Source organism: Protobothrops mucrosquamatus, unplaced genomic scaffold, assembly GCF_001527695.2.
Source record: "Protobothrops mucrosquamatus isolate PMUCROS unplaced genomic scaffold, P.Mucros_1.0 scaffold569, whole genome shotgun sequence".
NCBI lineage: Eukaryota > Metazoa > Chordata > Lepidosauria > Squamata > Viperidae > Protobothrops > Protobothrops mucrosquamatus.
The window spans coordinates 90,970-163,058 of NW_015386871.1; the positions used below are offsets into that span (position 1 = coordinate 90,970).

General features: G+C 38.1%; 3 protein-coding genes across 3 annotated transcripts in view; all 3 read left to right on the top strand.

The window, feature by feature from the left end:
- The first annotated feature begins 7,956 nt into the window (after positions 1–7,956).
- Positions 7,957–9,099, top strand: ENTR1 (endosome associated trafficking regulator 1). The gene has a single exon (XM_015817278.2). It carries the CDS (start codon positions 7,957–7,959, stop codon positions 9,097–9,099), a length of 1,143 nt encoding a protein of 380 aa, XP_015672764.2.
- Positions 9,100–18,869: 9,770 nt separating this feature from the next.
- On the top strand, positions 18,870–24,390 carry KCNJ4 (potassium voltage-gated channel subfamily J member 4). Its single transcript, XM_015817286.2, has 2 exons — positions 18,870–18,907; positions 23,055–24,390. The coding sequence occupies exons 1-2, from the start codon at positions 18,870–18,872 to the stop codon at positions 24,388–24,390; spliced, it is 1,374 nt and encodes a 457-aa protein (XP_015672772.2).
- A 26,743-nt stretch (positions 24,391–51,133) lies between these two features.
- Positions 51,134–72,089, top strand: part of CSNK1E (casein kinase 1 epsilon) — a 38,908-nt gene continuing 17,952 nt past the window's right edge. Inside the window, exons 1-5 of the mRNA XM_015817255.1 lie at positions 51,134–51,190; positions 56,721–56,808; positions 69,355–69,465; positions 69,610–69,758; positions 70,278–70,506. Coding sequence (XP_015672741.1) covers positions 56,733–56,808; positions 69,355–69,465; positions 69,610–69,758; positions 70,278–70,506 — 565 coding nt within the window. The 5' untranslated portion in view covers positions 51,134–51,190; positions 56,721–56,732. The remainder of the gene's footprint in view (positions 51,191–56,720; positions 56,809–69,354; positions 69,466–69,609; positions 69,759–70,277; positions 70,507–72,089) is intronic.

The window sequence follows — 72,089 nt, forward strand, 5'->3', positions numbered from 1 at the left end:
AGAAAATGGAAAATGGAATTGTGGAGGTGATTGCACATGTAAGTCTGATGATGAAAAACTACAAGGGAACAATCACTCATTTCAAATTCAGATATCCATTTTTCCATAGAAGGAGTTGTGAATTTTGCAAGAATTGATCTGAAAGGTTGATCTATCACAGTAAACACAAGGAAATACAGCACAAGGTGTTTTCCACACACTACGCCTACACCATATTTAGTATCAACTTTTTTTCCCTGAGAATCTGGTACTAAGTCCATCTCCTCACTACAAACCCTGTGGACTTTTGCTTTATTCAGCTTTTTCTAAACATGTTTTTGGAAGAGCAGCTAAATATTGGCAGGCGATTATTGTGGGGAAAATTAAATGTACTCATTTGTTACAGTTCATCCCATTGTTCAGTTCCTCAAGTAACCTGAATTACTTAATTGGGGACAAAGAATATCTAATGCACCCCAATTCTTACATGCAATTCTTTTACCTCATCTTCTCCCTGTCCGTGAGCCTTTCATCTATGGTCACAAAAGGATTTCTAATCCTTAATTTGATTATAAATACTGTTGCATAAAGTGCTTCTACTTAAGGCTCATATGTACAATTGCTTTGTCGCATTAAAGGAATTTTACAAAGGATCTAGGTAATATTGGCTTCTTTTTGTAACTTTCCTGTTTCTGCCCCACATTTTCCATCTTTAAGTTTCGGGGGGGGGAACCAACCATTTCCATCTTATGATGAAAATATGCAATAGTTATTGAATAGCTTTGGATTGTTACTGTGAAATGTTCTCTTGCTTGAAAGACCCCAAATCACCACGTACCTTTTATTTTTAAAGCAGCTTTGCAACACATCAGTTATGGCCAAGCTTTTTGATGTGCTGTATAAACAGGCAGTGCAAACATTTGGAAGACCTGTGCAGTCAAACAACAGTGATTTCACACAAACAATAGTTTGTGTGTGAAGTGCCTCTTGAGAAGTGGGAGTGTTACGCTGGCAGGGAGTCATGTGAGGTGGCAAAATGATTGCTCCCAATTTGCTGTCTTACAAAATCAAGTTGTAGCATATTGTTCTCTTTTACTCCTGCATGAATGCTGAAAAAACAAGGATACGTTGCAAACATATTGTAATACATGAGTAAAAATGAAATGTGAAACAAATGAATTAAATATATGGTCCTTGAGTCTAGTTCTGTCACCCTACAAATGGTACCATAGGGCTGGACCTCACTATCATTTTCAGTACATGAAGATACAACTATGCAGTGATCTGAATTTGAAGGGGAAAATGTGATTTGGAACAACTACTAGAGCACTCATGTAGCATCTGTCGGTAACAACCTGAAGAAGTAGTGCCTATTCCTCGGCTCTTACAGCAATTGTTGTGCAATTCCAAGGAAATACGCATTTGCTTTATAGAGGTGTTTTCAAATGCTACACGAGGGCCCACCTGTGTTATTTCTACTTCCAGATCTGGATTTTTGCACATAATAAGTAGAGAGTGACCTGGGCTTCACTTCTCACTACAACATAGTAGGCCTAACTATTGTTTGTTGACACAATATATCAAGTCATAGACCATACAGTGCAATGAGTGAAAAGAAAGAAAATGTGTTTTGAATGAGTGAGATGAGTGTTCAGGGGCTGTGCATTTGACAGTGGTTTTGCATATCATCCTAAGTCACAGTCTGTTTTAACCATGGCTTAACAAGACATAATGGCATGGTTCACATCCAAGGCTGCGTCATAAACCACGATGACTGGGTTCTAGCAAATGCTAAGACAAAAGCAAAAGAGCCATATTATAGGGTAGCATAATGCCTCTACACAGTGCTTTTTTTGTAAAAAAAAAAAAAAAAGGTGCTGGAACTCACACACGTCATACAACCCGCCTTGCCTACTCTACAAGGTTCCATCCAAAAAAGGTGCCGGAACTCCGTTCTGGGTGTTCTATGACAAAAAAAGCCCTGCCTCTACATCTATAAGTGGGAATACCAGATGAACTTTATCATCTGATCTCAGTAAATGGTTGCACTGCAAATTTCCATAATTAGAACAGTCCAATTAAAAAAATAATCTGGAATTCTAGCTAAAATGAAGATCTGTCTATGCCCTCTCATGTGTTCTACAGTTTGATTGACTCAGGAGGACTGTGGATGATTGTCTGAAGATTCTGGTGGAGATTTCATTTTCCAAGTTATGCTTTCTGTCCCCTTAGTTGCTTCTCCAGAAACAACAGTTGGTACAGCTTCTGCAGCCACAAAATTTGCAGGCTGTGATGTTCAAGGAAGAGGTTAGGAGCCCCTCTTATTTCCCCAAGCTGCCACCCAGGATACAAGTTGTTGCTTAATTGAAGGACAGATGTAAGTCCATACCCTGACTTTCCCTGTGTTTTGCTGGGCGTGTGCAACTGGGGAGTCTGTGTCTTTGTGAACTTTACCTTTGCCACATGTCAATTGTGTCATTGAGTAGGCCTTGGTGAGCCTCTTTTGCTTGTCTGCCTTTTCTTCCTCCTTCCCTTTACCATGTGGGCTGATTGAGGCTCAAACTTTTAATTCAGATGGTAATTGAAATAATAATACGGGCAGAACCCTTCTGTCTCTGATACTGCAGCTGGCTTTATGGAGCTATGAATAGCTCTGAGTCACACTCTGAAGATGGTTTTGCTTCCAATCGTTTGTTTTCTTTTGGGGGTGGGCTTTTTTTGGTACTTTTCTAATGACTATTAACAAAAACAGAGGGGGGAAATCACACCCTCTTCTTTCCTCAATGTATCCAATTAGAGATGTGTTTATAAAATTGCTATTTAACCATAATGGCATGAGATAACCTAAAGAAATCAGTCTATTGATAATGACTGTAAGGACAGATGGAGACTGTTGGCATAGATTTGGTATATTTATAATTATTTTTTAAAACACACATTTGGTTACATTCCCCTCTATGTACCTTTCATATGCCACTTGGCTGAGCAAACCGAGGCCCTGGTTTAATACATGCTTGGCATTTTTCGATTGCTTAATTTATTTGTATCTTGCCATCTCCCCAGCTTGTTGAAACAGCAATAGCAATAGCAATAATATTTGGAGTTGTATATGGCTTCATAGTGCTTTACAGCTCTCTCCAAGTGGTTTACAGAGCCAGTATATTATCCACAACAATCTGGGTTCTCATTTTACTGATCTCAGAAGGATGGAAGGCTGAGTCAACTATGAGCTGGTGACAATCGAACTGCCGAACTACTGGCAGTCGGCAGTCAGCAGAATTAGCCTGCAGTACTACATTCTAACCACTGCGCCACCATGGCTGATTTTCTCCAGTTTGTCAGGGAAGCTAGAGGTATGACTTCCAAAATTCTTAGCCAGCATAAGAATTCTGGGAGATGTAATCCAAACAACAGCTCAAGAATGCAATATTAGATAAGAGGAGATCTCTTCAATGGTATTCTGTTCATAAACTAACAGACTAGGAAACTGTTATTTGCACTATAGTAGGGGTGTCAAACTTGCCGCGTCACATGACAGAGCTGGGGTGGGTACGGCTTCCATGTGACCCATCCAGCCCGTGGGCCGGCAGTTTGACACCCCTGTACTATAGTAATAACATTGGACAAATATTTGGTTTGGAATTTCTGTGAAAACTGATTAAAAACTACATCCCAACCAAATGTAGAATTCACAGATATGCCTCTTCATTGCTCCCCCCACCCCACTGTGTTATTCTTGTACTAATAAAATTTGATTTAATTACTGCATCTAATTACTTTTCTACAAACCTGCCTCAACCAGTTCTCCTATTATGTAACCTCTAAAGAATTCGTAGAGATTTTTCTACTCTAGGATCTTAATTCTATACTATTGTTTGAATGCTAATACCCACTAACATTCAAAAGAGCCATGGTGTAATAGTTAAGGCACTGGACTAGAAATTGGAAGTTTATGAATTTTAACCTTCTCATTGGCATGAAAACCAGTTTTGGGAAAAATGTCTATGGAGATTCTCAATCATTCAGATTATGGGTGTCCCAAAGATGCTTTTCTTTTTCTGTTTTTTTCCAGAAGAAACAGGGGTGACATGATAGCAGTATTGCAGTATTTCAGGGGCTGCCACAAAGAAGAGGGGGTCATGTTATTCTCCAAAGCACCAGAGGCCAGGACAAGAAACAATGGTTAGAAACTGATCAAGGAGAGAAGCAATCTGGAATTAAGGAGAAACTTCCTAACAGTAAGGACAATTAACCAGTGGAACAGCTTGCCTTCAGAAATCATGGGCGCTCCATCACTGGAGGTTTTCAAGAAGAGACTATACAGTCACTTGTCTGAAATTGTATAGGTTCTCCTGCTTGAGCAGGGGGCTGGACTAGAAGACTTCCAAAGTCCCTTCCAGATTCTATTCTGTTCTGTTCTGTTCTATTGTTCTTTGATGAGAAGCAAAATGTTTTCAAGGAGAAAACCAAGAAAGTCCAGTTGCCTTTTGGAAAAATATCTTTGGGACAGCTTTAGGAAAGTTATCCCCACTCTGGGTCATTATTCTGAGGAAAATAGAAAATGGGAATGTTATGTACACTGCCTTCAATTTTGCAAAAATAAAGGTGGGATTAAATCAAATTAATAAAAAAACAGAAGCATAATTTTAATGGCATGTGTTTGGTTACTGTATTTTCACTCTAAAAAGAATGATATTTAGTTATCAGAGTCTGGAGAAGGAATGCAACAGTGTGGAATAACAACATAAGCTAGAAACATAGGCACTATTACAGAAAAGCAAGGGAACAGAGAAGAACACCTTGTAAAAACTGTTTCTAATCAGACAGATTTAACCTAGGCCACTTCTAGCTCAAAAGCAAATTCTTTCAAAGCAGCATCTAAAGTTAACTTCAGCCTGCAATTGTACCAGCCAAAATTAATATTTGGATATATATGTTACATATTGTATGTTGCTTCTTCCTCTTGACTTACCTCCAAATAAACTTAAAAATGATTCTCTCGGCTTCCGGTTCCGGATTGCGGCGCTAGCGGACGCGTGGAGAGAGCTCTCCGCCGTCTGGTTTTCCTTTTTCAAAAGACCCTGGAAAGGCTCGAAAGTCGCCCTGGAGGGGAAACCACCATTGGGGAGGATCCTCGCTAGATCACGGAGGGGCAGTAGCCCCTCCATTTGATCTGAGGCAGCTCTTCAGGACCGAAGAAGAAAAGAGCGGCCATTAACATGGCCGCTCATCAAGTCGCACCAGCCGAAAGCCAAAATTACAACAAAGCACAACGAAGCACCATGGAGGATTTGAGTGAGACCCTTCTTTACCTCTCTTTTACCCTAACTACCTTACTGTGAAAGCCTTCTGAAACTTTTCCCCTGCTTTTAATACAGCGGTGTTTGCACACCTTGGGAATCTAAGCTTTGAACAACAAAAAAAATATCTAATTTTAATAACAAAATAACTGGATTTTTATTCTTTTCCCTATTTTTTTGAGACTTGGGGGTCCCAAAAAGTTCTTATTATAGAGACTCTGCATCTTATTTAACTATCAAGTCTGAAAAATATCTTTTTTTTTGTTTTTTAATTGGTTAAAAGCCTAACTGATGCCTGGGAAAAATATTTCATGGTCTACTTGGGACATCCTGTGGCTAAGCCTGGTATAGCAACTGAATTTCTTTAGCAGTGAGGCCTGCTGACTCTCTTGACTTGTCCTTCATATTATCTAAGGAAAAGATAAAAAGTGGAAACAGCTGGCTGGTGAAAATAACTTTTAGAAATTGAGGAGGTGGACATTGGCGGATTTTTACTAAACATAGCCTCCACAAAAGGACTATCTTAATCACTATGGAAATGGAGGAACTTATCCACAACTTAACTATAAACTTATACTTGAGAAAAGTCTTGAAGCCACTGAGTTAATGAATGCCAAAGTGAAAGCCAAACATGCTACTCAGAAGCTACAAATTGAATCTCAGACTTTAACTGATCAACTTATAAACCAAAAAACAACAGAAGAGGATCAAGTTAACATCAAAGAGGATGTCGTACAACAATCTCTACAACCTACTGAGAACTTTGTGAACCAACTATTGACTTTAACTAAAATACCTGTAACTCCAACAGTAGCAGGAATGGATCAACAAATACAATATATTGAGAACCTAGACATCTCAGACAAACAATAATCACAACACCGGACATGACCCTTTATTCTAGTCAGATGGAACTGGAACAAGAAGAAGAAGACCAGACTGAACTGATGATCCCAAACCAAACATGGAGAATTGAACTACCTAATAAATACAAAGAGACCGGCTCCTGTGAAAAATTGACAACTGGATGTTCTTCCTTGCTTCAAACAACATCTGTAGGAATGAAGGGAGATGCATCTCAGGATTTAAACGCTCTAACATGGAAGCCTGTTTGGCACAAAAAGAAAGCCAGAGTCAGATTTAAAAATGGGGTTTAAAACTTTACCTGATGGGTCAAGGAGAGGTTTAGAGATAGTGATTGATGTAATATTTAGGATCTAGATTTATAATGGAATTGAAAATTAATTGTTAGATTATAGTTTGGAATGGTAATATGGAAATGGGTTTTTGACAATGAAAGATATTTTATTAGAAAAAGAGGAGCTATCAGGATGAAAAACAGAATATATTTGTGAAATAAAGTATGGTAACTGAAATTAAGTAAAATCTTAAAGCAGGATTTGGAATGTCATTAACAAATGTATTGATTGATTGAGCTTTATTTAGAAATGTATTAATTGGAATATGATATAACAATTAAGGGAAATAGAGAGGGAATAATGGAGAATTTTAGAGATATTGACTGATTTAATATTTAGGATTTAGATTTATAATGGAAATGAAAATTAATTGTTAGACTATACTTTGGAACTGTAATATGGAAATGGATTTGTGACAATGAAAGATATTTTATTAGTAAATGAGGACCTACCAAGATGAGGAATAGAATATATCTGTGAAAGAAAGTAATGTAATTTTTGGAATAATATATATACTTTAGACATGATAATTATTTTGTAATGAAATGAGGTAAATTAGTTACTCGAAGTTTAAATATTATAGTTATTAAAGGCTAATCTGAACATGGTAATTGGAATCAACTAAAATTTAAAAACAGGACTGGGATATGTTTAAGTAAAATGTTATTGATAAATGTATTGATTGATTGAGCTTTACCTAGAAATGTATTAATTTGAATATGATATAATTAAGGGAAATAGAGACGGAACCTTAATGATGTAACTTGACAGATATATGAAGGATTTTGTTATTGGATTATTAATTACCCTATCACCATGCTGCTTCCTAAGAATTTGGATGTTAAAATTGAAAAAAATCAATAAAACTTGTCTTAAAAAAATGATTCTCTCTTGGGAATCCTTGAAAATGTGGCGTGGTTGGAATCTAGAGATCTCTACTAAATTGTTAAGTCTCAACTGAACATTTCCAAGGATTGGGGTGAAGAGGAAATGATCCACAGCAGTTCAACTCACATGAAAGTGGCATTACAAACAAAAAAAGATGGGCCAGTATTCTAGATTATTAGTTCTGGCGATAGGGAAGGGATGGTAATTTATACAAGGTTAAAGGAATTGAGGATATGATCATTTTACAAGTGATCTCAGCACTCCACTTCAGCATTTCAGCTACCAGAAAAATATTGTGAGAGCTATTCTAATTATACATTTCTCTCAAGCCTGTGAAGTCACAAAATGAAGCACTGACAGCTAATGACATCATAGATCATGGTAACTTCTGCTTCCTCCACTGTTAAAGAGACACATACATATAAGGATTAAATTCAGATGCTTCAATAGACCATTAAATAGTGTTGAAGCCAACACCACTGGCTCTGCAGTCGACAGGGCTGGTTTAACCAGTGGAGAAGAACTGGGAGCTAGCCTGGGGCTATCTTGGGAAGAATGCAAATGTTCTAGATGTCAGTTGTCTGTCCAAAATGCCACGGCCACCTCTTGCCAGCTGCTCACATACCCGAGCCCTAAAAGATGATGAAGAAGAACTCCAGCCCTGTTATCACCATCATGTTCCAACTCCTCCAGGAGACCATGTCAAGAATCATAGCAGCTCTGGAGACAATCAGATGAAAAATTCAAATGACCCACCTGCATCTTCCTTAAAAGGGCTGGTAAAAAACAAAAATCGTGGTGCATCAAGACAACATGAAGGAAAAAACAGAAATAATAAGAAGAAAGTGGCCAGGCAGAATCTTGTCCTTGAAGAAGTGTCTCTGTCTCCAGAACCATTAGGCTTGAGTTTGGAGTTTCAGGAGCCACTATACAAAGAGACAACAGTTTCTAATCGTTTATCAGATGACGATGATGATGATTGGAGAGAACAATTCCCACCCTCTTCCTATGATAAAACACATTTATCCAGGATCTCTAATGTTACCCAGTGTGATCCTTTTGATTACAACTCAGCAATTCTTTCAGGAATGGAAACTTTCTCTTCATGGCCATTCAATGATAATGACCCATGCATTGGGTGCCCTTCGCATACCAAAGTCACAGAAAGCTATACTTCCCATGAAGAACCTATTGAAGAAGTGGATTTTGTGTCCTCACAGTTGAGTTATCAAGAACTTAAAGAGGAAAACTCCATGCTGAGGAGAAAGATCAAAAGAATACAGAACTTCTCTGAAAGTCAGACCCAGATGGTACGAAACCTTGAGAGGACCCTGCAAGCCACTATGAACAAGGAGGAGAAAGAGGCTCAAGATTTGGAAGCATTGATGCAGCAGGCAGAGCAGAATCTTCAGTGTATGACCCAAAGAGCTCTGAAGGCAGAAAGCAATACTGAGAAGCTGAAACAAGAAATGTCCTTCCTTCAGGCAGAGCTGACCTGCTACAAAGTAGAGAACGATAGCCTGCGATCAGGCCAATCTACTAATATGGGGGCAGTGAAGCAGCACGTGGAGATTGCTTTGCAAAATCTTCTTAGGGTCACCAACCATGCTCATGCTACGATTCACCAGTTGGTCTTCGGTGCAGAAACACTGACACTTGTTGCTGACCTACTTAAATCTGTGGGTAGAATGTCAGAAGTTGAAAAGGAAGACGAAATAACCAAACAAACTTAGGGGACTCTCTTGCCTATGAGTGTAATGCTCCTGTAGTGCTCTTGGGACTTAAACCATTTGCTCTCGTAATGTATGGCTTCAAATAAGTAACCTTTCTCTTTTCCCCAGAAGTACTTTTATTACATAATGGAATATTAATTTCATACTTTAATGCCTTGGCTGCTCTTTCAAAGCTACACTGTTCAAAATGTATAGATCCCAGGACGTCTTTTGGTTCAAAACTGAGAGTTAGCATCAAAGTTAATGTGTTTTGAAAATATGTGGGGTTTTTTTTTCTTAACTGAATAGTTGCTAAAAGAAAAAGGACTGAGACATCCAAATTGGAATTATGGTACTGGAGGGTGGGCTTTGCAGTCCTAGTCTTCAATCCTATCTTCCACTCCTACCTTCCATAGTTTATGTTTATATAGAGCATTGTAAGAAATGGGAGTAAAGACATTTCTAATGAGAAAGAGCATTCTTTTCAGGATATTGCACTCATATTAAGAGCCATGGTGGTGCATTGGTTAGAATGCAGTACTGCAGGGTAATTCTGCCAACTGTTAGCAATTCAATTCTCACTGGCTCAAGGCTGACTCAGCCTTCCATCCTTCCGAGGTTGGTAAAATGAGGACCCAGATTGTCGGGGGCAATTTGCTAACTCTGTAAACCACTTGTAAAGCACTGTGAAGCAATATATAAGTCTAAGCGCTAGTGCTACTACAAATGCAGTCCTTTTGTTTCTGGCATGTTATCCTGTCATAATTCAATTTATTTTCAAGAGCAATTGCTGCTACGTGGTCTCATAATAATGAATACAAATAGTCCTTGCTTAACAACCCTCATTGGTCCAAAAATTCCATCGCTAGGGGAAGTAGTTATTAGGCAAAATATAATGTAACTGCACTACTTAGTGACAGCAGTCCTGGTACTCTCTGGACTAAGCCAGGACCTCATGCTTCTCCTGCCTCACACTTGCCTTCAACTCTCCCCCATCTATTTTCCCACTATCTCTGCCCCTTTGGCTGCCCTGCATTCCACCACCCCTGCTGCCCTGCACTCTGCCACTCCTGATGGCCCCACCACCTTGCACATCCCTGCCCCTGCTGCCTCCAGCTGACCTTTGCTGCCTTTTCCCTCCTGCTGCTGTTGATGAGGCGTCCTCGGCTTGGCCCTTTGCAAGGCCTTGGGAAGGTTGTGTGTGGTCAGCAGCTTGTTCACAAAGGGCAAAGCCACATCTGCCTCATCAGCAGTAGGAGGATAAAAATGGAAATGGCAACTTGGGGAAGCAGGGGTGGTGGGGCAGCGGACTGTAGGGCAGAGTGGAAGGCAGCCAAAAGGGGAAAGATGGAGGGGAGATAGTGGGAGGTGGGAATTGAAGTGCATGTTGCAGTCAGAAATGTGGGTAGACTGCTAAGTGCCTGTATTTTGATCATCTGACCAAGGGGCTACTGCAATGGCCATAACATAGAGGGGCAGTCATAAATATCATTTCTGGAGTGCTGTTGTAACTTTGAATGATTGCTGAACAAATGGTCATTAAGCAAGGACTACCTGTACTGTGCAATGTTCTCTGTATTTATGGTATGACATGTCATTTATTATTTCTTTCACAGTTTTTAGTATAGACTGGACAGGGTACAACCAAAAATCTCTAGTAATCCCCCATATAAAACAAAAACAATAATTGTGTTATTAAGTTATTCAATTCTTTCTAACTCTTTGTAGGAGGAGGACCATGCTGGTCTGGTGGCAAAATTTCAAATTTTTCTGAACTACCAGACTTCTGCTTCCCCCCCCCCCCGCCAATTCTGTGATCTGATCAATATTATTTTACTAGGAATTGTCTGGCAATAATTGCCTCTGTTAGATCTTGTAACAGAGCTAACCAAAGGGAATATATTTTTGTAACATTGGCTTCTGTTTCTAATGATTGGTTCTTCGCCAGTGATATTAGAACAGTAATATTAGAACAGACCCTATTATTAGACAAAGGACATAATGGCTTTAAGCAGCAGATGTGATACAAAGTTGTCCGCCATGTGACCTGCCTTTGCTCCCTGAAGTGTAACACAGAAAGATCTCATCACTAGTGGTGAAGTTGCATCAGCTGTCAAGGAGCAAAGGTACTATCTTCTTCACCTCAAGCAACAAAACATCTTGAGACAACTTATATTGTATTATAACTGCTGGAGAAGGGAAAGTTCACACGTCTCATTTATGTTCATAAGGGCGCCAAATATCACAGCTCATAAGTATTGAGCTGGAAGTGACAGCCACGCAGGTTATTTCAGCCTGCCTTTCCTTCCTTCCCCTCCCCTCCCCTAAGGTGCATATTTGTTTACAACTTCACAGCTGTGTAAGTGTGCAAGGCTTTTACAAATTATTGTTTTCCAGTGCCTGGGAAAAATGTATATTGGGGAATAAACAATGTTGGAGAAATAATTTGGAAAAGTGCTGTGGGCTATTCAAGTACCCAGATGTTCCATCATAGCATAAAAAAGTCACCTTAGCATATATTGGCTTGCAATGTAAACGTGCTTCATCAGGGTCTTTGTTCACTTTGTCCCCATGTGACATTGCCCTCCTGACTTCAACCATGACTGACTCAAACCTAAGTTGTCCTTAAGCATTCCAGTGTTACTATAGCATTTTTCTGCTCAAGTTGGTGGCAGCTAACAGGGTTTCAGTGTAGATAAAATCTGATATACATCTATAGACTACCTGTGGGGGTCACAGTTGGCAGCCCTTGCTTATTGCCCATTTTGGCAGATGCAATTCCTCTACTCAGTCCTACGCGCTCTCTCCTCTGCTGCTCTTAACCAATTCCCTGATGAAAAGGCTGGGACAGTGATGGCAAACCTTTTAGAGACCGAGTGCCCAAACTGCAACCCAAAACCCACTTATGCATCGTCGGGTGCTGGGTGGGTGTGGCCCATTGGCTGGGTGTGGCCCATTGGGTAGGTGTGGCCCATTGGGTGGGCGTGGCTGTGGTGGTAACGGCAGACTGGGTGGGACTAAAAAATTCAATCAATCAATTCCAACTTTGCAAGATCTTTTTTTTTCCCCACGAGAAGTTGAAATTGACTGATTGATTGAACCTTTTTTTTTTTGCACAAGGCGGCAGAGGCCTAAAGTGAAAAGGTTTTATAAAACCCAGCTGAAGGCCTAGGATTGGGGCAATGGCGCACGTGCCCACAGAGAGGGCTCTGAGTGCCGCCTCTGGCACCCGTGCCATAGGTTCGCCACCACTGGGCTGGGACATAATTTTGATATTTTACTTTACTGGGCAGCCCCCCAATTTTTGTTTTGAGAATATTAAACCATACTCAAACTAAGCCCACTGGGAGGTCTGGTGTATGGTGGAAGATAGATGCAAACAATAAAAAAATGGATCCAGTTTTGTTCAGAGGAATCTGAGTTGAGCTATATGGGAGGTTCTAAAGGTGATTGTGGGATGTAAATGGTACCTGTGTGTCTCTTCCCAGCCTTTCTATAATGAGTTTTGATTTTAAATGCCTGCATGACAATGACTTTTGTGTAACATTTTTTCTATATATCCTACCTTCTTAATTTTTTTTAATACTTTCAGTCTTTTGTCTCACGTTGTAATTATCCATAGAATTGTGTTTCTTGGGTGGATTAAAAAACATAATCATCTATGAAATGGACCTTTTGAAAACAGACTTTTAAGAAGAACTGAATTTGCATTCAGTCTTTATCCCCAAAAGAATGCACAGGTTCATTGTTTCTAATGACATAATTGGTGTTTTTACATCATTTATGTCAATTTGCATCATGATGTAAGAACATCAATTACTTCATTATGCAAATGGTGCAATTATATAAATATGGATTCAATGGACATTTTGGGTTTAACAGAATTCCTTCCCCCCAAAAAATGTTTCATTAAATCATACTGTCCTAATCTTTTGTCTTGATGTAACATACAGTCCCACTCATTATCAGTAAAGCATGCAAATTAGGCCATAATGCCCCATTCAGTTAATTGTGGTTATAAAATCCTGGCTTTGTGTTATCTTAGAATGTTGCATTGTTTTTGTTGTGCCTTCCTTTATCTAAAATGGGGTGAAATATGTTTCCAATGGGGATGTCAGGTGAGGAAAAGCTAATCAGATGCCTCTTGTCACTGTTAGTGCTTCTATTTCCAGTGCAGAAAACAGTCAAATGAAAATGTTTATGTTACTGAATTGATCTGCTGGATTTGATATTTATAGCCATATTTCTGAAGCTTATTCTCAGAGAGTGATTATTTCCAAGCTTTTGTGTATATATATATGAGGATTTGTGGCGCAAAGGGCCCATCCTTTGCTAGTAGAGCTTCTGATCAGCATGGTGGGCATGATTTTTTTTTAACAGCATAACAGAGTTGGAAGGGACTTGGAGGTCTTCTAGTCCCACCTCCTTCTCAAGCAGGAAACCCTATACCATTTCAGACAAATGGTTGTCCAATCTCTTAAAAAATATTTTTAACTTGCTTTTAAAAAGTAAATAAAAAAACATAAAGATAATCCAGTTTGTCATACTTTGATAATTTCCAAACCTTTGTATTACACATTCACATTTTAACTCTCGTTTTCCTTGACTCCATGTTAATATTATGAATATTAAATCAAAATGGTAACTATACAACAAGTCCCACATGTATGAGTCATCATTCCCTCCATTCCCAGTTCTAAAACAAAATTTGAAACCAAACTTTTATTACATCTCCTCTATGGTGACCTCTAAGCACACAAAATATTAAGTGATATTAATTAATGTATAGTTGCATTTTAAATTACAGGATACCTATAAACATACAAAAATATTTTGTTGTGTTAATTATATTTGAGATCACACAATACCAATTTAATTTTATTTAAAACCCTTGTCTATTAATTTGTTAAAGTTATTTCAATTCATTGTCCCAAATTATCTGCAGGTTTTCCACAGTTATCAGGCATAGCAAATAATTGTAGATAATGGAACCTCCAAATATTTATCTAGTAATATTAATATTATAGAATTTGGGACATTTCTAAAGCATGTCTCAAATTTTAAAGCCAAAGGATATTTTAACTGAATGCATTGCAATTTACCTCTTTTAAATAACTCAGCTTCTTTTTGCAAAAAGAAAAATATTTTAAAAGACTGATTAATGTTGAATTGATCCAAACTAATACTGCCAAGAACTCCAAAGGAAAGATTTCTCAGAAATTTTCAGGCTACATTATCCCATAATATCGAATTCTCATGAGAACAAGTTTGGATTTAAGTCTGCTTCCCATTATCATCCACATATAACTTGTAGCCTTTAGTGCAGTAAACATAACTGACTTATATTTAAATAGGAACCAAATCTGTGCTGAGAAATCAAGAAAATCTGTGAGAAAAATCATAGCCTTCTTATAAGAAAAAGACAAGGAAATATAACTAAATCTAGCATTATTCTTCTCCATAACTTTCTTTCCTTGCAGACCAAAGCTTTTACCATGTCCATTCACCTCTTTTGTTCTTGAAGCTTCTCACTCTGTCTGAAAATCTCATCAACTCCATTTAATGATGACTTTCTCAGTCTCCCTCTTTCTCTGGACTCCTTCATTCTTTCTACATTTCCTTTTGGTTTCAATTTTCATTCCTTTCAATAAACATTCATTCCTTGCAATAAACTAAGTACAACCTATTATTATTTTTCTACCATATGCATGTCTCCATCCGTTTTCCCATTAAACATTCCACTAAATACCCAAATTCATCTACTTGCTATGAGATCCTATACATTCCTATATAACTTGAAACAGTTTAATTCACTTTCACTTTGGTTTTTAGTTTTCAAATCTGTAAATCCTTGTTGCATCATACAGTTTTTCTGTATTCACTGCAAACCATTCAGGTTCTTGTCACTTTTATTTTTATGTCAGCTCCTGCTTTTTATTTTTTGTAAAAAAATCTGGAAGCAGTTTCTTCAAACATCTTCATCCACTTTCAAAACAATTTTTAAACATTTTCATTAAAATCATTCTGCATTTTCTCTGCATTTTTAAATCAAAACTATTCTTTGCTCTTTTTGATTATATTCTTTGCAAATCTTTTTTGCTTTATAATATTATACAGTATTTTCCCTAGTCCTCATTTTTGAAAGCAATTATTCTTTTATATGACAATTTCTCAACCATAGGCTCTTTCATTTAATCCTTTCATATCTCATTAATGTGCCAGTCATCCATCCATCCATCTATCTATCTATCTATCTATCTATCTATCTATCTATCTATCTATCTATCTATCTATCTATCTATCTATCTATCTTCTTCTTCTTCTTCTTCATCATCATCATCATCATCATCTATCTATTCATTTATTCATTCATACAAGTTCCTTACTATTTCTGACTGCAGTTGTCCTACTTTTATTCTCGTTTCTTTCATTTTTTTTTTCAGAAATCCACTTTGACTCTATCAGAAAATGATCCATCCCACATTCAGAATCTTTTATCACTATTATATTATTCACTAGTCTCCCACTCTTTCCACATAATCGAATCAATCCTGTTAATTTTTTTCTTTTTCCATGTAGACGGCACTATCCGGGATGACAATGAAGATGCTTATAGGGAAAAGGTGAAGGGCTCTGGTGGACCGGTGCAATAAAAATAACCTGGTTCTAAATGTTGATAAAACAAAGGAGATCACTGTAGATTTTAGAAAGAGCCGGCATAGTCATACTCCACTCAGTATCAAGGATATAGCTGTAGAGGTGGTCAACAGTATTAAGTATCTGTAGGTGCAGATAACTAACAATCTGAATTGGTCTCTCCACACATCATCCTTAGTGAAGCATGCAAACCAGTGTCTGCATTTCCTGCGTCGGATGAAGAGAGCACATTTTTCTCCTTCTGTCCTGGCTACTTTTTACAGAGGCACAATTGAAAGCATTTTAACAAATTGCATCACTGTCTAGTTTGGTGGCAGCAGTGGCTCAGATAGAAAGTCCATACAGAGAATGGTAAGGACAGTCGAGAAGATCATAGGAAGCTCGCTTCCTGGTATTCAGGATGGTGCTTATAAACACTATGTGCTTAGAGCTCAAAGCATTGTCAGAGACCCCACACACCCACTTTATGGTCTGTTTTTGTTGCTCCCCTCTGGGAGGAGGTTTCGAAGTATTTCTAGGAGGACTACCGATTCTGTAATAGCTTTGTTCCCTATGCCATCCATCTGGTAAACTTGCAAGATTTGATTAGAGTACATTCAAAGTGACAATCAAGTTATTATTCTATTCTATTCTAGACATATGAATAGCTTAATGTTCATACCAAGTATTGTAAGCAGATGCTATTGGAATAGTCATTATTCACCAATAGTCGCCAACAATCTCTGAATGGCCAAATCATTTTTTGAACTCATATCTCAATTCCATCTACCCTTTCACATCACCTAGAAGAATATACTCCTCCCCTTCCCCCGACTACATTCATTCAAAATATTGCAGAATTTCCCCCTAAAACTCATTATTGGTTTTTCCAGTATCACTCCCACTAGATTATACCATGCAACTATTATTAGTTTTATGTATTCCTACTTTCACATGTACCCTCAACCTAAGTATTCACAAGAACCTAGATGACAACAATTCATACTTGCTGATACACATTTGAGTTCTTTCGTTCATAATTAAACCATCACCTAAACTTCTCTGCATTTATATTGTATTCATACAGTATATTCCATTACATAAAGCCAGATTAGCTTCATTTGTTTTTTCATTAATTCATGATCTTTACTTCACATACATTCCAAATCAGTCTTTTATGTTCCACAGTCATCACCAGGTAATGCCATAGATACTGATGTCTGTGGTCAACCAACATTTCACATAACTAAAGTAGCCACACAAGATCAAAAAATGTGGAAATATCTGGTCCATAGAATCGCCAAGAACTGGACACGATTGAATGGATAGCATCATTGTCAACTTGCCAGCATATTCATGACACTTTCCCTGGTAATGGAAAGGACCGTATTGTAGGTCATTTTGGCCAGTATGCTTTAAATACAATAAATACCTTGTTTTACCCCATGTTTACACACACTTTATTATGTAAGCTAGAATCCTAATCTAGAACTGCCTTCCAAACTAACCTGCTCTTACCATCATCCCACTAATTAGGAGGAATTTGCAACACACATTCAAAACACCATCCCCAATCATTTAAGAAATTTAATTTGCATTGTGAAGCAGTTGAAACCAAACCATTTTTAAATCTCAGCAGTCAAAATGCCTAAAAGTCTAGTCATAGACCAAGGAAGCACAAGTTATAACAAACTCTGAAGCCAAGAAGGTCTAGATCTGATATGCTTGGATATGAGACTGCTGGGAAAAAATGGCTTTCAAGATCTGAAGTGAATCTGTGCTTTCCTGCCCTACTTGTTTCTTCCCATACAATTTATTTTGCAACCACTGTCTTAGTTACTTATCACCCTGGATTATTTGTGTCCCTTTCCTCTCCCCTTCATTCCCACATGATATTCATTGCATTAAAGAAAAGCCTGTTTCCTAAGCACCTTGATGTAAAAATTGGAAAACTCAATAAACCTTGTATTAAAAAAAGAAAAGCCTGCAAGCCGGAAGTTTATTATTATGGCTGCTTGCGAGTCAGCCAGATTGGATTTGGTGTTTTGTTCATCTATAGCAGACATGTCAAACTTGCGACGTCACGTGACGTCGCACAACGTATCGGGCCAGTTTTGCCATTGACAGCAATGGGGTGGGCACGGCTTCCAGATGACACGTCTGGCCTGCGGGCCGGCAGTTTGACACCCCTGATCTATAGAGTCTTTCCCAAGAGCCTGGGATAGGCAGAAGTTGTTATTTAATAATAAAGGTATCATTGTAGGATGTAAGCTGTTTCAAGTAAAGCTGCCTTTTGTAATTGACTGATGGTGATTTTGTCAATGTCAATGATATTATAATTTTCTGCTAGGAATTTATGTTGTGCAGGTAAGCAGACATGGCAGAAGTTCGCCACCTTCATCTACAGTCTATTCAACATGATTTTAATTGGCAAGGTGTCCTACATACCAAAGGAATAAATGTGAGGGGGAGGACACACACACTCACACACATACACAACCCATTGCAGTAACTATTACACAGTATACAGCTGTTCACTTGCAGTGCTTCCTTTCTCACCTTTTGCTACTTGTTCTTTTCATTAAATGGTTCTGAGTCCATCTCTGACCTTGTGCTTCCAGAATTGGCTCTGAAGTCCAACCCAGGAGAGCCTCTGGCTGATGAACTCAATGGCTGTGTTGTCACTGGTTTTATATGTGGAAATGGGGGTGGTGGCTAGTCTCCCACTGTCCACTCATTAGCATAACATATTGTGTGAGCTAAGCCATCACATTAAATCCATAACATGGATTATCTGTTTGGGCGATGCATGTTATGTAACACTGAAAATATGTTTTTGTTTATCCAGGTTTGGGGTTTAACAAGTTGTAGGAACATAGCCTATATATTCCTTCCTGAATTCTGTGCTAGAGGAAAGATGAAAAATTAATAAATAGAGACAACAATACAACTGGGATTTTATTGATTAGGGCTTTTTTTTAGTTGCTGTGATTTTTCTTCTGCATTTTTTTGCTTCTAATCTAGGTATCTATTCCCTAATGAAAGGAACTGAAGCTTTTACAGCCCCAGGACACCATTTGTGTGTGTCCAGTGTGTGATACTCCCAATCATACACAACATCGGAAGCTGTTCAGCTTTATAGTAAGAAGTACCTCATGATAAAACGAGTCATGGGCAGCATCCGGGTAAACAGGTAAGTAACATCTCCCATCCAATTTTTACTGCTCTGTAGCCACCTTAATTTTCTGTGGGCTGTACGGCTCCCCATCCCTACTGTCCAATTAGGTATTTAAAATGTCTACAAATTATATGCTGAGGCACAGTCATGAAACTCACAGCACAGGTTCTAGCCGCATGAATTGTATGGCAGGGAGTCTTGTATTTAGGACTTAAATCCAAAGTACCATTTCTCTCTCTCTCTCTCTCTCTCTCTCTCTCTCTCTCTCTATATATATATATATATATATATATATATATATATATATATATATATATATATATATATATATATATATATATATATCTGCCTCTGTCTCTCTCTCTCTCTCTCTCTCTCTGGAACACACACACACACATTTTGTTGTTGTTATTATAAATAACCTCCAGGAAGGCTAACAACAAAAAGTGATCCCCAGACCTCATCCTTGACAAACACATCACCAAAGGCAAAGATTTGTCTGAATAAAAATGCTTTTGCCACTCAATAGAATGGAAACTAAAATGGAGCTGTTCAGGTATGAGAGGTTGTGGGAAGGTGGGAGATGAGGCATTTGAAGGTTCAAGATTGTCAGGTCTAGCTAGTAACACAGATTTCAGGAAAGCATATTAATATCTACCTCTGGGGTATGAACTGAGTTTTAAAAATGTAAGAATAAATCTCCAGTTATAGTCATTTAACGATTCTTTGAAACACTTTTTCCCATATAATCTGACTTGAGTTGACTCTTCTGGGATAAACCCTCAAGTGCCTCCTCTCCTGCTTTCCCACAGCTTCTCATAGTAGGTTGCCTTTAGTAGGGAACTCTAGAACATTTGAATAGCTGTAAGATTTAGCTATGAATTCTTTTTTACTTAAATTATTTTTAATATTTGACTAATCAAATGGCAATCAAATCAGTTTTAGGAAATGGTTCTAGAAATTATTTATGGGAAGGCTGGATTTATTCAACATGCTTAACTATGTTATATAACTAACCCATTTTCTTAGTTTGTTTATACCATATAAGCTATAAAAACCTAATGATAATTCATGTTTTGCAAATGCCACTGCTACATCTTCACCTGACCAGGTGATGTGTCTTGTATAACCAAAGCCAGTACATTTGCAGAGGTTTAGGACTAATTGAGCTTGATTTGTATTTTAATAATCCCATTGTTTCATGGGAATTATCTGCAATCAGTATAGGGGATATATTTGAATTAGGTTTAACTATTAACATTCTAATTATTCTGTGCTGGATTCTCTCTACCTCAGTAGCTGGATTTAAACAATTTCTTTTGCTAGGAGTGTTTTCATTGGAGTGGTACACATTGTGCATATTATTCTTATTATTTGTTATAGCTGCCCTGCTCAGAGAAAAATTGAGTCCTCAATAGATCTGTCTTCTATGAATTTATCCCATCTCCTTTTTAATATATCCAAGTTAGTGGTCATTACTATGTCATATGTAATTAATTCTGCATAAGTATAAAGATGCATTTTACTACACACATGCGCAGTGTAAAGATCACTTTCTTTTGTTTACTCTAAATCTCCTTTCAGTTAATTTCATTGGATGATCCTATTGCAAGTGTTTTGAAAGTGAGAGAAAGCCTTTATTCTGTCCACTTTCTCCATGCTTTCCATAATTCTGTACATCTCAATTATTTCCCCATTTTGTTAAACTTATTCTAAGCTCAAAAGTCCTAAATTTTTAACTTTTTCTCATAAGGAAGATCTTTAGAGTTTTTTAGTTTCAACATTAAAGGCCCATGATCATGAAAATGCTCAGTAAAAATATTTACAAACCAGATTTCTTTTTGAGTGAATGTGGCTTCTTATAGCTGAATCTAGAAAGAAAGAACCCTAAATAAAAGTACAGGCTAATAGTCAAACAACATGGGATAGCAGGGAAAACAGGGCTGGTGGATATACCCAGCCACCCCCTCCACATTTCTGAAAAGCACCGCTCACCATGCTAGATCTCCCATGGAAGCTTATCCAGATCAAGTTCATCTAGAAATGAGTTTTGTTTCAACCTTGCAGGATTTATGTCTCAGGAAAAATAGTCTGTTACCTGCTATCAAGAGATACAGCATTGAAAAAAGACAGTAAGATCAAGGACTCACATTTCACTAAGCTCTAGTTCATATAAATAGTATAATGAATAAATAGAGGTTGCAATACACTATCAAAACCAAACAGATCATAGAATGAATTACAGTAATGCAATACATGAACTATTAAGATTTGCTGATATATCAGTCTGGCTTTGTCCCTAACTCAAGCCCAAGAAGCACTGTTTTAAATTTATGGCATTATATCTTTGATTTGTAGAAAGAGTAATTCTATAACAACATGATATAAGCACTTCTGCTTGGAAATTCAATCAAGTTTGTAAAGTGTTCTGCTGAAACAAACAGCAAACAAAACAGATTAGAAATATTTTGATCTTAAAATATTTGGCATTACAAAAAAAAGGTTTTGGCAATTAATCTCTTATACATTGTCTCTGTGTCTCTTCTCTGTCTCTGTCTCTCTGCCAAGGTACTTTTAAGATATCAATGATAGATATTTGCTGTGACCACATCTTATGTTCAAATGATGTCAGGCAGAACTTTCTGTGATGAAACCACCCAGCAGCATTTCTCAGCTATGGGAAGAATGAATACAGAAAGAGTGGAAAATTTTGAAGAAGGAGATAAAGGCTAGTCACAGCTCTTGGGGAGAGGGAGTTTCTTTCAGGATATCTGGCAACTCGTTGTCTCTTGATCTCTAATTACACCTTAGGTTTTAGATATGGGATGCTGGGAAACATACTTGTTGCTGTAGCAACAGAATTGTCTAAAACTCTGGAAGTGTATAAACATTGTCACAGATGCACGGTTAGATCAACAAATGCAAACCGAATAGAAAATAGAAACTTCCAGCCTTATGCAATTCTGAGCTAAAATGTTACAAAACAGTATTCATATGGCTTCATCTATCCCAACTTTGTGTCCTCGGATGTGTTGGAATATAACTCCCATCAACTATAGCCACTGTGGCAATGATAATTTTGGTTGGGTACAATGGGAATTATAGTTATATAATTATAGTACACCTGAAGTCTGCTCTAGTGGGTCCTGTTAATTACAGGTCAAATCTTGGAAGCAACCAACTTAGACTTTTTTGTTGGAGAATGGTATATTCATACCAATCCCAGAAATCAAATGTCTTGAACAGCTAAGTGGACATCTTAATAGAGCATTATTCTTCATTGCTTTAACAAAGACTTTTTATTCAGACAATATGGAGATTATTGTTTTAAACTCTTGTAATCAAACATACTGCAATACTGCAGAGAGAATAACTCATACATCTTAAAGGCTTATACAGGGGTGAGTCCTAAAACTCCTATTTTTAAGATTATTTTAATGGCTTTTTTCTCTTTCTCATACCAAACATAATATATGCAGTAATTTTTTTAAAGATAATCATCAAAAATTGCAGGAAATAGAACATTATTTAATTGCAAGTATTCTGAACTTAGAGTGATTTCACCCTTCTGTATTTTTGCACAGTTCACATGAATGTCAATGCTATATGATTTTATTAGTAATGCTAAATCTACAGTGTGCATGCCACATATGTAAAGGGTCATATATAGAAGCATCAGACATCTGGGATGGTTTAAAAAATGAGATACAGGTTGTCCTCGATTTATGACCACAATTGTACCCAAAATTTCTGTTGCTAAGCGCGACATTAGCTAAACGAATTTTGCCTCATTTTACGACCTTTCTTTGTTAAGTTAGTAACATGGTTGTTAAGTGGCTTCCCCATTGACTTTGCTTGATAGAAGGTCTCAAAAGGGGATCACATGACTCCAGAATACTGCAATCATCATAAATATGAACCAGTTGTCAAGAATCTGAATTTTGATCACATGAGATGCTGCAATAGTCATAAGTGTGAAAAATGGCCATAAATCATTTCTTTCAGTGCTGTTGTAACTTTGAAACATTACTAAATGAACGGTTGTAAATTGAGGACTACCTGTACTGGGTTTGGGTATATGAGGACTCACAGTGCTTTTTTGAGAAATCACAACTTGTCTTCCTCCCACTTTTTAATTATCACTTTTTTCCCTGTTCATAAGGTACAGCATTGTTTCCACTGAAGAGGATGGGCACAAAGTCTCCTCCCTTGGCAGCCTTAATGAGCACAGTCATAATGGGAAAGGTCATGCTCCTCGACGGAAACGACGTAACCGTTTTGTCAAAAAGAATGGCCAGTGCAATGTCTACTTTGCTAACCTAAGCAACAAATCTCAACGTTATATGGCTGACATTTTCACTACGTGTGTGGACACTCGTTGGCGCTACATGCTCATGATCTTTTCAGCAGCCTTCTTGGTCTCATGGCTATTCTTTGGTCTGTTGTTTTGGATCATTGCCTTCTTCCATGGTGACTTAGATGTCCCAGGTGCAGGAAGTGGCTCCGTTACTACGAAATTCTGCATCAAACATGTCAATGGGTTCTTGGGAGCTTTCCTCTTCTCAGTGGAGACCCAGACAACCATTGGTTATGGTTTCCGATATGTGACTGAGGAATGCCCACTAGCTATCATGGTGGTTGTGATACAATCCATTGTAGGCTGTGTTATTGATTCTTTCATGATTGGCACCATCATGGCAAAAATGGCACGTCCCAAGAAAAGGGCCCAAACCCTACTCTTCAGCCATCATGCTGTCATCTCTCTACGGGATGGCAAACTCTGCCTCATGTGGCGGGTGGGGAATCTAAGGAGGAGCCATATTGTGGAAGCTCATGTTCGGGCCCAGCTTATAAAGCCCTATATAACAGCAGAAGGTGAGTATCTTCCAGTAGACCAGAGAGATCTGAATGTGGGCTATGACATCGGCCTTGACCGTATCTTCTTAGTGTCTCCCATTATTATTGTTCATGAGATCGATGAGGAAAGTCCACTCTATAGAATGGGCAAGGAAGAACTGGAGAGGGAGGACTTTGAGATTGTTGTTATCCTTGAGGGTATGGTGGAAGCAACAGCCATGACCACTCAGGCTCGTAGCTCCTACTTGGCTAGTGAGATCCTTTGGGGCCATCGTTTTGAGCCTGTTGTCTTTGAGGAGAAGAAACATTATAAGGTGGACTATTCACGTTTCCACAAGACTTATGAGGTGGCTGGAACCCCTTGTTGTTCTGCTCGGGAATTACAGGAGAGCAAGATTACCATCCTGCCTTCACCTCCTCCACCTCCTAGTGCCTTCTGTTATGAGAATGAATTGGCTCTTCTCAGCCAGGATGAAGATGAGGAGGATGACTTGGATGTTGGAGTAGATTTGGGAGGAGATCCAAAGGATGATGCAGGACTCATACCAATGATGGAGTTTGGGAGCCATATGGATCTGGATCGATTGCAAGTCTCCATTCCTCTGGATGCACTCTCATACCGTAGGGAATCAGCCATCTGAACTGCAACCTTGATTTTCATCCCACTTATAATCCCTAAATGATTCCTTACTGCTCTAGCATAAGCTTTTGGTTGGAAAATCCTTACTGTACTTCTACCAACTATTGAATATATAGAGACATGACACTTGTCTGGTGTTGGACAATACAAGCTTCCTGCCATGCAGTTATCAATTGGTTTTAAATATCCTGAATTTAGAACAGAACCAAGGTCATTTCTCCTCATTTTCACACTTCTCTTTTCTGTGGCTTAAAACTGTGACAAAGCAGCAACAGCTGTGACACACTAAGATAAGATGGGACATGTTTTGCTACACTGCCAGCAGTAGCAGAGAGACCAATAATGTTGCTGCAGGACAAGGAAGCTTCAAATATTAGCAAACTAGAATGAAACTGATATTTCTCAACGTCATAGGGAGATCTGGAAGCGGCATATACTTTGCATGTATATTATTTGTTGCATACAAAATCTTCAGGAGAAAATAGCTCTAGCTTTCTCCATCTTCAAACATGTACAGTTAATCTCAGTCTCATCCTGTTTTTTGGTATCCATGACTCCCTAAGAAAGTTAATACCAAGTATTCTGATCCATTTAAAATTTCTGTTCCTTCCCATAGACATGCAAACAGGACAAACCAGAAATATTTGCAAGAGGAGATGTTACAAATTGGGTCAGAATTTAAATGACTCTTAACTGGTCCTTTCTGAGCAATGCAATCTATATGCCCACTTCACCTTCCAATGTTCTCATCTGGAAAATTGATTTGGAACTGTTTATTTTTAAATAAAGTATACAATTTAATAAATATAAAAGTCTGGAAACAAAGTGGGGAGGGGCCTTTACTGCATAATACTTTATTTGCTGTTTGCTTAATGATGGTGAGTTACCTTTCACCTAACTAAGTGCCCTCCAGCTGCATTGAACTGCTAGTCCCAGCATCCTCAGTTAGCATGGCCAATGACATAGAAAGAGAGAGAGGGAAAAGTTCAATACTTTATGTCTGGATTAGCATCTGCTTGATGGTTGCATAATTGAATAATCATGCAAACAGTTGGAGGAAGCATCTGTGGCTTTTCAAGTGTTAATGAAGTACTACTTGCAATATCTTTTAACCCCAGTTGGCTGATAGCAGTTGGCTTCCAACATGATCTGGAAGGCTGTAGGCCTCCCATTTCTATGATAAAGGTTGAAAACACGAAATAGTGTTGACTCTGGCAAACACAAATGTGAAGCACTGCAAAACTCAAACTCTAAACATGAATAACATAATATACATTGAATTGAGGTAAAATGAGGATAGGAACAATTTATTTTACACATACCACACACAGAAATGAATTTTAAAAAGTTAACAAGAATTAAATTAGCTTGGCAAGCTTAAATTAAAAAAATGTTACGGATGTGTTTTTTTTTTAGAATTGGATGAACTGAAGGGTTGATGTGAACAAGAATTTAGAGAAAAAGAATTGTAGGAGAAAATTAGTGATGAATAAATAAAAATAGAATGTTATTCTAAAAGGGACAATTTTGTACATTTTAACCATCTTTTATCTAAGCCACTAATTGGATAACAACAACAAAAAATAAGTCTGTTTGAGCCAAGGTGAACCCTGTGTTTTTCTTGACAACCATACAAAAGTGGTTTGTCTTCTTCCAGAATGTTTCCTTGACATTTCTTGACAGCCTTGGGCCTTCCTAGTGATCTCTCACACAAGTACTAACCAGGTCGAATTCTGCATAACATTTTGAGATAAGATTAGCTAGGTCATCACCCAAAGACAAATTTTTCATTAATTAGGCATTAAACAATAAACATGTATGGCACTTACATGCACATTTAAAAAATAATTGCTGTGTTTTAAAATGTAAGAGTGTAAAAGAAATGTAATATTTCTGGTCATTGTGGGAAAGAATGAGACCAGTATGGATGGATGACCTTAAAGCTGTTGATACGTCTCCCAATTGATCTTTATGCTGAAACGGCCTTGAAATGCTTTCATGCAGAAAATTGTTCTCTGACAGCCTTTTATGGAGAAAACAATAGTATCTACTCACGCTAATCAAAGATCACTTGGCCATACTCTTTTGGTTACATGTTGCTGAAAATCTGCTCTGTTCACTGCCTTAAAATTGCCCATTTTTAAATCAGATTTGGCTCTCTACTTTTAATAACAGTAGCTTGAATTAAACTGCCGGCCCACGGACTGGATGCATCATCGGGAAACCACGCCTACCCCATTGCCGGCAATGGCGAAAAAGCTCCGATACGTTGCGTGACGTCATGTGACCTCGTGAGTTTGACATGTCTGAATTAAAGTGTTCCTTTAAAAAAAAATGAAAGATTCCAAAATACCAAATTTCCAAGCATTCAATACAACGTAGTGAGTCCTCTTATCATAATATGCTCCATTTTTGTAATAATGGATGAAGATATTAGTGTCACCACTGAGGTTAGCTAGAACAGTTTAATCTGTGAAAGAACTGTTGCCCACACAAGATTTGGATATTATCTGCCAAAACTTTGATTACTCCTGTTTGTACCTCTTTCCCCTTTTCCAAATCAACACTGTTATATTGGCATACAGGATTTTCTTTTAGAATTCTAATTTGAATTGTACAAATGCTGTTCCTTCTATTCTGAAATAAGAATTGGAAAGAATGTTGTACTGTATGGACTTGCAATAATCAGATTGCTCAGATGAGCATTTTCCATGACATGGACATGATTTTTGAGACAGGAATCTACTTGTAGTTAATACTGGAAGCTTTGGCTTCCTTCAAATCACATCCCTGCCTAGATAGACAACTTTCTGTGTTCTTTTCAGCTGCTGCAGAGGTTTTTTTGCTCATCTTTCTTTCTTTTTATAAGTATTTTATTAATTTTCTAGTTTTACAATCATAAGTACTTAATAAACAATGTGTTGTCTGGGTCCATCAGTAATTCAGTGGTACATATTAACTTCCTCAATCTAGGTACAATACTACACCATCCAGTGCTTCCTCTCTTCTTCCGGTGTTATACATTTTCCATACTGGGCAAATACAATTCTTATTGCTGTTAATACATATACAATTGAATATCAGCATCTTTGTTACATTTTTCTAATATTATAGATAATATCAGTAGTGTCAATTTAAAATATCTTTTCTAACCAAAACATATCTCAATTGCATTTGCACTTAATATCGATTTGTTCAATCAATATCCTGTTTTCCCGCTTTTTTAACTTTGATTTCCCATCAGTGTTCAAAGTGTATCGATCACTTATAATTTTCTCATAATAAATTATATTTGGGCAACCAAAGGCTTTTCTTGTTCAAACCCTCTTAGCATTTTCATATTTCCCTTCTCATATCAAAATGTAAAATTCTAATTATAAATCCTATCTTTCTAGTTCTAATAACACTTCTATTTCTAACAATTATCTATTCTCTTAGCCATATTCAAACATCTCTTTAATAGTATAATATCCCATCTAATGGGTCAGGACCTCTATTTTCTTCAATCTTACTCTAGCTTTCTTCCTTTGTCAACTAACTTTCCAAGTCAATGCCTTTGAATCATCAAACAGTTCTTCCTCTGTTTTATGTGTATTGTTTGGAATAAGTAAGACAATTTGGTTAAGGTATCTTTGGAAGAATGCTCAGCCCATTGATATTCATTAAACAGCCTCCCTCCTTCTCCAATTTTCCATAATTCTCCTAACAGCTTTATCTTCCATTCGATCGGCTTGTCTTCCTTATCCTCAAGAGTGTTCTGAGATCTTGACAGGTAAGATGTCTTTTTGTTTTCCGGTATTGTCGCTACACCTTCTAATTCTTCGTTTGTCTGAGTCTGTTTGTTAATTCCTTCCTTTAGGTCCTGCATCTTTGGATCCGCTTTCTCTAATTTTCCTTCTATTTTCTAGGTTACTAGTTCCTTCTTTATAGTCATTTTCTGAATTTGTGGATTTAGATTAGAAAATTGTTCTTTTATCTCCTTTGTGTTATTTTTAGTTTTATCATGAGCTAAGGCAATTGTCTCTTGTATTAATTTTAACATAGAAAGAGCTTTGTCAACATTTTCTTGTTGATATATCAAGCTGGGGACTTTGGAGATAAGTGTTAGAAATGGGTTTTTTACCATTTAAAGCTGAGTATGGAAAATCCATTTTGTTTTTATATCTGGTCTCTATAGTCCAAACTATTTAGGGATTTAAAGAGTTCCAGTCAATTGTCATTTGAGCTCCAAGTTATCCAGCCAGCCTACCAATCCATCCTTAAGCCTCCCCTAAGCAAATATAAGCAAAATTCAAGTTTTTCTGTCCAATGAGAAACATGTCCTTTTCTGTCCAGAGAGAAAAAAGCAATTAAAAGTTGTTCATCAGTTAAAGGCTTATAATCCAAAGTATTCCATCATCTCAATCCATAATGCATGTTTCTTCTACAGGTAAATAGCTCCACGACACAGCTCTAAAAGTCAATTAGTATTTATATTCGTGGTCTAGGCAGACCAGTTTCAAAATAGTTTATCATCTCTGCCACACAAATAAGTAGCCCAAGAGTTTTTTTCCCCTTTTCCCAACTGCAATCTAGAAAAGTGAAAGTTTCCAAGGACAACAAAAGATTTATCTGGGTCTGGGATTCAAGCCAAGTTTCCCTTAAACATAATAAATTGTGGTGCTGTGGTTCACCACTAGATGCTGTTGATGCCATCTTCCAGCTTTTTAAGTCCAAACTTACAAGCTTTTCAAGTCTCTTTTTTTTTAACAAAAAAATCTCAAAAGCACTTTTAGTCCCCAAATTTCAAACCTATATATATATTCCAAATTAGTCTTATAATTTTCTCTGTTTTCCCCCAAGCAATTAATTCACCGTTTTTCTTTTGCTGAGGGAATGGGGTGGAAATTCCCCTTCCCTCTCTCCTCAGGGAGGATTCTTTGCTTTGGGCGGTTTTTTTCCAGGAGAAAGTCTTAAAGTCATAAAGAGAGGATAGAGTCTCACCCAGTTCCATCCATGTTGCTCGAAAGTTGCTCGTTAGTGCTTATTTTCTTCGGTTGTCAGCAGCTTCTGACTGGCCACATGGATGTAGCCAGTCTTTCCCCCGCTGCTCTCCTATGATCAACGAGGGTCCCCTCCTTCTTTGTCATCTCTCCAGGGTGACTTTTGACCCTTTTTAGGGTCCCCAGAGGGGCAAAATCAAACTTGGAAGATGGAGCCCTGTCTTCCTGCACCCTTTCTGCCATGACATCAAACCGGAAGCCCTCATTTTTCTGAATATGCAACAGCAATCTAGCCATTTTGCCCAGAAAGGCTGCATTCCACTTATGATTTTTACTATCAATTGTCATTTCAAGAACTGAGTCGCAGTCTATCATTGTTCAATTCAACTATTAAAAAAATCTCACTTTGAACACAAAAACAGCCAGACTTCTTCATACTTTATACTCTATTCTTTATTCTCCTGATCAAATGTTTGTGTAGTTGGTAGTATATATTAGGAGGATGACACAAAGGCTGTCTCTCACACACACACAAACACAAACATGCACGAGCACACACACACATATATAAACAGAGGTATAGTTCTTTCAATGAAAGTTTAAAATTATTTAAAAGTTTTGTTTTCTTTTTTCCTTAAGAAGGATTGCTCAAAGAGATATGAATCAATAAATTTAGCTCAAATTTCTAACCTTTTAGAAATGCATAAGTTCCTTACTATTGCAAACAAAAAAGCACACACTTTCCTACAGAAGTAGGGAATTCCTGTAAAATATCATTATCAATTACATATCCAGTATTAAAATTTCAAGAATCAATCTAAAAACTAGGTATAGTAATCATCTGTTACTATTTCTGGAGCTGCACCAAACAAAAATGTGATAAAATTCATGAGCTTAATATGGGATGAATTGGGATGAAACCACTATGAATACAAAGATTAAAAAAAGGTAGAAAGAAATGAAGCGCAAAGTTCACATCTCGAAAATTCTAATATTTTCAAATCTAAGCATTCTACATTTATTCTACAAAATTATTTCAAATCTAAGTATTCTACAAAATTATTATTTCATAACAACTGGAATATCTGGAAAAGTTTGCTGGGGCAAGAATGAGGGGTGAGGAGTCCAACTGCTGACATTGAAGCCAGGCCAAGCATTTCCTGGAGCAAATTTCCCTCACAAACCTCTGCTTTTACTTTTTCTCCTTAACAGGTTTGAAAAATGTATGAAAAGGAAATAAAACACAGATTGATGAGTAAAGGTTGATCACTTCATCTGGATATCATGAAATTATTGCAATGAGATTGGAACTTGCATTAAGAATCCCTTTGGACAAAACCAGAGCAAATTAACAATAACTATTCTGTCTTTAGAGGTTAGTTTGCCAACACAGACTGGAAGAGATGATGCTGCATCTTGAAAGCAATTTAAAGGTGTTTACAAAGAACTAAATGGGGATTGTGAAGAGGTAATGGAAAACAGGTCCTGTTTCTGATAAATTATGACACTTAGAGGATACGGTCTACAATAAAAATGATAATCCTGCAATCATTCAGTTATTGTGAGACTACAACTTCCATCAACTTAAACTTGACTAATAGTCAAAGACAATGGGAATTTTACTATAACAGCAATTGGAGGGTCAAAGGATTGGAGAATATAAATGTTATCAACTTATGATTCATCCATAATTGACTCAGATGGTAAGTAAACCTCAATGGCCATAGAACAAAGCCTCCCTTGTTGACAGTTGATTTAATTCTGTGCCACCAGGTCCCCTGAACTGAGTCTCACCCCTTCTTTTTTGATAGTAATTTTGTTGTCTACCCGAGGCCATAAACCCCCTTTTCAAAGACTGGCAGTTGCACTGTTTCTAGGCATTGTACTGTAAAGTAGAATAATGGATTGAGAAGCAAAGGATCTATAAGTGAGTCAGAAGTTCAGGACCCATCTGAGAAAGGTGAGGAAGGGAGAAAGATGAGTCTAAGAAGAGAGAGAGAGAGATGGGTCTCAGAAGAAGCACTAGATGGATTTGCCCTTGAATAACATGCAACATTCCTATCAACTGCAAAGATTCTGGACAGAGATTGAAACCAGCTTTCCATATTTGGCCTCCTCCAGCTAGTACTATGATTTCCATAATTCCTTCCTAATGGAAATTATTTTTCAGATATCTAAAGGATTCTTGGGTAGGAGAAGCCTTGCTGATCTACAGGAATAATATTCACAGATCAAAATGTCCAGCTTCCAGAACTTTGTCATCAAAGCTGTATTATTTTAATATGATAAATGAGGAAAATATAAAATAAACAGGAAGATAAAAGACTTCCTACGCACTGCCCAAATATTGGACCTTCCATTCTCTTTTTAGTAGTATACTGCACCACTATCATATTCTCTAAAGCTCTTGTAAGTCAGAACAAATACCTTTTCTCCAATATGCAGCAATTAAATTAGCCCAGCCCTGATCTAGGGGGAGTGATGAAATTCATGTTGTTTCCTTGTTTCAATATTCAGCTCATGCAAACAAAAATAACATGGTACAAATGAACCACATTAAATGAGGAAGGAATGAACAAGGTACAAGAGGGTGGTATTTATGTTTAGTTAATTAAGAGCTTGAGCTTGTAAATGCTTTCCTGACCGGAAGCTTGTTGCTGTACATGGAGGTCTGCACATCCTTCCTCCAGGCTGCTCTTACAAACAGAGGTTGATGGGAACATCATGTAAGCCAAAGTTTAATTATGTTTATTCAATAAGCCACAATTGCCTGGATTTGCATAACATGATGAGCATGGTATTCTAATCTCAGTGAATAGATTTGGCCCACATGCTAAACCAAAACCAAACAAATCACATGATGACTTAGCATTATGTAAAACAGGCTAACTCACTACTCACTGCTCACTGCCAGAGTCCGATCCCCACTGGCTCAAGATTGACTCAGCCTTCCATCCTTCTGAGGTCAATAAAATGAAGACCCAGATTGTTGGGGGCAATATGTTGATGCTTAGAGAGACCTGTGTAAAGCACTATGAAGTGGTATATAAATCCAAGTGTTGTTACTATTGCTGTAGCTTAAAAATGTAGGAAAGGGCCAGTCTGAGCAAGAAATACTTTACCCCCAAACTGTACTCAATTAACCATTCCATGACTCAAAAATGAAGAGAGATTATTGCCAATTGCTAGCACTCTTTGATCCCTCCTTAGCTTTGTCCCTCTACCAGTATAATAAAATTCCCTGACCTGAATACGTGACAGTAATAGATACTAGAAGAATGACCTAATTTAATTATGTTGCTCTCTTACTCTGGTTGATTGTGTAGAAGAAGCTATGTAAGTAGGCAGCAGTCACAGAACTAATGAGAAAATAGTTCATTTAGGGAGATGAAGCAGCTGATGGCATCTTAGCCAATATTTCCAGATCTTGGAACAGAGTCTATGAAGCTGATAAAGAAGTGTATGCTAAAATGTATGAAATTGATTGCTGAAACTTCAGTGTTGTTATGCACTGCCAAGTTGGAAGAACTATAATATATTCTGTAAATGAAATTCTAGGTTTGGTTTTATCAAAGTTTTGAATAGAAGAATTTATAGGTTCCCACATTGCATTGCCATAGCATGATTTGTTTGGTTCTGGCTTAGTTTGATGTGTGATTTTAGCCATACAATGTGTTGCTTTAATTTACTGGTCGTGGTTTATTAAAAAACATAGTTACGGATAAGGTTGGTATGGTATGTGCACCTCACTAATGCCCTCATATGCAATAAGAGGGATTATGTTTTTTCTGATAAATGAGGTATTTCCTCATATCCCTGGATTAGAATTGAAATGATCTCTTGCCATAAGAAAAAAATCAATCTGCAAAGTCTCCAAAATCTGGATTTTCATTTCTTCAGTGATTCTCACAGTTTCTGGCATCCGCCTAAAGTATTGCTCTAGAGAAAACCAATGTTACATTAAACACCTAGACTACTGCAACCAGTTCTAGATTGTATTTCTGAAAAATGAAGTATGTCTAGAAAAGCAAACTGGAGCATGTCTAGAAAAGCAACAATGATAATATGGAGTCTAGAAGGAAAAATTGACGAATAGAATTGGAAATATTGGGCAGTTTTGCCTGGAGAAGAAAAGACTGCAGAGTGATCCAATGATTGTCTCCAAGGATCTGAAGGCTTATAATGTATAAGATATAGGGTCATTCAAAAACAAAAAGCAAGAAGCAATAGGTTTAGATTACATTTTCAATTGAATTTAGAAAGAATTTCCTAAAGGTAAGAGCTGTTCATTAATGGAAAAGAAACTGGATGGCTTTTAGGGATGCTCTTGTAACAGTGGATTCCTGCACTGGATAAATAGATTATTTCCAGAATTCCTTTCTAATCTTAGATTCTATGAAACCAGAGTAGGAGAGCATTTGAATGAAAAGATACTGATACCAATTGTTAAAAGATGCATGTTCATAAATACATGCAATCAAATACAGACATACATGAAACAATGCAGTTAGCAATTTAAAAACCCTGGATTTTAAGCAGAATCATTGAAAGTGGAAAAACACTAATTCTACTCCCTAAGGTCATCTTATAGATGATAATTTCTCTACTGGTACTATTTCTACTTCTACTACTACTATTACTATTGCGACTAGCTGTTGGACGTCTGGATGATTTGGCAGGATAGAAATTTAATTAGTAATAGCTCTGGGAAACCCCAGTTTTTTTCTTCCCACTCAACCATACTACTTGATCAGCTGCTAATTCTGGAAAGTTGACAAGACTCAAATGTTGAACATCTGGAGGCCATGAGTTACCCACTTATCAACTAAGCCAAGATACAGTCCACACACAGCATGCAGTAAGTGATGCCCAGAGCTAACCAGAATTGAAATTCAGCCACAAACTGATGGGAAACAGAATTATTTCCTGGTAATTTCTGTGGAAGCCAAGCAATGTTATGTATCGTTGGATAGGGTTAGTATATGTAAAAGCAAAAAAACAACAAATAAACTCTTTTTTAAAATAAAAAACACCCCCAATATTGGAAATTGACTCTGCCTAGTTGCACAATATTATATCATTGTTCTTTTTACTGTAGACCTTGGAAACTAAATGATATACTTTTTTTAAAAAAAGTGTGGGGGCTGTTTTGAAATATGTTGCCTCCCCTCTGGATTAAATGCATTAATGATCTGACTCAGTATAAAGCTGATGGCAGGCGACAGTACAGTTTTACCACCCACCAAAATTCCCACTCAGGTCAAATGCTTACAATAATGGCATAATAAGATGTATTTTTTTCCTCCAACTGGAGGAAGCTTCACTGTCTTGTAGTCACTTAACAAAAATGTAAAAAAAAATATATAGTGTTTCATTATAAGGATTTTGTCCCTGAAACTGGTCTTATTGATCGTCCCAAGAATACCATCTAGTGAACAAAAACTAAACTGCAGAATCCTGCACATTCTTCAGTGGGACTTCTTTCTTTCATAGAAATAAACTTTTACTTTAAATGTGTGTGCAGGGCAGCATGGTTCAACCTGGAGTTAAGGGGGGGGAGGGAAAGAGAGATGTTTATGTTAGCAGAAGTAGTAAAGTAAAGTTCTGAGAGAATAGATGAACTGCAACTAATGAATAAAGCTGAGATCTACATTCCCAAATCAGCAGTGCGTAAGCAGTCTGAAAAAAGAGACAGCAAGAAGACTGAAGCAGACGTAAAATAGCTGAGCGTGTGCAGAACCAAACAGAAATGTTGTTTTTTTTTAAAAAATCACACAACTAAATAAACATTCCCTCCCTTCCAATTTTACCCTACTAATTCCCATTCTCCCTGTGTTTTCTAGGCTCTGCCAATCTTTCTCTAACCTAAAATGCTGAGAACAAAACAACTCTTCTTCTCTTCCACCTCTACAAATCTCCCCCTTCTCATTTTCACTGGACAGGGGGCAGCAGCTCTGATTTATTTAAACATCTCCCAGCCAGTCAGCCCCTCAGCCCTCTTAATTCACTATGAGCTTCCAAGCTAGCTCTCACAAACTTAACTGTAAACATAAGGTTCAATATTAAAAATAATTAAAGCTGCAGAAGCAGTATTTAATAACGTTTATTTCTTTATATCACTATCAAACTCTCTATAACAGTAAGAGCTAGGAAGAATGTTAGCAAAAAATATTACCTGACGTTTGCATATATTCTTCTCTGCACGCATGCCTGTCTAAATGCTAAAAATGAAAACATTGTCAGCAAGAGCAGACCATCTAATCACACACTTGGGAACAAATAGGCTGCAGGCATTCATTTTTATGTGCTAAGCAAAATCTAACCAAACTCTTTCAACAGGCTGGAAAACCTGAGCTTTTGGGCAGGTCAACCCACTGAAAACAGGCCCCACAGAAAAACCAGGCCCACAATAAAATCTTGGGCTGGGGTTTTTGTTCTGGTTGACTGGCAGTCTCTTCATGACCAAGGGAGAATGGGGCAGATGGCCCTACCACTGATGCTTCCTCAACTCAAACCAAACAGTCATGGCTGACCCTAGCTGTGATAATGTATCCCGGACATGCCTATTTGTTCTGTGATTTCTCAATATCTCACAGTATCTCACAGTATGGAAAGGCACATAAAGGCACATAGTCAAGGGCAAGACTAGAGCAGAACATCTAAAGAATTTTCATTCCTCTCATGTGCTGATGAGTTCCTGGTGCAAGCCATACAGCACAGTGATAAGGAGGGCTTTTCAGGGCTTCTTATGGTATCTTAATTAGCCATTTCACAGGGAATGACAGTTTCAGTAAATTGTCAGGCAGTTAGTTTTCTTATTGCACAGTTTGGGCTTAAAGATTACTCCCATTGTATGGAAACACTGCTTCATGTAATCCTCATTCATTATTTGAAAGTACATTGGGTTTAAGCTTATGGAAGAACACCCCCACAACTGCTTCATCCCAGTTATTTTGTTTTGTCCTTTAGGGCCTGTGAGATAGAAATCATTCTAGCAGGGATGGGTACAGAGAAGCAAAACTAAATAACATTTTGACAAAGTGTGCCATGCATCACACATGTGAACAAATCATGTTTCTTTTTCCAATTCTGAAATGTTAACATGCAAGAGGGAAATTTTAATACAGATGATATCTGAAGTTGCTCAATCTTACTGAGCAGGATTTTATACTTCCTCCCATGCTGAACTCTCGGTAGGGATAAAAACTTTTTGTATTCAGTGCAGTCAATAACAATAAACAATGGAAGAAATTCTACTTAAACAGATATACATTCATTATAAAATAGAAACTCAGTGCTCCCAAGTGAATCTCATTTTTTCCTATCCTAGTTGGGCTACAAGTGCATTATGAACTCTTATGAACCCCTCTCCCAGGAGTTATCATTTCTGACCCTTCAGAAGCACTTTGAAGTAATATCCAATCACTTTCTTTTCTACCTCAAATTACAGAGAAAAGGATTACGGATAAAGGGGAAACCACAACTCTCACAAATTCTGCTGAGCTGCTGTGTTTCAAGTGAAACAACTCCCCTTGCTAGGATTTTATTTAAATCTCAGCAATGTTAGCAATAACTTAACTCAGCTCTTGGACACAACCAACAACAGGCAAACAGGCAAGTCTGTTGATGAATTGTCTCAAAGACCAAAGGGGAAGGCTTTTAAAAATTATTTTGTTTTAAACAATTCCCTTGTGACTATACTGCAAAAAAAATATCCCTTGGAGCCTTGACTAAGCGGTGTCCTGTAGCTTCCTATTGCTAAAACCACTAAGCAAGAGAAGCTCCCTGCTCACAAATGGTTTGCATAACAATTAATGGGTGGATGCTATTTTAATGGACTGAAGCCATGCTGAGAAACTACATTCTCTTACTGTGTCTTCATGCTCTATTTAAAAACACACAAAGCCCATAGAAATATCACTGCTATCTCATCTTCCCATGGATCTTTTCTTAAACTATCCTTACTGCAACTTGTTTCATAACAGCTTGTGCTGACATCTTTGGGTCCACATGGGGGCAGAGAGCTGCTGGAATCTTTCCTGCTCAGTGGCTGCCACTGCCTGCCTGCCTGCCTATGAGAAACAACAAACAAGCTGTCCTGAAGCCTTGCACAACCTTGCTTGTCCAAGCATAACATGCATTTGTGCTACAACTGATGACTATTCAAGAAATCCACACTCTCACTCAGATATGTATTGCAAAAACAGATTTCTCTGCTCGTTGAATGTGTGCTGTATATGCTTTTCCTAAATGCAGAGAACACTGAAATAACATAGAGACCAGTCTCATAAAAAAAAAAAATTAAATACAAAGTTGTGGAGATACATTGTGGCTAATGGTTGCAAAAGTTTATTTAGTTTGTGTGTGCCACTTGTCCTCCTAACTAAGTAATGTTATTCCATAACAAGAATAGTTACATTAAAGTATAACTTGGTAAATATAAGCAGTAAAATGTGCAATAAAACATATCAAATCCACAAAATGGTTTTACATTTTAAAGTTTACTTGGTAGCCATTGGAGATACAAAAGTTCATATTGTAAGTGAACAAAATTGTATACAGGTTTGTCCTCGACTTACAGCCATTTGTTTAGTGACTGTCTGAAGTTATAATGGTGCTAAAAATAATGACCTACAATGGTTCTCACATTTAAGACCATTGCAGCATCCCCACACTCACATGATCAAAATTAGGGCATTTGGCAACGGGTATGTATTGGTTGAAACATACTGAGGATCATGTAATAGACATTTACAACGTTCCCAAATGGTTTCCAGCAAGTAAATGGGGGAAGCCAGGTTTGCTTAAACACTGCATGTTTCACTTAGCTGCCATAATCGCCTAAAACATATGAAGAATGGTTGCAGGAATTGGGTATGTCTGAGTTTAATGAAGAAAAGGACGACGGGTGACACGGTAGCAGTCTTCCGATATCTCAGGGGTTGTCACAAAGAAGAGGGAGTCAAGCTATTCTCCAAAGCACCTGAGGGCAGGACAAGAAGTAATGGATGGAAACTAATCAAAGAGAGAATCAACTTAGAATTGAGGAGAAATTTCCTGACAGTTAGAACAATTAACCAGTGGAACAACTTGCCTCCAGAAGTTGTGAATGTTCCAACACTGGAGGCTTTTAAGAAGAGATTTAAAACTAAAGCTAAAAAGGATTTCCTGCCTGAGCAGGGGGTTGGACTAGAAGATCTCCAAGATCCCTTCTGNTAATCAAAGAGAGAATCAACTTAGAATTGAGGAGAAATTTCCTGACAGTTAGAACAATTAACCAGTGGAACAACTTGCCTCCAGAAGTTGTGAATGTTCCAACACTGGAGGCTTTTAAGAAGAGATTTAAAACTAAAGCTAAAAAGGATTTCCTGCCTGAGCAGGGGGTTGGACTAGAAGATCTCCAAGATCCCTTCTGATTCTATTATTCTGTTATTTTTTAATAATTCACTTAACAATTGTGGCAAGGTAGATTGTAAAATTGGGCATGACTGACTTAACCACCTTGCTTAGCAACGGAAATTCTGATTCTAATTGTGATCATAAGTCGAGGACTACTTGTACAGGTTAATGGGCTGGTGGAAAAGGGACAAAATACTCATTCCTATTCAAAAAGATAACATCTCCTTCATGTTTAATTCAGCTCCTGACAACTACACAAACACACCCATGCTATTTTCTTGAAAACAATATGGAAGTGGTTTCTCATTGCCTTCATTTGGGATCTACAGCCTATGTCCAGATAAATGCCTAATAATGTTTTTACGCTGCTGCAAAATGACAAATCTCTGTCCCTTCTTTGCAAACCTATGGCAAACATCATTTTATTTGTAAGAAAATCTGTAAGGAATGTTTTTTATTGGTAAAGAAAATAGGTTAAACGATTAAACAATAGGCAATAGTTTTAAAGTTACATGATTATAACCTCAGTGGTTACTCGACAAAATATTAATGCTTCTTGACTAATTTGTTTATAACAAAGCAAGTAAGGAATTTTTACCATGTTTCTAAAACATCAGAAATTCTGGATATGGCAAAAAGGCATAACATGATGATGCCTAAGACTAGAATGTTTTCCCTAACAACTGATTCTTCCTAGTAGTATTTAGTTCTTTTGGTTTTAATCAACAGATTGGAATTGCATAAAAGCCATCTTTAAGGGAAAGAAGCAGTGGCGGGATTCAGGCAGTTCGCACCAGTTCGGCAGAACCGGTAACTAATTTTTTTGTTGCCCAGGCCCAGAATGGACTTCCGGAAGTGGCATCCACACAGAGAACCGGTTGTTCACATATTTGAATCCCACCACTGGAAAGAAGGGAAAGAAAGAATCATATATCTTCCTGGCAGTCTGTAATAGTGGAATCAACTATTCCTGCAACTCTCAAAAAAATGTTACATGGATTTGATATATATGTATTTAATTCTAGTTTAATTATTCATTTTATTTGTTAGCCACCTTAATCTTTTGGCTGGATGGAAAGGCAACAAATGCATCCAATAAATAAACAATAGCACCAAGATTGGCAAATATACAAAAATATGCAGGAAGAAAAACCAATGGGATGCTCCAAAGTAGCCTAAGGACTCAGAATGCAGACTGAACTGACTATAGAGTGATTACCACCATCGAAAAGGGAAAGCAAAATGTAGAGATGGGAAATGTAAGACATGCCCCTCAGAAGGACTTGGCTAAGTAAAGGACACTGTAACACTTTATTAAAGATTCCATGGGTTAAAAAAAAAACATTTTGGTGATACTGAGACCTGCAGAGTAAAAGGATTTTGTTTTTAATGTTCTTCAGCTTAATAAAAAATATCTGGGGATTTCCCCAAGGTAGAGATATGTGCACTAAAGCCAAACATGCCTGAAAGGTTTTGCTGCCTTGTAGCAAAAAGATCTGCAAGCTGGACTGGCTGGTATTTCTGTTTGGTGCTCATATACAGCCTGATGCTAACTAAGCTAATTAATCATCTTTGCCTATTGAAGGCAAAAAGGAAAGAAAAGGCAAAGGGCAGATAGCCACAGTCTGGAAGGCTAAAGATACTGGAGATTTAATTATTGTATAGGTTTATAATTATTTATTATATACATATTTTTCCCCTATGGCACCAAAGGTGACAACTCAGAGTAAGAGATTCTGGCTTCAGCTGCACCTACCAACTTACATGTTTTGGCCAAGTCATTCAATATTCCTTTACACAAGGATCAGTTTTAAAAAATATGTTGGGTGGAATATAATATAATCACCAATTTGTTCCGAAATTGTGGCATTTTGCTAAATAAATATTTTCTAATATATTTACCCTGTTAGCTTGAGCAAATCCTTTGAAAAGCCCCAAACATTCTTATTGATATGGAACACTAAGGATGTAACCCTTATTCTACTTGTGGGTCATATCCCTGACAATTCTAACTTTCACCTTTGTATTGTCCTCATTCCATCTCCAGCCCATATATTAAGCAGTCTTGACGTGCTTTTTTTGTAAACAGGAACCAAAGGGACCTCTGCTTCTTAAGCTAACCTTATCCTATGATACCTTCACATTTTAAAAACATGCAGCAATGTTTTATATCTTGGTATAAAGAACAGATGTGTTTTGGGTGTGACCAGAAGTCTGTTTGAGGAATGTCAGAAGGCACAGATCACCCCTTCTCTTTACATCCCTAGCCAGCCTATGTCACAGCTATTTCTTTAACAGAATTTTCCGTCTCAATTAATACTTCCTTTCCTAAGTTCCTTTCATATCATCACCCACCACGCTCTATTTTTGCAGACAACTTCTATCCAGATGGGGTAGGTTTCATTCTCTGCATGCTTTATGGATGTTATGGCTGTAAGGGACTATGTAACTGGGGCAACTTCATTTGGAAAGAAGTTAACCACATATTAACTCGTTTTCCTGGCTTTGTATAATACACTAGGCTATGGTTTCGATGAGTAGATCTGTAGCAAACTATGGTTTCAAACAATGGTTAAGGCACTCTCACTTCAATAACATTTAATCCATGATCGGCTTCAAGCAGCACACTAGGCTTAATCACAAGATAATTTATTATAATAGAACCAGTTTTAATTTGTGACTAAATATGTGTTAGTCATTAGTGGATGTTATAAGCATAAGATACCATCTAGCATTCTAGGACAAACCAGCAATGAATGACTCCCAAATTCCTGGAAACAAAAGTTCCCTGAAATGTGCATAGGGAATATATGGAACACTAAGACTGAAGGACTGGATAGCATGCACTTTCTTAAAATTGGAGTCGCCACTGTAGTTTCCATTTTGCTTCAAGCCTAAACTTGCTGCTAAGAAACTGGAGTAAGATTACAAAGATTACTGACTGATACCCTATTAAAAAGCATCCTCAAGACATCAACTTATTGAGTTCACTTGGAAAGAAATAACTTAGATCTAAATACTGAATTCTATAATTACCCTGATAAAGATTTCATTTGTGGCTCTTCTATGACAGAACAAAAATTTTCAGATTGAGATTATAAACAGAGCACCTAAATTAAGAATTATTACTGTATCATTTTGGAAGTCCTAATTATAATTAATAACCTAGATGTCTCCATTGATAAAAAAATATGGGAGTTAAGCCAAAAAGGAATATCCTACATGGCAGAGAATTTCTGTAGTAAAAGATGGGGTGGGTGGGTGGGTGTGAATTCATTCACTTAAGAGACAAACCTTGGAGAAAAAGTGTGTTGAATGTTATGTAACCTGTGTGTGTACAAATTCACCAGGTACCACAGTTGCCATAGGGACTGTAATTGTGACTTGGAGCCTGGATGGGTGGGTGTCTATGAGCTCGGTCTGAAAAGAGAGTCCATGATATGAAAAATCTGGAATAGAAGAAAACTTTGCTCTGGCAAAATTAATTTCCATGTGAGGTGTCCCATTCCTGGTTTTTCTTTATTATAATGGAAGAACTGGAATCTTCAGAAATAGAGGCACTTTATCAATGCCTTGTAAATGGAGGGACATTTTGTCAGATGGCTGAAGCCTAAACTAGATGAAGTAAACTTCTAGCCTTTATGACACCACTTTTTCGATCTGGGCAAGTTGTGGGTCATTGTTGGTTGCTTGACAGCCTAGCTTTCTCCTAGTCTCTAAGGACTACATAGGATACGGCTGAATCTCTCTTTGCAGAAGACAAAAGGCTGGAGAAAGGTACAATAGTTTTAAAATGGCAAGAGTTTGAGGATAAGAGATTTGAAGAGATTGTTAAAGTTGGACAGTTTGCCTAGTTCAGCTGTATCATGAGCCAGTTATGCATGGTGTGGAATGATGTTTTGCAGAACTGAATTCAAACATGTTTACCTTTGCATCTTTTAAACAAAGCCAAGTTTTAGTAATCTGCCATCTGGGTAAGACAACCGCTGGACTAAAGTGCTTTTATTGTATATGTTTATGTTATTTCTTAAATGGGAAATCCACTAATGTTATAATTAAATTGTTGTTCTCCTGTAATTTTCCTAGTTCTATTATTGTGTTTTCTTCTTCTCCAGACTCCAGAAAATCCAGCTGTTATAGAAAAAACAGAATAATAGTGAAAATCTACAGGTATATATTACCTCAGCATTACTTTTTTTTGTTTTTGAAGACCCATAGTTTTGATATGACAGTAATGTATTAACTGAATGGGTTGATTAATGGGTGTCCCCACTTTACAAAGTCATTTGCAATTTTCCATGTATTTTATAATGGATTATGAAGCACTAGGTAATAAACACCAGTGTGCCCACAGATGCTGCTACTAGATGGGAATATTTGGAGTTATAATCCAGGACACTTTATATTTTTAGATTCAGAAAATAAGTTGATATACATGCGTATGGTTTGAATTTTTTATTTTTTATTTTTTATTTTCTTCCTTACAGAAAATATAATAGCTTAGTTTATGTTGATAGTATACTTACAGTTTTTGGAAACATAAAAAATTCTTGCCACTTATTTTGTAAACCTCAAATTCAAGAACTTTTATCTGTCCTTAGAATCACTTTTTAAAAGCAGACTCCTGCTAAAATAAAACCATTGCCTGGGGAAATTGTTGTGGTGTCCTTCTATTTCCAGTAATAATTAAACTTTCTCTTATTTTTCCTGGCCTCTTAAGGACACAGGACAGAACGGCCTGCTTATCTGTCTTCTAAACTCCATGCTGTCGGATGAGGGTAAAAAAGGTATATCATCAAATATTGGTTTGGCGAAAGAGCCACAAAACCCAAAACAAAAATATTAAATAAGAGAACTGGTATCTGCTTAACAGCCATGGAATTGTCAGATGAATGTTCTGCATTAAGGTTGTTGATTAGTGGGGAACATCAGGGCAGAAGAGGCTGAGAAAGAGAATTGTTGGAGAGGAATACAGAAGGGAGCAAATCCTTCCTCACCATACAATACTTTAAAATGTCAGAGACAATCTAAAGTGTTGCCTAAAATTGGAAAAAGATTTGTTGCAATTAATTTTTAGATTACACTAATATACCATACTGTTAATACTGTTGCAGAACATATGGGATATAGGGTGTTTTACTGTATATAATAAATATACTGCTACACTACTAATATAATAAGGAAAATGTGAAAGGAAAAAAATAAGAATACTGTAAGCATTAGTTTCCCCTCCCTCCCAAGTTCAAACATTCTTCATCACTGGAGGGAGCAGTCTTAACATTCTAGCCCATGGTCTGATGAGATAACCAAACTTTCCTATCTTTTCTCAAAGCCAGGAGGAAAGAGGTCATTCCAGTAACAGGAGCCTAGTAATTCCCAAGGAATGGCTGCAACTAAAAAGGAACATTTCCTCAGTCCCTGCAGAAGGGATCCAGTGAACTTGTGTGTCTCCCAAGCCACAAGTACTCATTTGAACTACTGTCTTCTAGTCTTCAGTAGAAGACTACTGTCTTCTAGAAGAGTGCCCCCCAACCTTTTGGGCACCAGGGACCTGTTCCATGGAGAAAGGTTTTCCTTCGACCAGAGGGGGTGTGGTTTTGCATGTTGCCAGCATCCCGCAGATGGGGTTTTGCTTGTTTATGTGGACCGGTTGCTGGCATGCCACAGACCAATGCCGGTCCGTGGACTGGGGGTCGGGGACCCCTGTTCTAGAATGCTCTTCAAGGACAGTCCATGTAAAGCCTATTGCTGTAATTCAATCGTGTATATGCTCCCATTCCAAGAGCAGTCATGACTGGTATTGTTAAATGCTGTAATATAACCATGTGAAATTTAAGACTTATCTGTCTAACGTTTGGTCTATGAAATGCATTAGCTTCATGTTTACATGGAAGGTGAGATGTTAATGTTTACACCCTCCATCTTTTATGGGAGAAAATATTTCCTCAAGTGTGAGTTTGAGGCTGGTCTGTTTTGCTTTGGGACAGTCTTTCCCCCAAATGATGTCCCAGAGTTTGCTTTAAATGCAATAGGTAACTGACAGTTCTGCTTCCCTTGCCTTCATATTTTTTCTTGGATATGATATCCATTTTATATGATATTTACGGTATGTACCTGGTGCCAATTGTGCTGACAGGGCTTTCTTTTTGTTTTTTATTTCTATGAGGACCTAATCTAAGGGCTCTCTGAACAGCTTGTCCCCTTTGAATGGGTCAGATATTAGGATCAACTTGGATTTGGAGGTATGTTCAGTTGTTTAGCTATAACAAACTCATAGGCTTCCATATCTTTGGCTGAGAATTGGATGCTGACCAGCCTAATATTTAATATGAAAGCAGAAACCCAGACTATATGAGTTCCTGACATAAGAGGGATGAGTTGATTAGTCCATGGAATAGAAGCTTTAAAAACTGAAATGGCAAGGGTGGTCCTAGTGGCTATGGCTGTGGCCTCATAGGCCCTATATTGGAGGATCTCTATTTCCTTGTCTTCTTGGTGCTTGGATGTATCTTCCCCATTCTTATTTTCCATGGTGCTACCATAGGGACATAACTAGGTTAGGTTTTGAGATGACAATGTTTGAGGGAAAGCAACCCAAAAGGAGTCCACATCCACACTTTTTGATTTCTCTCCACCAGCATCCAGCCTGCCTTTCCTCTGGGACTTTGTTGAATACATCAGGGAAGGAGAGATACAAGATAGAATGGCTGGTCAAAGAATATCTCTGCTGCCAATTAATCTATTAGCAGGTCCAAAGGGAAAACAATTTTGCTTCCTTGAGGCTTATAAGAAGATAGAGTTGATGAGAAAGCCAACTACACAGGAAGATTAGAGTTACACAGTACTTTATTGAAATTGCCTATATTAACAGAATCTTGCAAAGCTCATTGTGTTCTACCTCTCCTCCTTATTACACCCCAGTGAATCGGGGAGGAGCCTGGTTGACCCTGTTCCAAATATTATCTTGTTTCCTAGGTCTAAAGGAATGTTTGAGCCTTCTTTGTTTATGTAACAGTTCTTGTCTATTTCTGTCAAGATCATCTCCCTGATGATACTCTATTAGTATTGCAGATTTTTCTGACATGTTTCAGGAACTCTGACTTTTAGAGCTTTCAGATGGATTTAGAACTGGCTGTTGTCCATATTCATTGTCTAGAGATAGCTCTACCTTTTCCCTATCTGACTGATTCTGAAAGGAGATGTCATGGGCAATGATGTGAAGACTGTGCCACCTCTCTTGTTTGGTTGGCGGGTCCATTTACCTATAAGGAGGACACTTGACATAAGGAGGGAAGATGAGGGTAGCTCAACTTAATACGCTGTAATCTTCCAGAGGATCTCTGAGGAGATTTGGGGGGAAGGCTGCCTGGAATAACTAATTGCTACTGTTCACTCAGTGATGATTGGTGATAGGATTGGACAATTGGTGCTTCTGTCCATTCTGGTACTCTTACTTTGCAGATCCTGTAAGGAATAGCCATAGGCATTCTTATGGCTGTCATGGACACATGGGACACACATGTAGCCCACACTTTATACTACAGTGTTGGTTGAGGAAAATATGGGGGAGAAGTAAAAGGGCACACTGGGGTGTCTCTGGAAGGAAGCCTCAGGCATCACAAAGCTCCTCCAGTGTATCTCCAAATAGCTAACCATTGGTTTATAGTAACCATGTTGGAGAAGTGAAAAATTATTTGTCAATATCAAAAGAGTCCTAAGTGGAATTGCTTTGAATCCATGTTCTCCAGAGCAGGGCAAGGACACATCTCCTTCCACAAGAAGCATCATCAGAATGTTGATGTAATGTTTAAAGTCCTTACTGGTTCAAAGCAGTAATTCACATTTGTCTACTGAACACTCTGTTAGAGATATAATATATACTAGGCCTGGTATCACCTTGAAAGTAGGCTTGTTCCTGTTAAAGGCTTTCCACAGAACATTTATTTTGTCTTTTTGAAAATGGGTCCAGCTTTTTTTCTGCCCCTATCTTTTAAAGCAAGGGTGTCCAAACTTTTGACTTGCCTAGGCCACAGAGAGTGAAGAGGAATTGTCTTGGGCCACATAAAAAATATAAATTATAATTAAAGTATATAAAATATTGTTCAAAGTTACACAATAATGTTAAAAGTTTATAATCATGTGGGTCTGCATTACTACCTATCCAGGGTCACCTGCGGCCCATGGGCCCTGGCTTGAACACACCTGTTTTAAAGTCTCTACAGTTTTTTTTTTTTTTTTAATGGTAAAATTTAGGTAGACTTATTCACCGTATATAAAGTTTAGTACTTTGAAAAGTTCTGTGATTTATCATTTTAAAATTATTTTAACATTGCTGTGGGAATTCTGAATTGCATCTCCACTCCAGAACTTGTCATCTGCGATTAGGTTGGCAAGTTTTGTGTTTCTCTGTGTGCATGTTCATGTGTGTATGAAAATTGAATACGGAAAAATAGACAAGCACTCTGGTTAACAATGAAATCTAAACTTACCCTTCTTTATAATATATTATGATTAATGTGATTTATTTAAATCCTATAGAATTAATGAACCTATTCTAGACAGGACTAAATTGTGAATTTCACCCTAGTAGAATAATAAAGATTGAATTTTTGTGATGGCATTTATATCCCTCAATAAATTTGTTCTAGTTGGATTTTTTAAAGCTATGTAGAATTAAATTTGAAAGAATTTCTATGAGGCATAGGCAAAAAAACAGTAAAATGAATGAATGTTGAAAATTTGCCATAAAAAATAAAAGCTCAGATAATTATATAGTAAGGATTGGATATAAGCCAATATAAAAATGCAACATTATAGGGATAAAGATTAAGAGAATCTAGTTAAAATGAAAAGCTACTCCCTGAAAGTGTATTTAGCTGGGGAAAACAAAGTTACGGTATCTAATTCATACATTGCACTAAGCTATGGTCTGTTTAATTATAGTTTATTATATCACCATTGGGTAGGATTGCCAAATATGCTGAACCATCAACTTGGTTTAAAAATTACAATGGGCAGGCTCACATAATAAACTCTGTCAAAACCAATCAGACCACATTATGCCTTGCTGTGATATATGAACCCAGTACATGCATTAAGAACTAAATGCTTATTTAAGAATTATATATTTAACCAAACTCATTTTACCAGTAGAAAAACAGTTCTACCTCCTATGACATTAATTATTGTATATATAAGCTTGTTCGTTTTGTAATTGTTTCTCTAGCAGTAGTCTCAATCTCAAGTCTTCTGTATGTTACAGGAACCAAGATATAGTTTCTAAAAAAAGAGAGTTCATGGATTTTGGGGGGCAATAATTTTACAGTGAAGGCAGATGTTCTCTGATGTCTGTTTGAAAACTTTTTAAAACCATCTTAATAGGGAGTTCTATAGACACAAGCCTGGAGTGGAACAGGCATATTATATCACTAGCTATTTACCTCTTTAATAACTTACAAGCTTTCTGAGATGCAAGAAGAATGCTGGCCAATGGTGCTTTCTTTGTAGGGAATTTCAAGAATGGAGTGGTGGGTTCCCTCCCTTCCGACCATATGCCACTAGCTACAGGAAGGAAAGAATGGCCCTGGCAGACAATACCTAGGAATCAAAAGGCAGAGGCCAAACCTGCACCAGCTGAAAATAGTCAATATATGCCAGGATGACCCCACCTAAGAGTCATTTGAGTGACACCACACCAGCACATCCAATTGCACTCATAGCAAAATGGTGATGTAGTTTTGCCTGCATAGAGGGAAAAACACCAGACTAACTAAGGACCACTTGAAGCAGCTTGAGGTACAGGTTGGGAAGATAATATCATGAGGACATGGCAGAAAAAAAGAGGAGATTTCTGAGCCATGTTTAATCTGGGCTAGATGCGACTGGAGAAAGGCCCCTGGTTTTGCCCATTCTATATAACAGAAATCTTTCTCTAACAGAACAAAACTTGTCCTATTTACTAAAAAAAACCAACAGAAACATTTTAAAAGCACCCTAGCCCTCTCTTATTTTTGTTCCTTAGCAACTGATAGTCAGGCATATTGTCTCTGAACATGAAAGAAGCATGCAGTTTGATTATTTAAAGGTTATGCTTAAAATCAAGAACCAGGGTAAAGAAGATGTTGGATTTCAATGAGAAAAGTCAAGATGAAGTCCAGGTTCAAGTCACTGGATGGCTTTTCGCCAGTCAACTTACCTCCCCAGGGTTGTTGCTGGCAAAATAAGGGGAATTCCACTAAATATGTTGCTGTGAGCTTCCAGACAAAAGGTAATTTATATGCAATACAGTAATATTTAATAAAATATTTTATTGGTTGCTGCAGTTTAGGGGAAAAAGTAATTTCACTATTAATTTAGCTAACTTTAAAGTGTTGTGTTGATGTGTTTGATTTTAAATCTCATGAGAAATAAGCTTATTGTTTCGTATATACTGTACAAAATCTGAATAGATATGTTTGTAGTATGATATATAAGAGATTTAAACATAAATATAGAGAAGTAATTTAATAAAGGATTAAATATCTGGAGTCCGGCAGAAAGAAAAGTTTGTGGAAGTGTGGAATTTAAGATGTTCTCAGGTATCAGAGTCACTGAGAAGTGATGTCTACTGAATTCAGTAGAGAACAGAATTATACTGTTAATTATATCACATGATTCATAAAACAATTGTAAAAATTCCACTCTCATTTGTCAAATTATACAGATTTAGCTGCATAACTGTCGATTCATAGCATCTGATAGCATAGCATATCATATCTGATATGATAAGTCATATTTTTGCACTAGAGATGTGTATTTATGAATCCAATTCCTGCATAAATAGAGAACAGGACTTGCAACTTTTGCAAAGCTGGGTCAGGGCCCAAGAAGATAAAAGTAGATATTGCTTTGAATATTTTTTTTAAAATCATGTTGAAAACTAAATGAAAGATGCAATTTTAACCCAAACCTAATTTCTCAAAAATATAGTGGGAGATATGCAGTGCTTTTTTTCTAAAAAAAAAAAAAAAAAAAAAGGTGCCGGAACTCACACACATCATACAACCCGCCTTGCCTACCCTACAAGATTCTATCCAAAAAAGGTGCCGGAACTCCGTTCTGGGCATTCTATGAGAAAAAAAGCCCTGGAGATATGACATTTGATAATATTAATGATTGTTAAGTAGTAAATAATTGGAGTTTGTCTGTTTGCTGTAATGGTTAAGCACTTGGCTAGAAACTGTGAATTCTAGCCCTGCCTTAGGTACAAAACCAACTAGGGCAGTGGCCCCCAACCTTTTGGGCACCAGAGACTGATTCAATGGAAAACAATTTTTTCCACAGACCAGAGTAATGGTGGTTTCGTGCACTACCTAGATCCTGCACATCTCAGATGAAGCTTAACTTGCTTATGCGGCCCGGTTCCTAATAGGCCACAGTTCAGTACAAGCTCAGGAATCCGTGGCCTAGGGGTTGGGACTCTTGAGATAGGTGACCTTGGACCTACCCTGGCCTTAGGAAAGAGACAATGGCGAATGACTTCTGAAAAACCTTACCAAGAAAACTGCAGGAATTAATCTAGTCAGTTGCCAGGAGTAAAAAAATTGACTTGAAAGTGTGCGTGTGTTTGTACACACACACACAAACACAACACACACAAAATCCCAGCCTGGGCAGTTAAGTCTCCACTGTTACAGTATTATGCCTCTGCTATTCTTTGCCTGAAATAGATAAATTTAGAAGCCATAGAATTAAATAAACATATGCTAGAAATAATTATTTCCGTTTCAACAACGTCTCAAGATTCTCCATTTTTACTCCCAAGTAAGTGAGCGGAGCCGCCTCTAATGTCCTTAGCTGAAAAATGTGAACATCAGTTCATTCTTTCTGCCAAACCTCTGGCAGCGGTTCTGCTGGATTCAATGATTTGGCATTGCAGATGTGACCTCGGTAGGCATTTATGATTACAGTGTTTGTTCGCAAACTTTGTGCGTGTGTGTAACGATGAAAATAGCGGGCGGGGGGTGGGTGGGTCGGCTTTTGATATATATATATATTTTTCTAGCGAGCGCTATTCATCGGCTGTTGACAACGAACCAGAAGTAGCAGGAACAAAAACAAGACGCTGGCCCTTTAAATTTCCGAGGGAGGGCCCAAGGCTCTGTAGGATGACATCAGTGGGTTTGGCCGTGAGATTCAATGGAAACTCAATGAGCGAGCGCTCCGGCTGTACACTGGGAGAGAGAGAGAGAGGCTGAAGGGGAAGGAGGGAGGCGGTTGAGCAGGCAGAGCACGGAGAAAGAGGAAGCGGCGGTAGCAGCGCAGCACTGGCGACGGCGATCAGCCTCCCTTCCCAATCCTCCGTCATCCTCCCCCCCCGGCTTTCCCTCCCCCCTGACAGCCCCCGGAGCAGCAGCGGCAGGAAGGCTCCTTCTAGGCGGGGTAAGTATTGGGGGGCTCCGGGCAAGTTTTGAGGTGCAAATCCGGGGGGAAAGGCGGCCCCACCGCCTCTTTGTGTTTTTTTTTTTTTGTTGTTGAGAGAGGAGGGATTAGGCGGGGGAGGGGAACGGCGCTTACCCACAGCGCTGCGGCCGTCGTCCGGGGGGAGGGAGGTGAGTCCAAGCGACTGGGGAGCGGGGGGGGGAGATGTTTGTTTTGTTTTCGGATTTTTGGGATGAAGACAAAGGATCGTAGGCACCCCCCTCCCGCGCCTGGATTTCGGAATGGGTTCCCCCTTCTCTTTCTCTCGCTGGTCCCTTCTTATAGGTAGAAAGGGACCCGATCCTTTTCTTCTCCGTTGATTTACCGGGGAGGGGGGGGGGTGGTTGAGATCGCCATCGCGATCAATTTGGGGGAAGAGGAAGGGGGACTTATTGTTTTTCTTCCCCATTCTGCTTCCACATCTGGCGATTTCCAAATAAGCAGCACCGAGGCGGGTGTCTCCCCCCACTTTTTCAACCCCATCTGTGCTTTTTATTTAAAGGGGAGAACCAGTTAGTAACCAGCATTGTGTTGCTAAAAGTGCTGCCTTTGGCAAATAGGGTGTGTGTGTGTGTGTGTGTGTGTGCGTGTGGGGTGGGGGGAGATGTTATTGTAAATAGCCGTCTCCTTTTGTGCACAGACAAGGCTGGGTATTGGGGAGGGGGGATAGCAAGGGAGCTTCCGTCTCTCTCCTTCAACATTTCTTCTAAAATATTGCTGCTTAGTAGTGGCTCAGAGCCTTGCCATAAGATTGTACAGTCTAGCAAATATAAGTTTTGTGCTATTTCTCATGGACTGCTGCCCTGTTTCCCCCCCCTCCCCCTTTCAATCATTTTGGCTCTAAACATATAAATATAATACGAACGTTATTTAATTCTAAGTTGTGCCTATAGCTAAGCGAGATGGCCTTATCCATTTTTAAATTTCTCCTTTTAATGTTTGGATTCGTTGTGTGGTTGATCTGTTGCCTTCAGCTCCTTTTTGATAACAGTTCAGAGGGAGTCGGAGAGGAGCAAGGATCTTTGTTCTGGCACATTAAGATTTTTTTTTTAAAAAAAGATGGCATCGTATTTATCATTTCTCCTCCATTATATTTGAAGCTATATAAAACCTGCCTTCCATACGCCTGTCTTCTAACCTAGTAGCATTATTTATATATTAAGTTAGTCCTCATCCAGTTTTGGCAGTAGTAATCTTATTTGTAATTTTTACTCCCAGCAAATCAGGCAAGGCTAATGTGGAGGTACTTTAATTTACAATCATTGTTTGAAAGTGTGGGTGGATTGCTTACCTGTAGATTCAGCACTATAGTGAGATGTGTGGGGCCTATATACATATATGGGAATGAAGAATGTAATTGTTTATGTAATATGATTTATATTTATATAATGCATGAGGTTGTGTGTGCTGGAGGTGGTTTTCTGAGTAACAGAAAAAAGGGGATAGTTGTATATTATAAGCATCTATACATGCAGAGTATATGCTTTGTTAAGCTGATGGGTAGAAAGATGAACCCAGAAGATTGAATTCTTCATCAGATTGGCTGTTTCATTTTGGAAAAAGCAGACATAACTTTTTTTTTTAAAAAAAACCCTCAAATTATATCTGAGATTGGAAACAATCTATTAATGAATGGAATGGGAACAAATTTTTCCAGTTTTGACTGACTGTTCTTAGACTTGCCCATGAACTGTGCTTGCTGCCTTCGTAAGCCCTTTTCCTAAGACTCTGTCTTATTGTTGTTACAATCCAAAGCACTCTTACTAGAAAGTAAGTCTACTATATGGGGAGGTACTCGGGATTCTTTCTGCTTTCTGACGGATGGTAAGAAATGCTCCTTCCTAATTCATTAGTGGTTCTCTCAGCTCCTTCCTAATTCATTAGTGGTTCTCTTAAGATATAAAACTGTTTTTTTAAAAAACAGTTTGGAGGTGATTTGGCTGGAAATGCTCCTCTAAAACTGTATTAGATAACCCACATCTAAATGTTAATACTTTCCCAAGAAGTTGCATGGTCATACTAGCTGAAAAAATGTGGTGGCTGGATGGGCTTCCAATGACCTGAGCCATGATTTCCTGTATGTTATGGGTTGCAGTATGATTAGCCACTGGACTCTGTCTTCTTTACCCCTGGATGATGCTTCCAGTAATAATGGTAGGGAAATCTTGAAAACTTTGGAGAACAGACATTTCCAGCGTAGTTAGGTACTGCTCCTTCCAGTTTTTATGCTAATTGTATGATAGTTTTAAGAGTATAACTTGGATGAATCAAAAATGTATAGATTATGACCAATCNAGATGTTTGTTTTGTTTTCGGATTTTTGGGATGAAGACAAAGGATCGTAGGCACCCCCCTCCCGCGCCTGGATTTCGGAATGGGTTCCCCCTTCTCTTTCTCTCGCTTGTCCCTTCTTATAGGTAGAAAGGGACCCGATCCTTTTCTTCTCCGTTGATTTACCGGGGAGGGGGGGTGGTGGTGGTTGAGATCGCCATCGCGATCAATTTGGGGGAAGAGGAAGGGGGACTTATTGTTTTTCTTCCCCATTCTGCTTCCACATCTGGCGATTTCCAAATAAGCAGCACCGAGGCGGGTGTCTCCCCCCACTTTTCCAACCCCATCTGGGCTTTTTATTTTAAAGGGGAGATCCAGTTAGTAACCAGCATTGTGTTGCTAAAAGTGCTGCCTTTGGCAAATAGGGTGTGTGTGTGTGTGCGTGTGGGGTGGGGGGAGATGTTATTGTAAATAGCCGTCTCCTTTTGTGCACAGACAAGGCTGGGTATTGGGGAGGGGGATAGCAAGGGAGCTTCCGTCTCTCTCCTTCAACATTTCTTCTAAAATATTGCTGCTTAGTAGTGGCTCGGAGCCTTGCCATAAGATTGTACAGTCTAGCAAATATAAGTTTTGTGCTATTTCTCATGGACTGCTGCCCTGTTTTCCCCCCCCCTCCCCCTTTCAATCATTTTGGCACTAAACATATAAATATAATACCAACGTTATTTAATTCTAAGTTGTGCCTATAGCTAAGCGAGATGGCCTTACCAATTTTTAAATTTCTCCTTTTAATGTTTGGGTTCATTGTGTGGTTGATCTGTTGCCTTTAGCTCCTTTTTGATAACAGTTCAGAGGGAGTCGGAGAGGAGCAAGGATCTTTGTTCTGGCACATTAAGATTTTTTTTTTTTTAAAAAAAGATGGCATCGTATTTATCATTTCTCCTCCATTATATTTGAAGCTATATAAAACCTGCCTTCCATGCTCCTGTCTTCTAACCTAGTAGCATTATTTATATATTAAGTTAGTCCTCATCCAGTTTTGGCAGTAGTAATCTTATTTGTAATTTTTACTCCCAGCAAATCAGGCAAGGCTAATGTGGAGGTACTTTAATTTACAATCATTGTTTGAAAGTGTGGGTGGATTGCTTACCTGTAGATTCAGCACTATAGTGAGATGTGTGGGGCCTGTATATATATGGGAATGAAGAATGTAATTGTTTATGTAATATGATTTATATTTATATAATTCATGAGGTTGTGTGTGCTGGAGGTGGTTTTCTGAGTAACAGAAAAAAGGGGATAGTTGTATATTATAAGCATCTATACATGCAGAGTATATGCTTTGTTAAGCTGATGGGTAGAGAGATGAACCCAGAAGATTGAATTCTTCATTAGATTGGCTGTTTCATTTTGGAAAAAGCAGACATAACTTTAAAAAAAAAATCTCAAATTGTATCTGAGATTGGAAGCAATCTATTAATAAATGGAGTGGGAACAATTTTTTCCAGTTTTGACTGACTGTTCTTAGACTTGCCCATGAACTGTGCTTGCTGCCTTCGTAAGCCCTTTTCCTAAGACTCTGTCTTATTGTTGTTACAATCCAAAGCACTCTTACTAGAAAGTAAGTCTACTATATGGGGAGGTACTTGGGATTCTTTCTGACGGATGGTAAGAAATGCTTGTGAACTCTCAGCTCCTTCCTAATTCATTAGTGGTTGTCTTAAGATATAAAACTGTTTTTTTTAAAACAGTTTGGAGGTGATTTGGCTGGAAATGCTCCTCTAAAACTGTATTAGATAACCCACATCTAAATGTTAATACTTTCCCAAGAAGTTGCATGGTCATACTAGCTGAAAAAATGTGGTGGCTGGATGGGCTCCCAATGACCTGAGCCATGATTTCCTGTATGTTATGGGTTGCAATATGATTAGCCACTGGACTCTGTCTTCTTTACCCCTGGATGATGCTTCCAGTAATAATGGTAGGGAAATCTTGAAAACTTTGGAGAACAGACATTTCCAGCGTAGTTAGGTACTGCTCCTTCCAGTTTTTATGCTAATTGTATGATAGTTTTAAGAGTATAACTTGGATGAATCAAAAATGTATAGATTATGACCAATCCATATGGGAAGGAGGAGAAAATGCTTGGTCTTTTTTGATTATTAGGTTTGGATGAGCTTTATCAAACAAAATTACCTCCTTAACATTTGCCCCTTCCAAGCAACTTACTCCACAAGAGCAAAGAATGCATTAATCATCATGCGTTACATAAATTAACCGTATGGCAGCATCCTCTAAAAGGAGCCATGGTCTCTCCTTCCCTCCTTCAGACAGATCCATATTACTTGAACAGGGATAAGGCACAAGATGGTGGCCATCAGGGAATATTGCTGGGGAGTCTCCAGGACTCCATTTGGTACAGGCCTATGCAAAGAGATTGCTCCTGCCATATGCACCAGAGGTGGTAAGGCTCAGATTTGGCTGGAACTCATGTTAACGAGTATACTTGGGAAAAAACCTACTGTCAAATTTTTAGAAGCATATGGATTTATGACCCAAACTAAGTTGTAAATAATGTGGCAAAATGCAGTGAAAGAATTTGACCTGTTTATGAGAAGGAATAGTTGTACAGTAGAAGATGTGTATATTTGGGGAACCAATTTCTATATCTCCCATCCCTTCTTGGTCTCATCTGATGATTGGGAATGACTCTGGAGGACCCGTCACTGTTGCCATATAAGTATACTAGAATGATTTTTCTGAAATGGGCTAGCCTCTTTAATCATTAGGTTCTCTTTTATGAAATTTATGCCAGAAATTATCATGATCATCAATACGTGCGCTTACAGTATAAATCAGTTTCATGAATTTCTGTGAGGTTTGCTTCAATAAAAAAGTAATTGTGGCTGACCGTGGCTTTGGATTTAAGCTTACTTTGGGGACTGGGTTGTACTCTTTCTCTTATTTTTTATCCTTTTTCCACAAGTTGTTGAAGAGATATTAGGCCACTAATTGCTAAACTGAAATTTTAAATGTCTTTAAATGTCTTACAGGTCAGGAAACTGAGTCTACATATCTTGTATCAAAGAGTTTTCTAAGAGTAAGGCACTATATCCAACGATTGAAATACTTTTTATAGAGGCCATGTAAGAATGAACTTGGATCTTTTTCGTATGTACTCTTCTAACTTTACCCTGCCTGTCTTTTGCTTTATTTCCAGTGCATCTGAATCATGGAGCTTCGAGTGGGAAACAAGTATCGGCTGGGACGAAAAATTGGTAGTGGGTCCTTTGGAGACATTTATTTGGGTGAGTTTCTCATTACCCTAGAAATGTTATCACAAGCTAAGGAACTCTGGTATCCTGGAGAATGGAATGTACGCTGCTGCTCTTTCAGAGTTATTTTCTGTTAACATAAATAAGAGCAGAGTAGACCAAAACCCTTGTTCCTGCTGGTTTCCAGCTTGCCATCTGATGCTGATGCAGTTAGATGTTGAATAGTTTGGAGTACACATGCTTTATAATTGTAAAATCATTTTGACTCGTTTGTAGCAACTTGGTAAGAAAACTCCCCTTTATTAATAACCTATATTAAACGTTTTTTCTGGATAGCTAATATTGATCATTTCTTATAAAACATGATCTTAGTCTGGGGCTTATAGTAGGGATTTTTAAAGGGGGATGAGATAGAAAAAAGTTTGGGACATTTGGTCATTCACTAATATTGAATATTCTTGCGTTGACAGTAGGAGCTGTTGATTATACCATCTGGCATATAACCAACAAAGAATAGTAAATTTGGGGATTGGTGGTTGCTACCCCGGTAGCAACTTAGTTGCAGACTGATTTGAGAAATTATTTGTCTCATGTAGTTTTGACTGCTTGCTCAGCATGTTATAGAACCAGAGAAAGGAATCTGGATATTTAGGGCATGCTTACTTCCTGCATTGTTTTGTTTGAAAGGGAGATGGAACAAGAGGCTTTTGTGCTCTTATGGATTTACCTTAAATAACTTATATGAGAGCCTTGACCATCCATTTTAAAAGCATGTGAATCTTTCAATAAAGTCTGACCAATCTTTACTCTGTATGCTGCTGAAGTTAATAAAGTTTTTTAAGTATGGTTCTCTCTGTGTTCGACTATATTTTTTATTAGCATGGCGGTGATGCTTTTCAGAGATTAACTGAGTTATAATTCAAAATACCCGGAGAGTACCAGATTAAAGAAAGCTGCAGACTTACATTGAAAGTGCTACCTATGGAGTGTTCAGTAACACGATGCCTCTTTGCATGTTGTTGGCTTTCCCTCCAGCCACACTGTATCATGTTGCAGTGCTTCCTGGCATTGTTACAAGATTCTTCACCTTTACTGTTTTTTGAAGTTGTTCAGTATGGCAACTTGTGGTTATTTCCTTCTCAACTGACCCATCCTTTTTTTGTACGTAAATCATGTTACATTTTGTTGAGCTAGTTTTATACTCAGTAGAGCTTTTAAAAGGCTGTTACATGACATTTTAGAAACATGATAAACAGTAAAGACAGGCTTTGTTAGTATGTTGCTTTTTGTCTGCACATTAACCTATTGTCAGTTAATTAACCACATTAACTGCACATGACACCTATCTCTTAGACATACCATAGTTTGTTGATTCTGAAAAGGAATACTTCTTTATAAACTTAATGGAAATCAAAGCATCTTTCTCAGTAATCAATATATAACATATTGAGATATTCTGACTAAGCTGGATAGAGGTTTATGTGTGAGGAGCCTGTTAAAACATATACATCTGCTGAACTTTCTTTCTATTTCTTAATTTCTAACTTCTGTTTGTCTAAAAATCTATGTCCAGGTATGTTATCTTCTGTCTCAAAGGCCCCGTTCATTTCTTCTGCCACCAGGCATGCCAGGGTACAATAGTGATCCATTAAATATGTGTCCCTCTCTCTCTGCAGGTTTTGTTTTTGCTAATCTGTTCTTATTTTTGAATGACTCTGTGAAGCATTTTGTGAAAGCACTTTGATTGAAGCCTATGCAGTGGAAATGATGGGTGAGGACTAGGAGTTTCTCTGGGTTTGTCCCATCCCTATGGACTGTGCAGCACTGGCCTACTATAAAAACTGGTCCTGAAGTGGCTTTTATAGCAAACTTTTGCAAGTTTAAAAAACTTTAAAATATTACTAATTGAATTATGAATTGTGTTTTTTTTTTACTGTGAGAATACAGTAAAATCTCAGTTTTTTACTGACCCTTATTCAGCAAACGTCCAACTGGGACCAAATTTTAGTTCAAACTTCATCCTCAAACTGAAACAATCCAGGTAATTAATGTTTAAGTGGTTTGTATCGGTTCAAATCCTTTGCATAATTAATACAATTAAATAATCACAGAGATGATATAACCTGGCACAAATTATGTAAATTGGTTCAATTAAATACATTTGAATTTGCTGGACACTTTCCCCTTCCAATTGGTCTGTAAATTTACTAAATCATATAAGCACTTCAATAAGTACAGTACTATAGACATTAGCAAAGGGGGTATGTTTTTCTTCATTGCCAGGAGGAAATTTCTATGTTTTCAAGCTACTTGTATACAGTATATACACTGCTGATTCCAGTTGATTTCCTCTAAGAGGAAATCATGGTCTTCTGCTCCTAGTTCCATGATTTTCTTTCCAAAGTTCGGGGTGGTGGTGGTTAGTAATGTCATTTAAGTCAGAGTTCCCCAACCTTTCCACCTTAGCAGCCTGGCCCTGGGGCGTAAAGATGGCAGGTGCACGTGCGCACAGCTCCATTGGTGCAAGTGACGGGTGTGAGTCTTCCACTCACATGAGTGGACCTGCAAACATGTGAGCAGATGGCACTTGCGCTCACATGCAAAGCTCCAATTGTATGAGTGGGTCACTTGAGAGTGGGATGCTTGTGCTCATGTGCAAAGCTCTCCTTGCACGAACAGAGGGCTCAGATGCCTTCCACTCAAGTGAGTGGAGCTTCGTGCACAAGGACCCACCACTTGCACAAGTGGAGCTTCACACACATGCACTTGCCTGACACTCATTGGCTTGGTTTCAAACAGGCCATGGCCTGGTAGTGGGCCATGAGCCATGGCCCAGGGTTGGGGACCCCTGATTTAAGTGATGTAACTTAAATGACTTACTGGCCATTTTTTGATAAAAGCTCAGCTTCACTGTGTATGTTAATTAATACATGGCTGTTATTGATGTAAGGTTTGTATCGTACAGGATACAGAACTGCATGGTGACCATTGGGGCAGTAAATGCAATGGTTGTGTTATTGCTTCCACCATGGTTGTATCAGGCATCTGGTGGATGCTGCTTTTTTTAATTTATAGCTAAAGAAAGGTATACTATACTGTGCAGCAATCAAGAGTAGCGCCACATACCCCATTTCAGTGTAAGAAGCTGAGGTTAGACAAAGGTTGAATACCTGTTGCTGATAGTTTTAAATTATTTTATTTACTGCAGTTTTGTATTTCAGTAACCAAAGTGCTATGGGCAACTCAAAATAAAACTCACAAAGCTGTCTACATGATGTGTGATACTCCCATAATTCTCAACAGCGAACATTTTGGATGTGCAGTTCTGTGAGTTGGAGTCTATAGCTGGGGATTGGTAAAGCTGGGAAACTATTTTATGCCCCCACATTATAAGATGTCTCTTTGATAGGAAATGTTATAAATTCCTATTTAAACATAGAGTTTCTTGTTAATATTGGATGAGGAAAATTTATGTGGAAATCTAGATCCTGGCTAGTTTGTGAATTCAAAAGAACATCTCAGAATAAATCAGTGGCAAGCAGTTACCATACCATGCTAAGAAAACTGCAGGGATGTCTCCATATAAGTTAGCAGGGTGAAGACAAATATGCTTTATTTAGGTCTTTATTTTGGTTTATTTTAGATTCAGTCTCAGTTATCCAATTGTATGTTTGAAGAATGTAAAGGATACTGGTTTTCTGAAGAACAGTGAGTTCTGGAAGGCTCCAAACATCAATATTTGCGTAGACAGGTTTGAGTTTTCCAAATTCAGATTCATCCAGTAATTATTTCAGCTTCCTCCTGATCTGATTATGGGATAACTGAAAAAATGTTTTCTTGCTGCAAACTTGCTCTTTGCTATTCTCATTTTGTGTTTCTTTTGTACAAAAAATGTCCTCTCAGACATATTTCATGAAATAAGTACTTAGATGTACCGGAACATAAATGTTCCACTACAAAGTTTTTGAAAGAGGAGTCAAATATTGGTTGATTAGCATCTGCACAATCTGGATTACTTGTATTATTTAGCCTGTGTTCTCAGTATTCCAACCTGGATTTCTGATTCTGATTTATGTGAGTTAACTTGGGTCATACATACCTTTTCCTGGGAAAGAATGCCTGGATGGTTGACTGGTGAGACTGGCCCCCATGGAGCTGGACATCTCCTAAGTGTCTCTTGAATTCTCTGATTCTATTGTTGAATGGCTTTTGTAAACAAATGTCTGGAATGTGGAGGCTTTGCTTTCAGTGGTGAGGTTTGTTTGGTTTTAGGCTCAACTGAGCAGTACTGGTGGGACTAATATGACCGAGGTGGTGGTGGTGGTTGTATAGTTCTCAGAACAAAATCTGATGCAGCATGGGAAAAGCAGTGTTGGATCAAAGGAAGAATTTAATAGGAGTTGTTTAATTCTGCATTAACGTCATCATCATGGAGGCCTAGGTTATTCCTCTACAAGGCTGTTTAAAAAAAGACAGCGAGCAGTGCATGCTGGTGATATCTGCTTGGACAGTTCCTGATTGCTTGTACCTTCTTCAGGCAGAGGATCCATTCCCTTTGTTTGTTGGCCTGTTAATTCTGTCTCTATGCCTGACTTCACCCATCTGTTCTAGTCCTCCCTTTCATTTGCCATTCAGTAACACAAAATGACGGGGGGGGGGGGGGGATGGAGAAGGACAAATGTCATAGCTCTGTTGTGGAACACTAGTAGATGTTTGTGTGACTGCTTACTTGTCTGTGCATCTGCATTTCTGCAATGGTGAGACACATCATTTTTACTTACATTGGTGATATCTTAACATTGTCAACTTCAACATGCACATGGATTTGGTCAGGTATGCATATCTTTGAAACAAACAGGTTCTGGAGAAAGCCCACACAAATGAATGAGGTGGGGTAAATGCTGGATAGGATTTTTTTTTAATCATTTCCAGATCTCTCAGATCACTAATCAAAAATTCAGGAACATTTATTTGCATCTTTTAAACAGGAACGGTTTCTCATGTGTCTCAAGCTACTGCATGGTGTTACGTGTAGTCTTAAAAGCCATTTACCTGCCTTATGTAACACAATATAGATTTCGGTTGAGAAAGCAGCATGAGGTCTGTGAATACTGTACACCAAAGATGCTATTTTACATGTCTGGAGAACCACAGGTCTGGGATAGGACAGAAGAGGTGAAGTTTGTGGTGAGACAGTGCAAGCTAATATAAGGGTGAGGAGGATGCTAGAAAGGACTCATTGAAGTACTTTGTGTTACGCATAAGTTTTGGACTTAAGCCTTATGGACTTTATTAGTGCACTCGGTAGAAATTTTGTAACAGGCCAGAAAGGTTTATGGGTTGGCTGTTGCAAAAAAAAAAAAAGCCATCTCTTCTGCATTTGATATTTTTGTCAGAAACAAAACGACTATATATTGTTGTGCTAAAGTTGTACTATTTTAAATAAAGAATATAGTTGAACTCAACTTCTAGTAACTGTATTATGGACATGGCCAATTTCAAAAAGTGAAGCATGGTTGGACCTAGTTTGCATTTGAATTAGAGACTATTGGGTAGACTAGATTGAGAAGGTCTAAAAAGCATTCTAGAAGAAGGCAGTGGCAAACCATTTCCGGACTGGCTAATATGGATGTCTCCCCAAGTCGCCAGAAGTTATGTTTAGTAAGGGGGAACAGTTTTATTTGCAACTGCAATGCATTTAATTTATAGTACAAACTAAAAAGTGTTGCCTCTGATGTCTCACTTATACAAGCTGTAAATCTTTACTATTGTTTATTTAACCATGCCCCAATTAATTTCCAAAATCCAACTGCAATCAGAAATAGTTTCTGAAGAACATCCAAGTTAAATAGCATTTGTCCAACTTGTGTTACAATTAGTTCATTCTCCAGCATGAGGATGGAGAATCCACAAATGGGTTTAGACTGTCTTCCTGCCCAATTAGAGTCTGACAAAGTAGCCACGCCTCCTGCTGGGTCCTGTGCTTCCCAGACACGACCCAAGCACAATCGTGTCCTGCTGGGCTGAAGACTAAGTCGTGTCTGGGAAGCACAGGACCCAGCAGGAGGCGTGGCTACTTTGTCAGACTTAGTCTAATTGGGCAGGAAGACAGTCTAAACCCATTCGTGGATTCTCCATCCTCATGCTGAGAAAAGGCGTTCAGGCAAGACAACGCCCCATTTTTGAATATTAATCCTTTGTATGCAGAAAGTCATCGTTTTAACATTTAATGTCTCCAAATTTGGATCATTTTTGATAAAAGCTACTTTAAAAAAGTTTTGACTGAAATTGGAATATTTTTTCTTCATTTGACTTAACGATTAAATACCATGAACAATATTTAATTACGAGAGCGTCAGATTTCTGTTTTAAGTGCTTATGTAATCAGTGGGGGCATGGATTTTATATTTTATTGACATGTAAATGGATCTTCCAACTTCCAGGATCAGTTCAGCCTAACCAGCTAATCTGGGATGCTGGATCATGCCTCTTGAATTAAAGAGATATATGCAGGAACATTACATTTTTAGATGGTGGAGAAGGAAGTTAAGACATGCCCAGTATAGAAAAGGGCTGAGGCAAGTAGAAGACAATGGGAATATGGGCATACTTAAGCATCACTGCTAAATTTGCAGGATGATAGATGAGTTGTATGTACAAATTTCTACATGAATGACTTACCTAAAAATTATAGGGTGTATAACCTCATTGTAAAAGCAGTACAGTACTCAATTGTAAAGTAATCTATTTTAGCAACTGTTTCTGCATCCTTACTTTACAAATACATCAAAAACTATTGATGGCAAAGTCTAAAACTTAAAATCATTGATTTAGTGCTTTGCTTAATAGTTTAAATGTCTTTTAAACCTCTTTACCTGGAAAGTTCAGTAGCAAATGATGAGAAGGACATCTGCAAGAGACAGCAGATAATATTAGGTTCGATGTTAATTTAAAGATGGCACGCTCCTTCATAGAGTTGTGAGGCCTCCAACTAAAACTCCATATCTCTCATTATTATTGATGTGTTAATTGGTACCTTCAGATTTCATATACTTTTATCACTTGTGGGATTCCAAGGCCATTCACAAAAATAACTACTGCTGTTCTAAATGGGTGCCATTTTTCCCTGAGTCTGCAGACAGTGGGGTTGAAACAGTGACTCAGATATCATTCGTGGTATACTTGCAGCTTCCCTCCCCCTGGCCAATCTCATTGGGGTTGTAGCTCTAAAGCTGAGTGACAACATGACTTAAATGTCAGCATTAACTTTGGTTTGCTGATGATTTTAGCAGATGCAGTCAGAGCCTAGCTGACTGTGGAGCGAAGCAGAAGCTCCCAAAGGAAAGGAGTAGATGCAGAGAGAAATAGCCGGCAGTGTAACACCTATCTTCCCCACCAGTAATGTTGAGCCTGATAGATAATGGCTGACTGTCTAGAAACGGAAATAGAAGTTGTGTAAGTGCATGTTCTGTCTTATTTTAAAAAAAGGATTAAGATGGAAGATCACAGTAATTAATATACACCTAGCCTTCAGGGCAGTGATTAAAATGGAATATCATGGCACCCCAGAATAAAGTTCAGTCTTGGGTCAGTGATACGCTTCTTCATGTGTGGGTGTTCCCTCCCCTCCCCTTTGCTCTGGGATTGCATCACTGCATTTGTTCAGAGATTTGTTTCTGTTCCTATTTTTTTTTTAATGTCAGAGCTAAAGTTGCGATGTCTTGATTTTTATTCCATTGCAGAATAAATACTACTTCAGGAGCAGTTGCAAAAGGCTCGTTTTCGTTGTTATGCTGATTTTTTTTTATAATTTAAGCTTTGTAAGAATATCTGACTTCGTCTGCCAATCTCCAGAAAAATATAGAAGTCTCAACTCATTTATCATTTGCCAGTTATTTATTTCTGAAAGAGAGGTTCTNTTCTAGAGTTTAATCCTTTCTTACTTTTAGGGGCAATATGTATTATAGTGTTTATACATATTCAGGCACTGAATAGATACCCCTTAGATTTGTTGGACTACATTCCCACAATTCTGAGTTTGTGCAGTAGTGGGATCTCTAATCCTGTCCATCTGGCAGGCAACACATAGTTGTCTGCAACCTCACATTAGATGTTAGAACAAGGTTGGCAAACATACCCCTCCTTAATGTTGTAAGACTATGCCTTCAATCCTGGATCATAGGTTATATACGTAAGTGTAGCTAGTGGGAATTGTAGTTCAACAATATATAATGCTCATAGGTTCTTTGGCCCTGCTGAATGGTATATTTGGGGTGGAGGGAAGTATCCTGTGATTTCAGCATCATCCCCTGCATAGCACATTCTAGATATATTCCAGAATCCTGATGTGTATTTAGTTATGTGTTTAGCTGCAGAATAGGATTGATACATGTGAATTAGGGATTCTGAATTAATATTCTGCAACTAGCTGAACTCAGATAGACAATGACTAGAATGATGATGACGAAATCATAAGTACATTTTTATTGGAAATAAAAATAAATTTAAAAAACCCTTATGGTATTTTTTTGTTCATTGGAAGTTTTATTCCAATCTTTTTCTCTCTGCTCTTTACTTAGCTTTTTTACAACACTAAGGGCGAGACTTTGGAATACCTGAGAATGTAGTAGAATTTCTAGAAGTGCCACCTGTTGTATTATTACAATAATTGAGGAAATAAAAAAGGTGCACAGGGAATTTTAAAAACAAGTTTTTCAAAACAATCATTTTCAGACAGCACTGAAGACTTAAAATTGTGGTAATGCACATCTTGAACTAAAAAGAAAAAAAAGCATGAACCTGGGAACCCAGATTCATTCAACTGATTGAATGAAAAAGAGCTGGGTTGTTGTTTTTGTTGCTGTTCTTGAGAAATAAACTATATTTGGAAATCTTTTGGTGGTGCTTCTCACTCCAGCAAGCACGCCTCCCTTCTAAACGGAGCGTAGTAATCATATGTCTAACTGGTACAGTGTTATGGAGCAGGACAAGAACAGTCTGTATTGTTAATGCTACATGGCCTGATGATCACATGTCATGGTTGCTGTGAAACAGGTATGCTACCTCTTGACCAATTGAGGCAGAGGGCGAAGGACTCGCCCTCTGCCTTAGAGATGTCACTCAGCAAAGACTGGGGCTATGATGATGTGACAGCTTCATATTCTCTAGTGAGTTATTTGGTTTGATGGCGTCACTGGGAAAAAAAATGGTGGTGAAAACTATAGCTCTGTGATGGAGAAATGGCCAACAATGAATGAATAGCGCACTGAGGTTTCCTCTGCTTGTTCAGCATGTTGATAACATTCAGTTTGTTAATGTGGCATTATTGTCATATTGAAACTAAAAATGGCACCGGGAAAATAAATTCTGCCCTTCTCACAGATTGTTCAGTCTGCTGACTGGGAGATAAAGGATGCCTTCAACATAAAATATTGAAAGGGTACTTTGCTGGTTGCTACAAATACCGTAGAGGAAGGGCTGCGTTTTGATAGCTCAGTGGGCACTGTCTGCATTCTTTGATGCCTTTCTTAGGGAAGTTTCTAATTTTTGTGTGGCTGTGGTATTTTAAAGATTCATGAGCTGCTGCATGCTGTTCTACTAAACTAAGAATGTTTTTGCTGCACCAAAGATTTGTTGTTGGGTTTGTAGCTGTGTAGGACTAAGGAAGTAAAGTTCAAAAGTGTATTTATTTAAAGATGCTGTGGAAGCCTCAAACTGATCTTTGGACACTGTGAGAATCTGAATGAAGCAAAAGCAAGCTCAGATTAAATCCTATCAAGATAGAATTGCTAGAGGTCAGGAGACATCTGTGTACTCTGATAACACTGGCCCAGCAATTACTCTGAATGGACTTGGGCTCCCCTTGAAGGAGGAGGTACTTTGTGACCTAAGGAACTTCCTGGGCTTGCAACAGCAGTAGAATACATGGTTAGGTGGACCTATCTTTGCCAAGCCCAACCAGGATGCTTGGCTTCAGAAACTCATGCTTTGATCATCACTTGATGAGACAGTACAACATGTTCTATGTGGGTCTGCCCTTGGAGATGATGTGGAAGCTACAGCTGGCAGCAAAATTACTGACAGGACAGTCCCACCTATCAAATTACACCTATACTAAAGCCATTGCCCTGCTTTCTTTGTAAGCTTCTAGGCTCAATTTGAAGTGCTGGTAAAGTCCTAAATGGTCCTTGGGATTGGGATTCACCAGGCAATACTTTGCCTGAATTGAATCTGCTCATTTAGGCTACAGAAGTTATTAAAAGTCCTCTTTGTAATGTTCACAGGGTATAGGAGAGATTGAAGGCTTTTCTGTAATAACTTCTGCCTTATGGAATACTGTCATCTTAGAAATGGGGTCAGCCCCAAATTTGCTGCAATTCCACAACCATATTAAATCTGTTTTATTCCAATGTGCTTTTAGTTTCAGCGGTGCCTATTTTGGATTTGATTTTTTATTTCCTTTTTGTGATTAAGGTTTGGTTTAGAGATTAATTTGGATGTTGTTGTTATCATTTTGTTATTTGAAGTTTTTGTATTTTGCCCAGAATCCTGGGGTTTGGGGTATATCATAAGTGCTGTAAATAGATATTTTGCTCTCTGGATGAGGAGGGAAAAAGAAAACATGAACACTCAGTTATTAGGATCAGTTGTGTAGCTGAAGTTCTTTGGAGTCTTGCCTTGATTAAGGATAGAATAGAAATAATTCAAAAGAGAGCATCAGCCTAAAATTTTGAATGTGAGCCCATGGAATAGCCTGCTTCCTATTTCCTCCCTTCCTGTAACTTGATGGAATGACTTTATGTAGATCATAAAATTATTTTAAAAAACTACTGGTCATATTGTAGTATGTTTGATAACCACTTTTCCAAAGAACCATCAGTTGAAGCATAGAGGTATGCTTTAAAAGCCGCTATATGAAAAAAATAAGATATTGATTAAAGCTTAGAAAAATAAAACCACTGAAAGTGAAAACTGTTCCTCATTTTGATTGAGGCTGTATACAGAATAGGTTCCCTTCCCATAGCCTTTTCGTTCTGCATTTCCATCCTGAAAAAGATGTTTGGATAGGGTTAAGATGGGATTACTCTATAACAAAAAACATAATAAGGGTGTGGGGGGAAAATGAGAATGTGATCTCGTGTCTTAGCACAAGCATGAAAAATCTTTGCAGTTTTGGAAAACTGGAGAATGGTTGCTATACAAATATTTTTGATAACTGCTGCTAGTTTATTCCTGTTTCTGCTTTACAAGGATAAATCTTAAGTCACGTTAAAATTATGATTAATATGTATATTTTTACTTGGCTAGACAGGCATAATTGTGCTTCAGCTTGGAATGGCATGTCAGAATTCCAGCATTTTAAAGGATATGAAAATTTATAACTCTTCCTCTTCATTCCGTTATTTTGTGCAGTCTTCTGTGTTGCATTTGTTCTTGCAGAATGTATTCTACAAATGGAAATCTTTACTTTGGGCCCCAACTATCTTATTAACTCCTCTGCTGTAGAGCTGTAGTGTCTAGAAAAAAAAAGGTTTCTGAAACACGTTGCACAATGCTGATATTAGGAAAGAGATTGTGGTTTAATTGCTTACAGTTTATGTGCCTGCTTCCTGTTTTCATTTTTTTATACATAATATGCTACATCTCTTACACAACAAAAAAAAGTCACATTCACACACACACCACCTTTGGAAAAAAAATATTTGTAAAAATAGGATTACATACTACACTAAAACAGTCTCTGAATTTAGTCGCAGCTAAATTTGGCTCCCTGTCAACTCTTCATTAAAACAGAAATATAATAGCAGCTTTTGTATCGTAATCTCTGTGTGCTTTAACTTTTTTTTTCATGGTTTATTTCTGAAAGGATTGAACTGTAAAGGTTTTTATATTGTGAAATGTAATTACCTAAAGCTGAAGACCGTGATACCCGAAAGGAGCACGTGAGGAGATGACTCACATGGGATTGTGTGATTTTCAGAAATAAAAGCTAACTGGTTGTTGGCTTGTTCACTGCATGTACTGTGTTCTGTTGGAAGTGGAATTAGCAGTAGTCTGAGTATGTCAAGTGAACAAATGAAAGCAAACACATACACACATACACACCGCTTCTTACAACATTCTGATTCATAACTTTTGCAAAGTTGACGTGGTTTTGCTGTGGCGGCATGTACTTGAGTTGAAAAAATAATGCCATTTCTTAAAAATATGCTTACAGCTTTATCTGTAACATTACAGGACTATGTATTCACATCAGGAGACAGATTGTGATAGTGATAATCAAATGCTTGCTAGAATAATGTAAATTAGTTTTTATTTTCATACATTTCATTCTAAACTCTCTTATTATTGAGTACTGTTGGGCTAGAGCTAATAAGACTTAAGGTCAAATCCCTGGTCATGAATATGGGTTATATTTATGAGCCTCATTATGCCCCGTCTACTCAGTCTACATTACAAAGCTGGGAGAGTGATAAAATAGAGAAGAAGATCCACCAAAGCTCCTTGAGGGAAAGATAAAATGACAAATATGCCAAAGGCTTGAATTTTATTTTATTTTTACTGTTGCTTCATATGCAGGTGCCAATATTGCCACAGGAGAAGAAGTAGCCATTAAATTGGAATGTGTGAAAACCAAGCACCCACAGCTCCACATTGAAAGCAAGTTTTACAAGATGATGCAAGGTGGAGGTAAGTTCATAGGCTTCAGAGCCTGATTTTTATGTTTCAGTATTTCACAAAGGCTTTGAAAAGATCTAAAGAGATTTGTGAATGAATGAATGATGTGTGTGCATATCTCCTCCTTGCCAATGTCCTCTTCTCATCTCTTTTTAGTGGGCATTCCTTCCATTAAGTGGTGCGGGGCAGAGGGTGACTATAATGTGATGGTGATGGAACTTCTGGGACCCAGCCTAGAAGACCTTTTTAACTTCTGCTCCCGCAAGTTCAGTCTCAAGACTGTTCTGCTTCTGGCAGATCAGATGGTAAGTTCTTATTTGATTATTGTGCTCTTCCTGATTCCCTTTCACAACAATTGCTTGGGGCACTCAGATGAAGCTAGAGCACTCAGCTTCAGATGATGCTGGGTCACCTGGATGAAGCTGAAAAACATTGGCACGTCTCTATTATCTCTCTAGCTGTTGTAGAAGGCAAAAGGTAGGAGCAGTGCTGTGCTGTAGACTAGCAGCTGGGACATCTTGCCAAAGTTGAGGATGTGTGTTAACTTTAAAGAATTCTCCATATTCTTTTCGCTATTCCATTGAAACGTTCTGTCTTTTGGCTCCCAGCCTAGGACTAGAAGTCCACTTTCACCTGTGTGGGTAGATAGGGCTTCACTTTTGTATTGAACTGCGGCAAGTATTGAGATCCCTTGATTTCTTGTTTGAGGTTACAGTGGGTCTTCCAGTTAATGAGATTACAATGTATATCTTGCTATAAAATTATGGCACTCTCTTCCTCTCCTTTCTCTCACCTTTCCTCCATTCTTCCCAATCCATTTCCAGATCAGCCGTATTGAGTACATTCATTCCAAGAATTTTATCCACCGAGATGTGAAACCGGACAATTTCCTTATGGGACTTGGCAAAAAAGGCAACCTAGTGTACATCATTGATTTTGGTCTGGCCAAGAAGTACCGAGATGCCCGTACCCACCAGCACATTCCCTACCGGGAAAACAAAAACCTAACTGGCACAGCCCGTTATGCCTCTATCAACACTCACCTTGGGATTGGTAAGTATTTTATGTTCCCACATTGTTGAAAATCCAATACGATGGTGGGAGATCAATTAAATCAAAATTTGTATCATTATATTGGTTATAATTTTGGTGGGTGGGATATACTATTTACCAATTTAATGGAAGCATTGTTCCTTTAATCTTGAGGTATTTTGTTCGTATTGCATGATATTTTGTCCTACGACAGTGCAAAATGATCGCATTATCTTTCAGATTAGGAATGCATGAAGAAATTGATTAAATATTCTGTAGAAAATGTAAAGAAGAGACAACTTGAGAAATTTAAGTCTTAGGTTTCCTTCAGGTTGTATTTCTGAGACAGAATTTATATAGCAAGTTGAGCCTTGTAAACATATAAGGCTTATAAACCTTATATTGTTTTCCTTATAAACATATGAGGAATGTTTGCTGGAATTGGGTATGTCAAGTTTAATGAAGAGAAGGACTAGGGGTGACATGATAGCAGTGTTCCAATATCTCAGAGGTTGCCACAAAGAAGAGGGAGTCAAGCTATTCTCCAAAGCACCTGAAGGCAGGACAAGAAGCAACGGGTGGAAACTAATCAAGAAGAGAAGCAACCTAGAACTAAGGAGAAACTTCCTGACAGTTAGAACAATTAATCAGTGGAACAACCTGCCTCCAGAAGCTGTGAACGCTCCAACACTGGAAGTTTTTAAGAAGAGACTGAAATGGTATAGGCCAGGGGTGTCAAACTGCCAGCCCATGGGCTGGATGCGTCACGCTAAAACTGCGCCCACCCCATTGCTGGCAATGGGGAAAAAGTCGTGATACATCACACGACATCATGAGTTTGACACCCATGGTATAGGCTTTCCTTCCTGAGCAGGGGGTTGGACTAGAAGACCTCCAAGGTCCCTTCTAATTTGATGATGATGATGATGATGATGATGATGATGATGATGATGATGATGCCAAAATACAGCTTGTTGGTTTGTAATGTGTTATAGGTAGTCCTAAACTTATGACCACAATTGAGCCCAAAATTTAAGCTAAGCAAGATAGTTAAGTACATTTTGCCCCATTTTATGACCTTTCCTGCTGAAGTGATTAAATGAATCACTGCAGTTGTTAAGTTAGTAACATGATTGTTAAGTGACTCTGGCTTCCCTGTTGAATTTATTGGTTTATTTGTTTATATCCTACCTTTATTTTGCAAATAACTTAAGGTGGCTAATTTATCCAACACACCTTCCTCCTCCTCTTTCCCCCCCCCTCCCCTACAACAACCTGGTGAGGTGGGTTGGGCTGAGAAAGTATGAGTGGCCCAAAGTCATCCAGCTGAATTTCATGACTAAGGCAGGACTTGAACTCACAGTCTCCGGCTTTCTAGCGTAGTTCCTTAACCCCTGACCAAACTTCCTTTGTCAAAAGGTGATCCCAGCACATTGCAACTGTCATAAATACCTGCCAGTTGCCAAGCATCTGAATTTTGGTCACATGACCATAGGGATGCTGCAACCATCATAAGTGTGAAAAATCATCAGTCACTTTTTTCAGTGCCATTGTGACTTTGAGTGGTCACTAAACAAATGGTTATAAGTCGAAGACTACTTGTA

Coding starts and splice junctions, on each gene's coding strand:
- KCNJ4 (XM_015817286.2), top strand. CDS start 18,870: ATGATAAAACGAGTCATGGGCAGCATCCGGGTAAACAG. Junction 18,908..23,054: donor GGCAGCATCCGGGTAAACAG/GTAAGTAACATC, acceptor CCTGTTCATAAG/GTACAGCATTGTTTCCACTG.
- ENTR1 (XM_015817278.2), top strand. CDS start 7,957: ATGCCACGGCCACCTCTTGCCAGCTGCTCACATACCCGAGCCCTAAAA.